We start from the raw sequence: 72089 nt of genomic DNA on the forward strand, positions 1-72089 counted from the left end.
AATTTTTAAATAATATATTCAAAAATAAATTTGTTAGGATAACCAAATTATCTCATTATTTAAATATCAAATTTCTAATAAATAGGATATTTAACATTTTAAAAATTAAAAAAATAACAGATTAATTTCTGAAAAAAAAAAATTGGACCAGTAAGACGGGGACACGTGGCATCAAAAAATGCTGCCGGGGCCATTTTGTACGGATCCGTACGGACGTACGTACGACGTCCCCGGCAACGGCTCGGAGGATCAGTGGCTGAATTCTGAATCCCGGGCTCCGTTTTGACTTTGTGTGATCGGAATTACAATTTTATGGTGTCAAAAACCAAATAAAATTGCATAAATCCTATGCCCTTTAATGGCTTACACAATGATCTAATCATAAACAAATCCTAGCCCAAAAATACCATACAATTAACGATTCAACATTCCCATGCATTAAATCATACTAAGCCATCCATTCATTCATCAAAAATAAATAAATGCGTAAAACTAAACTCACACAGATTCAATATATATATGTGAAGATGGCTCTGGTACCATTTGTTGGTTTTTATAGATCAAATCAGAGATTATACGTAGCGGAACAACAATCAAAATTGTTAATTTAACCCCACAAGATTTCTAGATCTACTTTTTCACATACATATATATATATTTAATCAAAGATACGAATAGAAAATTACCTCAAGTCCTTCCTTGTTGCTATCTTTTTGTATGGAAAAAATCATTGAGATCTCACACCAAGATCTTCCAAAATGTTCTCAGCACACAAAGAACTAGTATGGGCTCGTTATACAAAACAATAGTCAAAATCTATTTGTTAGATGTTCTCAACACATGAGATCTGATAAAGTTTGGACCTAAGTTTATGAAGAACAGTGATCTATGCTTGTACCACTGTTCTATTTCTCTCAGGGAGATTTCACAATCTGTTTTCTATCACTGAAAAGTATCGCTCTGAAAACGAATCTCCTATATTTAATATATCCAATATATTAAAATAAAATATTAGTTATTTAAAATAATTTAAAAATAACTAATCAGTTATCAGATTTTGTTTAAATAATAATATTTTAATCATATTATAATATCTCATTATTTATTTAATATTTAAATAACTAAAATTGTGGAACAAAGAAACTTCTAGAAGCTTCTTGTGTGTGTAGCACAGTGACTGTGCACTGTGCTACACGTGTACCACATGCAAAGGAAGGCATGTGATTTTTCCCAATTTTTATTATTATTTAAATACCAAAATCCCAAAAATAAATTAATTCAAAATTAATTATATTTTTGTTAAATCAAGTAATTAATTCTAAAATATATTTCAAAAGCGTGGTCACAGCCTCTCTCTCTCCATGGCGAGAAGGAAGAAGTCTGTGCAGAAGCTTGCTAAAGTGAGTGTTTCGGAGCCCCCTTCATCCAATGGTCAGATTGCTGAGGAAGAAAGTGTTGAGACGGTGGTAGCTGCGGCTGAGGAGAAGAAATTGGAACCAATGCTTCCTGACCCTGGTGTGACGATTCCTGGTGACAATGCTGAGAGTTCTAACCCGATTTCCTAGGCAGGTGAAGTTGAAGTGCAGTCTTTCCAAGACTCGGCCAAAGAAAACTGGGCTCGGTTTAAGGAAACTCTCCCAACTTTTGGTTGTACGAGGCTACATTATGAGGACCCGATTCAGCGTGATGGTAAATTGGTGGCTCAATTGGATATGGATGAGATTGAAGTGGAGGCTACCTTCTGGAAATCATCTCTGATTTGTGTGGTAATTGGAGCTAATCCTCCCCTAGCTATTTTTGAAAAGTTCATCAGGAGAATTTGGGGCAAACTTGGAATTGACCGTGTGGTCCGAATGAATTCTGGTTTCACAATGGTTAATTTTCGAGATGAGGCTACTAGGGATTTGGTACTCGGATCAGGAGTGATTCATTTTGACAAGAAGCCTGATGTGCTTCGGCCTTGGTCATCTGATGTTGAGTCTTTAAGGTCAGTAAAATTTGTGCCTGTTTGGATTCGATTACCTGGTCTTGGGTTGCAATACTGGGGTGTGAACTGTCTGAGTACTCTTGTTAGTATGATTGGTACTCCTATTGTGATTGATAAGGTCACAAAAGCTAGATCTATGATCAAATTTGCTAGAGTCCTAGTTGATATGGAAATTGTTGAACATCTCCCTATGCATATTCACTATCTAAATGAGAGAGGTCAGGTTATGGAGCAACCTATTGATTATGAGTGGTTACCTACTAAATGTAATGGTTGTAAGAAGTTGGGTCATACTGCTGCCTCATGCAAGCATGCCCTTGATGTTATTAGGAGGTCGACAGAGTCTCAAAATCAGGCTAATGCAGATGATAATGCAGCAAGTGGCATTGCTACAGATGCCCCGGATATCAGTACCCAAACTCATCAGGAGCCACAAGAGGTTTCTAATCTTGCTACTGCTTCATCTGTTCCTCTTGGATCCAAATGGGTTACTCCAAGGAAGCCTGGGATGATGAAACCCAATGATTTGCCACACCCTGAGTTGCAGAGGAATTCTTTCAGCATTCTGCAAGAAAAACATAAGCATACAACTGATCTGCCTTTACCACCTGACTTGAATGGATTGCTGCAACATGTTGAGTTGGAATGTTAGGGGGATAAATAAATAGAATAAGCAGCGGGCAATTTTGGATGTCTGCAGGATGAATAAAATCGGTCTTGGGGCTTTGCTTGAAACAAAAATAAAAGGGGATAAAATAAAGGATATTATGAATTCAACTTTTGCTGGTTGGAAGTTCTATAGCAGTTCTGTGTTGGAGGGTCGAATTTTGCTAATATGGAAAGCTCATTTGGTGATGGTAGATATCCTTGAGGAGAGTGATCAACTTTTACAGTATAAAGTTCATTTTCTTGGTAGGAATATGGAATTTTGTCTCTCAGTTGTCTATGGTTCTAATCATTTGGAGACTAGGAAATTATTATGGTCTGACTTAGCTACTATTAAGAGGCCTGTTAAGCCTTGGATTATTATGGGAGACTTTAATGTTGTTTTTCATGTAGATGATAGACTTGGTGGAAGACCTATTTCTGTCAAGGAAATGGAGGATGCTCGTCAGTGGTTAGCTTTAGGAGAGGCTACTGAAATGAAGACCTTGGGACCAACTTACACTTGGTCTAATAAAAAAGATGGTGGAGCTCGTATTTTTTCCAAGTTGGACAGAGTATTTTCTAATGAGAGCTGGAGTGATGCCTTCCCATTGGCTGCAGCTTATGCTCAATGGGATGTGGTTTCTGACCATTGTTTTCTGCTTATCAAACAGGTGGCTTTCAGAAGGTTGGGAGTGAAGCCTTTTCGGTTTTATAATATGTGGGTTTCTCATGATAAGTTTAGGGAAACTATTCTTACTAGCTGGTCTATTCCTTTAGAGGGTCAAGGGTTGATTCGTCTTGTTGGAAAACTCACAAGACTTAAACATGTCCTGAAGAATTTTAATTGGAGGTATATGGGAGATGTTGTTTGTAACTATGAGGATAGTAAATCCAAATTTCAGCACGCCCAAGCTGCTCTTTACTCAGATCCTTTCAATGCCTCTTTACTGTCAAAAGAAAAAGCAGCTCAGTTGGATTTACAACTGGCATGAGAAGATTTATGCTAGTTTTCTTCGTCAAAAAAGTAAGATCACTTGGCTTCATTTTGGTGATGAAAATTCCTCATATTTTCATGCTAGCTTGAAACAGAGGCAAATTTCTAATCGTATTGTTTCTTATATTGATGCTGATGGTCACTTTGTGGATGATTATGAAAAGGTTGTTGATTATTTTTTCAACATTTTAAGAATCATTTGGGCAGTGCTAGCAGGTCTACTGGTCGTACTGACCCCAATTGTATTGGCCACGGTCCAATTCTGAGTTTGGATGATCAATTGAATTTAATAAAATCGTTTACCCTCCAAGAAGTTCGTTCAGCTTTATTTAGTATTCACTCAGTCAAAAGTCTTGGCCCGGATGGTTATGGGGCGGGTTTCTTCAAAGCTCTATGGAAGGATATAGGCAATGAAGTTTCTGTGGCTGTTTTGGACTTCTTTGAAACAAGCAGAATTCCCCCTTTGCTCAATGATACTATCATCTCTCTCATTCTGAAAGTGGATCAGCCAACTAATGCTTCTGATTTCAGACCAATCGCTTGTTGCAATACCATTTACAAATGCATTTCTAAAATGCTTTGTAACCGGCTGGCTGTTGTTCTCCCTTCTCTGATCAATCTTAATCAGGGTGCTTTTATAAAGCATAGATCCCTAGCTTACAATGTCCTCATCTTTCAAGATTTGATTACGGGATACAATAGGAAAAATAGCTCACCTCGGTGTGCAATGAAGCTAGACTTGAGTAAGGCATATGATACTATTGACTGGGATTTCTTGGAAAATTTGCTCAATATGTTTTGCTTTCCTAGTCGATTCATCAAATGGATTATGGTTTGCTTGAGGGGTTCGTCTTACTCTTTGGTTCTAAATGGTAGGATTCAAGGGCATTTTAAGGGTGGAAAAGGGCTTCGGCAAGGAGATCCTATATCTCCTTTGCTCTTTGTTATTGTGATGGAGTACCTCAACCGCCTATTGATTAAGGCTTCCAGGGATAATCGGTTTAGATTTCATCCAATGTAAGTATTTGAATCTAATTAGCCTATGCTTTGCTGATGACCTCATTATTTTTTGCAAAGGTACCACCTCCTTTGTACAAGTTCTTCTTGAGGTGTTTTCTGAATTTGGCTGCTCTTCGGGTCTAAAGATTAATTACTCTAAATCTCATATTTACTTTGGAGGTGTTCCAGCTGAGATTAAAGCTAGAATTTTGGACTATTTGAAGCTTATTGAGGGTGTTTTCCCACTGAAATATCTTGGGGTTCCTCTTCATCCTACCAAATGGAAGGCCACCGACTGTGATATCATTTTTAAGAAGATTCAGATGCGTCTCAATGTTTGGTCCAGTCACCATCTTTCTTATGCTGGTAGGGTCCAACTTATTCATTCGGCTTTGCTTGGAATTCAAAATTATTGGATGAGTATATTCTTGCTTCCTCAAGGTGTTGTTAGGGACATTGATAGGATGTGTCGACAGTTCCCTTGGGGAGAGAGTGGTTCTTGTAGTATTTTTCATTTCACCTCTTGGGAGCAAGTTTGTCGTTCTAAGTCTTTTGCTGGTTTGAGATTTCGTGAGGGGCCTACTTGGAACAAGACATTGCTTGCCAAATATATTTGGGCTATTGCGTCTAAACAAGATTAGCTTTGGGTTAAGTGGGTGAATTGCATTTATCTGAAAGGGGATAGTCTCTGGGATCATGTGCTAAAGCATGACTCCAACTGGTATTGGTGAAAACATGTTTCCTTCTGTAATATTGTTTCTCGGTCTGCTTTGGAGGCTGCTGTGGTTAAGGGTAAACTTCATTTGGGTACCTTATATGTTCAGTTCCTTTCGTGTGAGCGTATTGAGTATGAGAGGCATGTTTGGTGTAAGCTTTCTGTTCCTAAGCACAGATTCATTCTTTGGCAGACTGTTAATCAGCATCTTCTTACTAGGGATTTGTTGATTTTTGTCATATTTCTGTTGATTCTGTGCTTTGCCCGGTTTGTGGTCTTGCTGATGAAAGTCATGGCCATTTATTCTTTGAGTGCATTTTTTCCAAGAAGGTTCTGCGGCTTGTTTCTAGTTGGCTTGGAGGGGCTACTTGGCCTAGTAATTATGCGGAATGGATTGCTTGGCTGCCCAGCTAGAAGTCCGGTTGGCTTCATCATATTGTGGCTGCAACACTTGCTGCTTGCATTTATTTCATTTGGGTAAATCGAAATTCTTGTTGTTTTGGTGATAGTTGTTTTACTGTCTTTAAAGTTGAGCATTTGATTAGGCACTCTGTTAAAGCTAGAGTTCTTAATATTTCTTCTAGGCATTTATCTACTAGAGAAAGGCAAATGATTGAGTTTGTAAAATCTTTGTAAGTGTTTAGGGCTGATTGTTACCTCCCTTTTGTATTATTCAGGTTGTTTGATCAATGAAATCTTTCTTCTTTTGATAAAAAAATAATTAATTAATTAAACATAATTATTGTATAATTATGTTTGGTGCACAGAAAAATATTTTACTTATCAAATAAGTCATTTTGCCCATTTTTGTATTTATCTTTGTCAGTGTTTGTTTGAGCCATTTCGGGGACCATGGACCTATAACATTAAGCTCTAATAAATTGAAACTAAATAATTAAACTCTTTAATTAAATAGTTAATTTATTAATTCTGATATTTCTCCACTATAAATTCATAATTGAACTCTTTATGTTATAGATATACTCTTACAAAAATCTTATTCTAAGCTGTCCATTTATATAACCATCTTACAATAGTTCAACCCTCTAATTAATTAGTTCATAAATTAGAATGGAATAATTACCATTTTACCTTTCTAATTTACTTCTTATTCCTTAAGTACCATTAATTCACTAGTGAATAATTAATATATAATCTAATTATAGATTTGAGCTCAAAATCATTCAGTTCCAGAATTAACCCTTGAGGAAACTAATATATGATCTGTTAGGAAAGATTAGATTATGTATTGTTGATACATGTTACCAGCCATCCATGATATTAAATCTCCAAAACAAAAGTCATTAGCCTCATTCTATGAAGAAACATTAACGAATGAATCAAAAGATTTAATAAACATGAACAGGAGTTCATGAACACTCAGGATTAAGGTTGATCTATAAATGATCACCAGTTATGATATGAATTACAAGTCTTTATTATTTAATGGTTTTTGGATAAAGACTTTTATTCATATCGCTCCATGTCATATATAATCATATTATATAAAGCACCTTTACCGAGATGTCTTACCACATCAATAATCCGAATCTAGATTATTTGTATCAACATGATACTCAGCAAACCGTACTTACAACCCCAATTAAAGAATTCCATAACTTCAATTTGTTGTTGTTGACTATTTTTATTCATTCATGTGATCTTAATTCTCTCATACTAATACAAGATCACATCCTCAATAATGAATATGGAATTTTTCTGATATTTACAAAATTATTCAAACAATAATTTAATAATCTAAATATAACAATAATAAACCATTGTATTTATTTATTTATCGAAATAATAAATGTCTTTTACATGCTTTTAGGTCAATGAGTATGTCTCTTGGGTCCTCACCCCTTCGTCTCTGCTCGCTTGCACCTACTCGGTCAAAGACGTTGGGTTGTTTGGGCTACCCCCCAGCGTTCTGGCTTGCTGGTCGGTTGTCCATTGGAGGGTTTTGCTACTCGTACCCTCGCTTCTGATGTTGACCGGCGTTTCTCCTATTATAATAGGAGTCTTGTTCGTTGTAATTATGGTCTTCTTTGTACTGCGACCTGTGAGTACGCGACCTGCTGTATGCATTGTCCCCCTGTCTTCTCCCTAGTTCATCTCGGTAAATGTAACATTCCAGAATTTCTAATAAGGCTTAGTGCCTTGATTAGCGTGCCAGGAGGGCAATAATTGATTTAATTGTATTATTACATGATTAATTTTGATATATGTGCATCAGTGCGTGATTACTTGAATTAAATTATTATATGACTAGATATGCATGTTTAGGTGAATTAAATATGCATGTGGGCCCGCTCGTGTTGTTAAGGGTATATTTGTAATTTTTGACCAGTTGAGGGTATATATATATATGTGTGTGTGCATGTTATGTGGAGATATATTTGAGATGTGTGGTCGGAGACGGTCTTAGGGAGCGGATTAGCGGAATAGTCACAACGGGGTCGAATACTCGGCTCAGGGTGAGCCTGGGGATATTTTGGGAACATAGTACGTGTTTGGGGTTATCGGGTAACGGGTAGCTATTTAGCGATTATTTGGGTATGTCGAGATTAATTGGGGATTTATAGGACTACTCGAGGAATTAGCGAGAATGTGGCAAATGACGGGATTGCCCTTGGAGGCATTGAATGGCTAAGGGTTAACCTAGGGAAATTTTGGACATTTTGAAGTTGAGGATAGACTTACACTTGGGTTAGGACTATAAAACTAATCAGAAAACACAACACTCTCTCAGCCTTCCCCTTTCTCTCTCTCGATACTCTCACTCCCTCTCTTTACCTAAGGGGGTTTTTGCTGAAATTCAAGGAGGAAAGCTTGGAATTAAAGAGAATTTAAGCTTAAAGTGTTTGGGTTTAGCTCAGGGTCAGATTCTCAGTTGAGGTAAGGGTTTCATTCTGATTTTTTGTTGAGTTTATGGTTGTGATTTAAGGGTTTTCATGGGGTTTGAACTTTAGGCTGGTTTTGGGGTTTTTGGTGAGATTATGGGATAGTTTTTGGGGTGTTTATACTGATTAGGTTGCCTTGATATGAATTCTAGACTAAATTATTGGTTCAAGTGTTAATTTGGGTGTGAATTAGTGACTTTGGCTTGAGAAAACGCAGGGGGATTTCTGAGTTTTGGAGCTCGAGCCGCAACCCTATTCTTCAGGTGTTGCGGTGCAGGCTAAGGCACACCGCAGCTCGCGTCCCCCAAAAGAGAGCCTTGGAGCTCTCTAACTTGTAGCGCATCGCGTCCCTAGGGGCTAGGCCGCAGCTCAAATAAGGGGAAATGGCCAAAACAAGGTTTTAAACCTGGAAACTCAAATTTAAGGGCTCAGGAAGGGTTCTACTGCCCAGTTTAGTAGAATTTGAGGTCCCGGAGGCTAGAATATCATTTTGAAGTTTTAAATTGGTTTAAGGTTTGATGGATGTTTATCATTATTTCATTATGACAAGGTTTTACCACCAAGGCTCGAGTTTAGGGGATCGTGCTCTGGACCGCACTAGTCGGTCAGCTTGGGACACAAGTAAGAAAATTATTTGTGCCCGTAGAGTAGGGCATGGCCTGATTATCTGTGTTTAATGCTATGTATGTGTATTTATAATTGTTATGCCTATTTTGTGTGATTATGACTAATCAGCGAAGGCCGGGATCGGAGAAGGCCTGGATCAGCAAAGGCCGGGAACGGCAACAAGCATGTTGAATGCAGGCCAAATGACAATAAGCATGCTGAATTCAGGTCACCATGGCATGGCCATCTAGGGTGTTGTAATCACCCGTTCAGTGAAGACCGTGAACCGGGTGCCTAGTAAAGCACCTTGGTCGGCATAGGCCGCTACGTGAATAGTCTGTGTTTTCTGTTTGAGGTTATGCATTTATTGGATTGAATTGTTATATGCTATGTGTGTGGAGTTTTCTTATTGGGCCTTGGCTCATGGGTGCTCTATGGTGCAGGTAAGGGCAAGGGAAATGCCAACCAAGCATGAGTTCGAGGGCATGGAGCTGCGCTTACATGTTTGGCCTACCTGGCCGCCACGGCTAGGGTTGTTTTGAGGGACACATTATAAACATTTGATTTTGTCACTTAGGTCGACTGTACCCTAACTTTTGAGTTGTAAATATATTTCAAAATAGTATTTTGGGTTCCCAATATAACGCTTTTACAATCTTAATGAACATCCAACCTTCTACACTTAATTTTATCAAATGAGTCTTTATTTTGATTTAATCATACTTTTTACTCTAAAACCTCGATTAGTGAGCTAATGGAACATTTTAAAATCACATGATAATGGCCCTACGGTAGTAGGGCTTTAAAATAAATAGGATGAGACATGTGTTGGTCGTTGGTCCCTGGCATTGCTCTGTCGTTGGGGATCCCAGACCGCAGAACCTAAGTTTGTCCGCCTCCTTCTTCCCAAGGGACCTTGTCCCATACCAGGAAGGTTTTGCTTGTCTGTTGTGAGACGTCTAGGGTTTCTAGGATGATGTCCATCCCTATTCTGTCTGTGTTGCTGTATATTACCTCGACTGGCATGAGAGGGTTGACGCTGATCGTTATTTCTAGCAGGATTCTGAGGTAGTCTTTCCTGCAGGGCAGCAGGATGTTGTTCTGACTGTTGTGGACTTCTTGGGGCTTGTGGATTTGGAGGACATTGGTGGTGCTCTGATCGTGGGTTTTGAGGAGGATAAGGATTTGGCGGCAAGTCTGTGTAATGTCCCAAATTAACTAATAAGGCTTAGGGCCTTGATTAGGGGGCCAGGATGGCAAATTATGAAAAATTATGTGTTTATGTAATTGTTACCCCTGTTTTCCCCCCGGACATGTGGCACGACACACTGGGTCTATGGGCTATTTTAAAGAGATCCAAGGCCCAGACTGAGCCCAATGGATGGGGAAGGAATATGTCCTGGTGGCCCAATTACCAGTAAGCCCAGCATTGTCCACTGGGCGCCCCCACACAAAGGAACTGGGACCATGATGTGGGCCCGATTTGTCTTCCCGAACCTAGCCTAATGTATCATCCGGGATGCGATTAAGGGTGGCAGACTCAAGTCTAAGAATGGACTGGGATGATGGCGGATGAACCCGAGTTCTGGTAAAAGAACCAGAGTCTTGGTAAATGGACCAGGTAAATGAACCAGAACCAGGCGTTCGGGTTGGGCAGGATAGACTGTCCCCGACCCTGACATCACCCCGAGAAACACGGAGTTTTGTTTCCTCAACTAACCTGTAGAAGAGGTTACATATGGAATGTGCGCCATCATTCAAAACAGTAGCACCACTACTCTGACAGATCCTATCCCAAAGATCCCCTTGGAAGCCCACGCGGACCAGTCTGAAACTACGTACTGTTGTCAGTTGTAAAGCGTGACTATGCCCAAGCTGACCCAAAGGGCCCTGATTAGTGTGTATTGTTTAGCAAAGTTCTTTGTATTAAGCCTCCATTAGCGAGTGAACCATGATTATATCCCTATTGGGCCTGGATTAGTCCAGCCTAAACCCAATGCACCCAACTGCCTATAAATAGGACTAGTTGTGCACAATAGAAGGGATCGCAAAATTTTCTCTTGTAAGCAATTACTCTGCTCAACTTGCAGAAAACCCCATTGTAAAAGCTCTCTAAGCTCTAATACAATAGACTCGTGGACTAAGGCTCATTTTACTGCCCCAACCACGTAAAAAACCTTTGTGTGATTATCTTTAAATCTTTTCTTTTCGCTCTCTTATCTTTTATAATTCTAGTTTCCAAAAAACTCGGTAAACATTTTGGTGTTTTCATTGAGAGTCGAAGAAAGCTTGAAATAAATCTTGAATATCTGCAACAATGGTGAACACCAAGCACACTATGTTCGATCCTGCTCACCAACAACAACAAGGCAATGGGGAGCCATTTCCCAATCAACCATTCCCTCAGGACCAACCCGAGGATACACCCTATTAAATGCCACAGCCTGACGATTCCCACAATTTTGAGGATGGGGCAGACTATGATGAGGTTTACTATGAGGAAGATGAAGAAAATGAAGGGGGATACCAGGATCATGAGGTTGAGGATCTTGCGATCCTCGAAGAAGAGATGAATCCCGAACAGGAGGACCCTGAGGTGGTCAGACTAAAACAACAAGTCCTGGATCAAGAAGCCAGGATAGTTGAATAGAAGGAGGCCACCCGCCAGATGTAAGAATCCCTCCCGACCCGTTAGGCCTTCATTGCTTCCCAAGCATTGGCAGCCAATCCTCCAACCGTTCCACCTCCAGGAACACAACTGTCGGGCCCACCAGTTAGGACTGACACACCTGAAAACACAAGATTGATCCCTCCTCCGGGGCCACATCCCTGAGACGACCCATCAAACCTAGCTCAAGAAAAAGGGAAAGCCAAGATGGTCGACCCTGTGGGAAAAGCAAACCCCCAGAATGACTAATCCCATCCCAAAAACTGGGGCAAACCCAGGGCGGCTCCCTAGGAAAGAGCGAATGCGTCCCGTCCCAGGATGGGATCATCCAATCGATCCACAAGGGAAGCACCCGCAGGGTGCCAAGCCCCGGACTGTTCCTAGACAGACCAAATGGGAAAACGTCTCCATCCTAGTGCCTCAATGAACAAAGATCACAGAGGGCGCCAGCACGCGGAAGAGCCAGAGGCCATCAGTTCGGGGGACCACACGTCCCGGATAGACTTGCGTGATGGTTTGAATGCCCAAAAAGAATGGGCCCGCAAAGAAAAGATCTGCCCCTGAGGGGGAGATCTAAGAAATAACCTAAACGATAGGAGGAATGAAAAGGTCCCCCTGGACGACGGAATGGCCAGACAGTTCATGGAACAGTTGGACACATTAAAGAAAGTCACGGACTGTCCGGTCCGGAAACAAGAGGGAGGAGGTTCTGATTCCGAGGAGGAGGAAAAAGAACCATGCGCCAAACACATCTTGGATGTGGTGCTACCAAAGGGGTTCAAAAGGCCGAACCTACCTACCTACACCGGGAACACAGACCCCAGGGACCACTTGTCCTGCTATAATCGGCTGATGATCGTGGCCCACGTCTATGACAACGGTAAGTGCCTATGCTTCTCAATCACTCTGTATGGACCTGCAGAGGAGTGGTGGAAGAGACTCAAGCCAGGATCAATCCTGTCCTGGTCTGGATTATAATTGACATTCCGCAAAAAGTTCATGGTCACCATGAGGATGGATATGCAGATCAGTGCCCTCGTCAATATCAAGCAGCTCCCCACGGAGACCCCAAGGGCCTACATTCAACGCTTCACGGAGGAAGCCTCAAAAACCATGGTGGACGATGGACAGCGCCTGGTGGCTCTTTAGTCCGGGATCCGAGTCAGGTCCCCTCTCTGGGATGACATGCAGCGCAACAAGGCCACCCTCAAAGAATTCATAAGGAAGGCACAAGGCTTTATCAACTGGGAGGAGGGCTGGATCCAGGCTTTTGGATGGCAGCCGGCCTCCCAGCCAAGTGCCAAGACATTTCCTAGATATGGGATGCATTATCCTACAAACCATTATCCAACACCCCCTGTGGCACCAGGATCAACTGGCACTCATGGAATGACCTTCGCAACCTCGACGGTCTATGGTCCCACTTCCTCAAGATATGCACCAGCATAATTCGCCCCATTCTCCGGATATAGTATGGCACTGGTCGGATACAATGTCGCTCCCAGTGGAGCCCCGCCATCTCTAATGGGGGGAACGAAGGCAAGCGTGAACCCCTTTCGGGGGAAGAGATCGGGGAAAGGACAAAACCAATATGAGCCCTCCAAAAAGAGCAATAGGGGATATGAGTCCCAATACACAAAATACACCAACCTAGTGGACAATAGGGAGAACATATACATAGCCACGGGAAGTACAATCCATTACCAAAAACCTACCCCCATGTTCAAGGGGGGAAAGAACTCAAGGGACACAAGCAAAAGGTGTGCCTACCACAAAGATGTGGGTCATACGACCGAGGAGTGTCCTCAGTTGAAGGACGAAATCAAAAATCTAATCAAGCTGGGGCATCTCCACCAATGGGTCAGGATGCCAGTCGGAGTTCCGGGACTGCCAGCAGCTCCTGGACAACCCGCGGTCCCAGGAGCATCTGGATCGTACCGACCTCCGCAGGGAGAGTATGCTGCAGGCCCGGGAGAACAGGTCCCTTAGGGGTCCCAATTGTGCAGGCACCCAGACCCGGAATGCCATTTCCATTTGGAACTGCACCCCCGCAGATAGATGGTCACATGGCCACCATATCAGGAGAGCCACTTCTGGGGGGACCATCTCGGAATGGTCAGAAACGGTACCTCAGTGAACTCGACCACGACCACGAAGTATGCGTCTTGGTTCACACCCTAACTCAACACCTAAAGTTGATGAATTTACCCATCACTTTCACGGAAGAAGACGCCTAGAAGGTTCACTTCCCGCATCATGACCCCTAGTCATCGATGCCCAAATCGCCAACAAAATGGTGTCCAGAGTGTTGGTGGATGACGAAAGTTCCATCAATGTGCTGTTCAAGCCAGACTTCATTGCAATTGGCTTGACTGAGGCAGATCTAGCCTCATGCCCAATGCAGATCTACAGGTTCAATGGAGATCGTTACTCCCAATGGGGAAAATCCAGTTGTTCAAGTTATGTACGTTCATAGTTATGGACTACCCCACCGCTTACAATGTTATTTTTAGTTGGCCCACACTGGTTTATTTTGGTGCCATCACCTCCATCTGCCACCTCAGCATGAAATTCCCCTGCGACAATGGAGGGGTAGGAACTGTCCGGGAGACCAGAAGAGCGCCCATAAGTGTTACCACATCTCTCCCCGACCAATTTACATGGTCCGCGAAGAGCCTCTCGAGGAGGAGAATGCTGATCTAATCCCTCCCCTTCCCCCGGCGCGAAGAATGGTCTGGGAAGAAGATGAATTGGATCCGTGGATTGGAGCGGACCGGACACTAGAGCCCATGGAGTAGATTGATGAGGTGTGCATCAGTGACAGCGATCCGGCCAAAGTGATCCAGGTCAGGAAGAACCTGAACCCAGAGGTTAGGGTTGCCATTATTGCCCAAGTGAAAGAAAACTAGGACGTCCTGGCCTAGTCTCATTCGGATATGACCAGGATTAACCGTAACGTCATATTTCACGCCCTGATCATTGACAAGAGTGCAACTCCAGTCCGGCATAAGTGGATACCTCTCGTGGTGGAGAGGGTTGAGGCCCTTAAATTAGAAGTTGAAAATTTATCTTCGATCAACTTCATTCGGGAGGCCTTGTATCCCATTTGGCTGGCCAATCCGGTGTTGGTTCCGAAGCCAAACGGGACACAGAGAACTTGCATCGACTTCACTGACCTTAACAAGGCCTGCCCCAAAGATTGTTTCCCTCTACCCCGGATCGATCAGATGGTAGATAAAATTTCTGGGTATAAGATGTTGAGTTTCATGGATGCCTACTCCGGCTATAACCAAATCTCAATGCATATAGCGGACGAGGAACACACCAGTTTCCAAACGGACAAAGGTGTGTGCTGCTACATTGTCATGCCCTTCGGGCTCAAGAACATCGGAGCAACTTATCAGAGGCTAGTCAACAGAATGTTTCGAGCCTAACTGGGAAGGAACATGGAGGTCTACATAGACGACATGTTGGTCAAGTCCAAGACCTTCGAGGGGCACGGTGATGATCTGACAGGGGCATTTGCCATCATTCGGAAGTATGGGATGAAGCTGAACCCCAAGAAATGCACCTTTGGCATGGCATCCAGAAGTTCTTAGGCTTTATAGTAAGCTCACGAGGAATAGAAGCCAACCCAGACAAGATCAGAGCACTGATCGAAATGCCCTCGCCCCAGAAGCATAAAGACGTTCAGAGCCTGACGAAAAGAATAGCGGCCCTAAGTTGGTTTGTCTCAAAGTCCACGGACAAGTGCATCCCATTCTTTAATATCCTTCGCGAAAGTCAAAGGTTGGAATGGACGGCCGAATATGAATAAGCCTTCCAAAAGCTAAAGGAACATTTGGCCCAAGCACCAATTTTGGCGAAGCCAGTAGATGGGGAGTCGTTATACCATTATATGGCCATGTCCGAACACGCCATCAGCGCCGCACTAGTGCGGGAAGAAGGAAAGGTCCAGCTCCCAGTCTATTACATGATCAAAAGGTTGTTGGGCGCAGATTCCAGATACCCACTAATCGAGAAATTAACATTTTGCTTAGTGATCGCGTCCTAGAAACTGAGACCTTACTTTCAGGCTCATGCTATAAAGGTACTGACGAACCATCCCCTATGGCAAGTATTACAGAAGCCCAAGTCATCAGGAAGACTCCTGAAGTGGGCCATGGAGCCTAGTTAGTTCGACATTGCACACGTCCCCAGGATTTCAATCAAGGGGCAGGCCTTGGCCGACTTCATCGTGGAGTGTACGGGGATCACTGAAGATAAGGAATCCGTCGACCCCTTCAGGGCCAGGATCATCTTAATATCCCCCCAAGGACATCACTTTCAAAGTGTCGTATGCTTCCAATTCGAAACATCAAACAACGAGGTCGAATATGAGGCCATGCTAGCCGGATTACGTCTGGCCTGGGAGGTAGGAGTAGCAAATCTAGAAGTCTATAGCGACTCCCAATTGGTGGTTATACAAATCTCAGGGGAATACTGTAGAGTCCTAGACTTTACTTAGCTAGTTAGATAGTAGCAATAGTAGTAATAGCTAGTAGTAGTTATAGTATGTTTATTACTGTGGATTTTGATTCAAGCCGGGACTTAGTTGAACACTCGTAGCAACACTTATAGATTTTATAAGTTTAACCTATAGTTTAAGAATATTAATTATAACATAAGGTTTAATTAATATAGCTGATTATAAAGATGTCCTTTATTATACTATAAGGTTTGGATAGAACCAATAAGATCATGACACTTGTTAGGTGCATGTTTATTGAGAAATTAAGCATTTTTTATGAATAATTTTATAAGAGAAATATTTAAAAACCCTAGAACCTGCCAGCAGCTTTAAAAACGTTATATGACTCAGTCAAAGATGTTTACCCAATTCAAATTAAGCTGAAAAAGTGCAATTACGTGTATAATATTTCAGCGTATGCCGATATATCACAGCTATAGGGGGGATATATCGCCACACAGGGAATACGAAAACACGTGAACTTCGCACAAACGCATCGACGAACACTCGGGGCATAAGCCCAGGCGATATATCGCCTACAATGGGCAATATATCGGCCCTAGGGCAAGTTTTTCAAACGTTTTTTAAGCCGAGCTTATTTTATTCCTTAAACTCTTAGCAAGCCTTTGAACATTTTGACCGAGTCTTAAGCCTCTGCTGAACGAATATTCAAATGCTTTTCAAGTAATATTCATTATTTTTTTATTCAAGCTAAAAGAAGATCTTTACACTCCTTGAACTCTATAAATAGGACCTAGTACCCAACCATTTCTCTCATTCTTCAAGCTATGTTCAGAGCCTTCAAGCTGTGTTCAAAGCCTTCAAGCTGATAGGTTTACAATTGAGTGATAAACACTTGGGTTGGGTTATAAGCTTTATAAACACTTGGGAAGTAAGATAAATAGTGTGTTTTTCTATATCGAGGTGTAGTTCAGTTCTAGTACATCCAAAGGTATTCCTAATCTTATGTTCATTTCTGTAAGACTCTTTCGTTTCCATTAGTTTTCTTTACTAAAATCCTAACTCGTTGTTTTCCACTCTTGGTTAGGTATTTAAGTTCTTTGAACTTAAGGTTTCTTTTTGGTAAGTTTCATCTTGGTGGTTTAATTCATTTCTTGATCATCTCATTCATTAGAAATACTCACATTTTTATTGTTGGTTTTAGGAGTGTTCCAAATCCCGTCCTTGTTCTCAAATCCCGGTATTGGTAAGGAAAATATGATAGAAATTTATATGTTTATATGATATGTTTACATGTTATGTTATGTTATGTTATGTTATGTTATGTTATGTTATGTTATGTTATGTTATGTTATGTTATGTTATGTTATGTTATGTTATGTTATGTTATGTTATGTTATGCTATGTTATGTTATGCTATGTTATGTTATGCTATGTTATGTTATGTTATGTTATGTTATGCTATGTTATGTTATGCTATGCTATGTTATGTTATGTTATGTTATGTTATGTTATGTTATGTTATGTTATGTTATGTTATGTTATGTATGTTGATAGACCTTAGGCATATGACTTGTATAGCTAACAAGCCCCAATAATTTATAGGCATATAACTTGCTTAGCTAGCAAGCCCCACAAATCTATTGGGCATATGACTTGTTTAGTTAACAAGCCCCAAGTAGTATAATGGCCATTGTAGTAGTATATGGCATATGTTTATATTATATGTTTATGTGTATGTTTTATGTTTTTAGTAGATTTTCCTTGTCGGGCATTAGGCTCATTCCTTTATTTTTATGTATGCAGGAAAATACTTATGGTGGTGGAAGGATTCTTGGCAGCTTGGGGATGTGTATTGAGGAAGAATGGATTCGGTGAACTGCGTGAACGATTCGAGGACGAAGTTATTTTCAGTTTTTTTTTGTTTAATTATGTTTCTATGTATTTTCTGCACTTGGTTTTGTAAACAATTTTAATTAAGTTAAAGTTATGTTTTGTTTTTCAAACAATGGGATCCCAACCCTGAGTTTATGTATTTCAACATTTACTTAGAGTTTTTAATAAAGTTTGTGAATGTTTCTTATGTATGTTTTCGTGAAAGTAGTGTCTATGTATAGTAGTTTTAATGGTCCAATGTCTTAGAATTAGGGAAAGGATGGCCGCTTATGTGACAAGAGCCCGGGAGCTACTCCATTCCTTCAAGAAATATTCCATCCGCCAAATCCCCAAGGAACAGAATGTGTTTGCAAACACATTGGCAAAGTTGGCCACAGATGTTGAAGCAGAGCTCTCTGGGCTTGTCCCGATCAACCACCTTCTTGCACCAAGTATTCAGGCCCCCGCAGTCAACGCCATAGACTACTCCACATCTTGGATGGGCCCTCACGTCCACTACCTAACCATAGGGGGGTTACCCGCAGACAAGGAAACCACCAGGAAGCTTTAGTACTAGGCTCCCATATACGTCATGATGGATGGAAAACTCTATCGCAGAGGGTTGTCCATGCCATACCTCCAATGTGTGTCCGGGACAGAAATGAGTGAAATCATGCACGAAGTGCACGAAGGTTTCTGTGGAGATCACACAGCTGAACTCAGTCTGTCCAAGAAAATCCCAAGGCAGAGATATTTTTGGCCAACAACGAAGAAGGACTATGTTGATTACGTCTGCAAGTGCGAACAGTGCCAAAGGTACGCGAAGAACTGCGACCCCCTCCAATGGAAATAACCTTGATGACAAATCCCTGGCCTTTTGTAGTATGCTGGATTGACTTGGAAGGATCTCTCCCGACTGGGAAAGGTGGTGTAAAGTATGCCATCGTGGTCGTTGACTATTACACCAAGTGGGTCAAAGCGGAGCCAATGAGCACCATCACCTCCAAAAAGGCCCTGGACTTTCTCATCAACATCATTGTGTGCCGATATGGCCTCCCTCACAAAATCGTGTCCGACAACGAGAAGCAATTTGTCAGCGTCCACTTCATCGACTTTTGTGAAAGACATGGCATCGTTAAAAGCTTCTCCGCAGTCACCAGGCCTCAAGCAAACGGGCAAATAGAGGTTGTGAACAAGATTTTGAAGGGGACATTAAAGAAAAAGCTTTAAGCCTGCAAGAGCAAGTGGCCGAAAGAACTGTCCTCATCCTATGGGCATACCGAACCACAAAAGGAACGTCTACCGGACATACTCCCTACTCAATGGTGTATGGATGTGAAGCGGTCATCCCAGTGGAAACGGTCGTCCCGTCTCACAGACGAGACACATATGATCCCATCCAGAACCACGCCTTACTCCAAGAATCTTTGGACCTCATTGAAGAGATCCGAGAAGAATCCCAGGTTCAACTGAAGATGTATCAGGGAAAGATCGCCAGGCACTTTAACTCTAAAGTTAAAAACCAAAAGTTTGAAACGGGTGATCTAGTCCTGAGAAGAGTCTTCCCTGCAACCCAAGATCCGGGAGTGGGGGTTCTAGGACCGAACTTGGAAGGACCCTATGAAATCCAAAATGAAGTATGTCCGGGAATGTATCGCTTAAGGCGACTAGACGGAACAGAGGTCCTATAATGCCCCAAATATCCTAATAAGGTTTAGGACCTAGATTAGGAGGCCAGGAGGGCCATAATTGGTTTATTGTGTTATTAAATGATAATATGCCTGTTTAGGTGTATTAAATATGCATGTGAACCCATTTCTGATTAATTGGGTGATTTTCATATTTTGGCCATTTCGGGCATATTTGGCATATATGTGATATGTGTGTGGTGCTTTATTATTATTTGGTTATGCCAGGGTTACTCAGCACGAGACAATCATAGGAGGTAAGCTAGTGGGAGAGTCACAACGGGATTTATTCTTGACTCGGAGTGAGTCAAGGGGTATTTAGAGCATTACCGGGTTATTGGGTAATGGGAATCAATATTTGGTGATAAATTAGGAGTTAGTAAGATCGGGGGGAAATTCTAGAGGTTTTGACTATTTTTCCCCCTGGAGTGTTTTCGGGACCCCGAGCGTTAGGATTTGTTTGAGGCTACTTAAGCTTGAAGTAACCTTTTAAAAGAATAAAAGAACGTAAGGTAAGTTCTCTCTCCCTCAAAGTTCCATTTTTGTCTCCCGATCGCATTTTCGAAGATAACTTGAGTTCTAGAACTCGGATTCAAGCGAGGATCGAGGCATAGCGATCCTAGGAAAGATTAGAAGCTTATTGGCCAAAGGATTTAGTTGGAAATAACTCAATCGGAGGTAATTCAAGTTTTAAGTGCTAAGTTTTTTTAAGTTTTTAAGCTTGAATTGGGCTTTGCGTTTTGATGAGTTTTTGTTGGATTTGAGACTTGGGGTTTATGGGTTTTGGATCATGGGGATGTTTGGGAACATTGATTTTTGGGTTTGGAGATGTTTGGGTATGATTTTGGGAGGTTTTAAAAGGTTAAAGTTGGAGAAAAATGGTTGGTCCGAGGTCGGGCCGAGGCCCTGTTCTTGGGCGCCGCGGCCCAAGCTCGATGAAGCAGGTGGAGTGCTTTGGGAGCTCTGGGGGCCGCGGCACTAGGTGTAAGGTGTCGTGGTGCTTGCCCCTGTTCTGGATGGGGGCCACGGCTCAGTGAGTTGGGGTCGCGGTGCTTGTGGGTATTTATGGCTGAAATGATGTTTTAAGCTTGGGAACTCAAACCTTAGGCCTCGGGATCATTCCTACTACCCGAATTAGTGGGGTTTAATGTCTTGGAGGCTAGGTCTTGGTTCTGGGAGTGGTTTTAGAACTTGAACTTAATGGATCACCGTTTATAGTTGTGACTAGGTTTTCACTAGAAGCTTGGAGTAAGAATCGTGCTTGTGGCTCGTTTATTGGTAACCTGTGCTTGGACCAAAGGTAAGAAAACTGCACCCTGTGTATATATGACATGCATGGTTATTCTTGATTCATGTTGGATGTTTAAATGTGACATGCATGGTTATTGTTGAGGCATGTAAAGTGGTTAAATGTGATGCATGTGTTGCACGAGAAACATGTGATTAGGGCATGCTATGAGTATTGAATATGAGATTGTTCAGAGCTTGGGCCTTTGTGTTTATGCATGGTCCTAATTATGCTAGCAGTTTTTAAGTAAGCATGTTGAATGCCCTATATTCGAATATTTGACATATGATATATGTTTGGTAGCATTGCTTACTTGTGTGTGGCACCAACTATTCAGGATTGGCACTGGTCGCGTATTACTGACCTAAGAGTCAGAAACGGCATAAGCGTCATGAATGCAGAGCTGATAAAAGATTAGATCTAATCAATATCAGCATTGAATGACTCATATGGGGTATTAATGCTGGACCGACCCTAAGTTTGATGAAAAATTATAAGCGATTGTCTAGTCTAAGACTAGTTACTCAGAGCCAGGGCCAAAGGTCTAGGTGATTGTTTTGTCACATGGCCGAGGGAGCAGAATCCCATGTTAGTGACTTGATAATTAGTCACTCATTTAAAGGTATTGACCCCCTGTTAGTGACTTGGTAATTAGTCACTTGTTAAAAGGTACAGACCCCCTGTTAGTGACTTGGTAATTAGTCACTTGTTAAAAGGTACAGACCCCCTGTTAGTGACTTATTGATCAATCACTCGTTCATTGTTTGAACTTATTTGCCTGCTTGAATAGGGTTGTATTTGCTTGGCATGTGCCTTATTATTTTATGACATGTTATTATTGTGCATAAGCATATTGAGTTTTCTTGTTGGGCTTCGGCTCACGGGTGCTATGTGGTGCAGGTAAAGGCAAAAGAAAGCTTAACCATCCTTGAGTTGGAGAGTTTATGTGACGATGTGTGCATATGCGGCTGCTCAACCGCCACGGCCGAGGTTTGAAAGAGGAACTAGTGTTAAACCCTATTTTGCCGCTTAGATCAGCTGGTTGTAAATATTTTCTTGTAATAGACTTTTAAATTATATTTTTGGGATCCCAATGTATATAATAAACGTTCTAATGAAACGTTATATCTTAACCAAAAATTTTAATCCCTAAACTGCTAATCATACTTAGTTACACGATTTTGGCCAAATGACTCGATTAGCGAGTTTAGTACTATTTACAAGGCACACCGTAACGGTCCCTGGAGTTTAGGGCATTACAGGTTCCAAGGGCCTGGAACGCAGAACACCTTCGTCGGTACTATCAGTAGTCGGGAGGGCATGGTTCTGTTCTTAGCTTTTCTTGTAAACAATGTACGCCCCAGGGCGATTTCATACTTGATAAAAATGATGTGGGCAAAACATCATAAAGAAATAAAGTCTGCATCCATCTTCATCCTTTTTCATGAATAAGTGACCCAAGACTACGGTCTTCGCTCACTTAGGGGGGTATGACCATCTATACGAACAAGTCTAGGAATAAAAACTAAACAGGATGCAAAACGCAAAGTTTAGTCCTGATTCGGACCGTATAGACTGGGGGTACAAAACCTAACTCCCAACCAAATAGGATGCAAGGCTCATGCCTAGTCCCAACCCAGACGTGCATGGTCCGGTGGGTACAAAACCGAATAGGACGTAAGGCCCAGGCCTAGTCCTAAGTCGGACAAACATGGTCCGGAGGTATAATACCCAGTAGGACATATGGCCCAGGCCCAATCCTAACTCGGACATACATGGTCCGGGAATATGAAATACCTAAAAATTGGTTGACCTAATGTGGTCTCAAATAACCAAATACCCGTCAACGTTTCCTCTTTAATGGCCCAGAACCATTGGAACGTGAATCTTAGGTCTGAGTTGTTTAAAATTAGTCTTATAAAAGGCTCAGTCCATTGGAACCTAACCCGGAGGTTCAAAATAAGCTAATTAACTAATCTCTAATGTCCCAGGTCATTGGAACCTGAACACCAGAATCAGGAAAAATAAATGTGATGATAATTATTAGATCACTAACGCTTCGGGCCATTGGAACATGGACACTAGGATTAAAGCAAGTTAATTAGTTAAATCACACCTAAAAGAAATCTCTAACGGTCCAGGCCGTTGGAGCTTGAACTATAAAATCAGGGTAAAAAAGGCTAAATTATATTGACAAGCCCAAAATGGTCCAGGCCATTGAGACCCGAACACTGGTCCCCGGATGGGCTAAATGCCTTCAACTTTTCTCTGGTGGTCACAGCCGTTGGAACCGGGACCAAGCATTCAACTCATGTTCGTGCAAAGTGGTAAAACACTTAGTGAATCTTGGAGGAAAAAACAAACGAATGAAAAAGGGAAAGCTTGGTGCAAGAAATAAATTCGATATATAAAAAAGCAAATAAGGAAAATTGTCTCGGACGCACCCACGTCCATAAAATATTACAAATATAAACACAAAAAAGAAGAAGCTACGATTACAGTTTGAAGGCCCAGGCCTAGGCTTTGACCTGCTCTGGGGCCTCTAGAACAGCTTCATCTTGTTCAGCCCTGGCCATGAGCTCCGTATCGGCCTTCTCCTTGGCCTCGAATTCAGCTTTCTTCGCGGCAGGATCAGCGTAAACAAGGAGGTTCATGTTTTTGTCCTGAAGCCAGGCCATGTAGATGGCCTCATCAAAGGTGGCCTCCAACAAAGCGTCTGCATGCTCCTTTTCTTGGCGAACCTCCTCATTTCGCTTCACCTCCAGCTGAAGCAAGTCATCCAGGGTTTGGATCCAGGAGTCAAGAGTTGCAACCTTCTCCCGATCCTGGCGAGATTGGGCCTCAGATGCCTCCAGGAGGGCTTTGGTCGATGCCTCCGAACCCCGAACACGAAGAAGCACTGCCTCCAGACTATCCACCAACTTTTTATGGTCAGCTTCCTTCTTGGGCAGAGTTTCCTCAAGTTGGAACCGAACTCGAGCGGCCTCCTCACGGTCAGCCTGAACCCAAGCAGCCTCCTTGGCCAGGGCCTCCCTAGTGACTTCCTGCTGGTTCACGGCCCCCTCCAACTCCATTTAGGCCATCTCCAGTTTCATTTCCATCTCCACCACCAGGTTAGCGTTCCTGTGGGCCAGCAGCGCGTCCTAGAACAAACTAAAGTTAGAAAACATGCGGGTAAGAAGTGTGGTAAAGTAAAAGAACATGTGAACATATAACTTACGGCAGTGGCCTGGTGATGAATGGCCTGGGAGATGAACAAGGCATCTTGATTGGTAAGAGTGGCGTATGGCTTCAATTACAGGTTGGACATGGTCGTTCCAACCTGGGCCAGCAGATCCGCGGCCAGCGGAGCCATGTCCTGCCCCAACTTGGGACGAAACCTAGTCTCAGCAACGATCCGGTCCACGATCAATTGCAGAGTTCTAAAGGCGGTCGGGCGCTCGATGAACTCCACATTTCACCTGACAGTTAAGGCCCGGTAGACCTCCTCCCATTTGTCCCGACCATCTTCCCAGGCTCGAGACACCATCCTCGTCCTCTCCTCCTGGAGGACCATGTCCCCCTCCTCGGGGAGGGCCGGATTGACAGGGAGCACGGGGGCCTCTGGGATCTCCCGAGTGACAATAAGGCTCTCCCCAGAAGAATGCTCCTTGGCCAGGTAAGATCTTTGGTCCTAGCCCTCTTGGCCTGGTTCGTGAACTGGCTAGCGGCCGAGTTTGCGGCTCTTTTCTCTGACCCTCGATTCGCCAAAGGCTCTTGCTCCAAATCAATAACCGAGAGATGAGCGGGAGAGGATGGAATGACTTTGATGTGTACCGTCAGGAGAATAGTCGCGGTAGGAGTCCTCTCGGCAACCTCCAAGTCCGGTCTCGCATCCTTGAGGACCAACTCGAGCACCTTCTTCTTGGGCAGGCCCTTGGCGGCCTTCTTCGCCGATGCTTTGGTCGTGGCCGCCCAAGCCTCCATCATCTCTTTCATCTAGGCCACGGGGTTAGACATGTCTGAATCGTATGAAATGGACAAATAGAATACAGTCAACAAGATATGTGAATGGGGACAGAAAGCAAATATTAGTCTAAGGTCCTCCGGGATGAACCCTTATCTAAACCACGGGCACGACTCAACTCCCCTAAGGCGAAGGAATGAATGTGATCCCCCATGTCATCCAAGTCCAGAAAATTACCATATTGTAAGAACCTGGACGAATACATGAGGGCTGACGTATCCAGGACAATGGGGCAGGGAAGCCCCACTTCTTGGACGACCCCAATTGGGTAGTCTCGATATATTTGCCTATCCCTAACTAAGTCCTTGAGGTGAGGAGCATAAGTTAAAAGCAAAGGAGAATTACCTTGCCCCGAGATGTTGGCTCCGGGAGCCCCAGTGTTCGACTGAGCCTCCCCGAGGAGGGCGTCCAACTCCTCAGATGCGACCCTCTCCGCTTGGCAGGCCTACTCATTTTTATTTTTTGTCGCATCCGCGTGGGCTACGGCCTCAGTGACCTCGATATGAACAAGGTCCAATTCCTCCCTCAGGGTGGGATCTCTCTCGCACTGCAGCCCCTGGAAGCTAGGGGTCGCGATCGTCTGGTTGGTCGCGAGCATCCCAACCAGTCATAAATTCTCCGTGTTCACGTAGTCCCCCACGCCCAGCTCCTCCATGCTCAGGTTGGCATAATACTTCTTCTGATCCAGGATTGACTTGGTGAGGAGAGTTTGGGCATACGGTCCTATTCTCCAGGAGCATGAATGAGGAACAGACAAAACAAAAGGAAAATGAAAAGGAGTTTGGGAGAAAACAACTTACCCACGCGCTGGAAGTCTAACACCAACGTGGGTTCTTCTCTAGGAGAAACCCGGATGTCACGAACCAGTAGTGCCTGACATCAGGGGGGTGCTTCCAAGAATGTAATGACCCAACTATTCTAGACTTTGGACCATTAATAAACTACTATACACAGACACTAATCTTAAGAAAACATACATATGAAATAACCATATCTTTTTTTAAAAACTGTAAGGTAAAGGTTTAAAATACATAAAAATTCATAAGTAGGATATGGGATCCCATTGTTTTGAAAATAAAGCATAACATAACTTAAATCTTAAAATTCGTTACAACTCAGATGCAGAAAAATACATAAAAAAAATATGATTGAAAGACTTAAACAACTTCATCCTCGAATCGTTTGCGCAGTCCACCGATTCCATTCTGCCTCAGTACACATTCCCAAGCTACCAAGAACCTTTCCGCCGCCATACTATTTTCTTGCACATATAAAACATAAAGGAATGAGCCTAATGCCCAGCAAGGAAAATCTACTACAAGCATGAAACATAATCATACACATAAACTATGAACATATATCATATACTATAACACATATATCATAATACTAACCCATGTACATGGTGACTATTGGGGTTTGCTAACTAAGCAACTATAAGCCTCAAACTACAATGAGGTTTGCTAGTTAAGCAACTATAAGCCCCAAAACATAAAAGTGTTGGGGTTTGCTATATGGCAACTATAAGCCCCAAAACATAAAAGTGATAGGGTTTGCTATATAACAACTATAAGCCCCACACATACATATATCATAACACATAAAGTCATACTATAGCATAATCATAACACTTTTATATAAACATAGCACATATCACATAAGAACTATCCTATTTTCCTTACTAAATATACCGGGATGATGAGAACAAGGTCGGGATTTTGGAACACTAACCATTAATAGAAAGGTGAGTATTCTAAAAGAAAAGAAATGAAAAGAATGAACTAAACCATCGAGAAAATACTTACCAACGAGAGCCTCAAGTTCAAAGAACTTAGATGCCTAACCAAGAATAAAGAATACTGAGTTAGGATTTGAGTAGAGAAAAACTATAAGAACTTAATGAAACAATACAGAAAGGAACTAAGAATAGGAATACCTTTGAAATTGCTATACCCGAACTACACCTCGAAACCGAAATTCACTATAAACCTTAGTTCCTAAGTGTTTGATAAGCTTAAGATGATAAAACTTATAACCTCAACCCAAGTGTATAACACTCTAAAGTAATCCTAGCAGCTTGTAGGCTCTGAACTCAGCTTGATGAATGAAGAAATGGTTGTGTACTAGGTCCTATTTATAGAGTTCAAGAATGAAAATATCTTCATTTAGCTTGAATAAAATAATGGCTTTTAATTGAAAAACATTTGAATAATCATTCAGCAGAGGCTGAAGACTCGGTCAAAAAGATTCTGGACTTATCAAGAGGTTAAGGATTAAAATGAGCTCGGTTTCAAAATCATTTGAAAATGCAGCCCTAGAGCCGATATATCGCCTACCATAGGCGATATATCGCCTGGGCTCATATTCCCGAGGCTCGTCGAGGTGGTCGTGCGAAGTTACGCGTTTTTCGTATCCCCGTGTGGCGATATATCGCCCCCTAGAGCTGCGATATATCGGCATACGCTGAAATATTATACACGTAATTACACTTTTTTAGCCTAATTTGAATTGAGTAAACAGCCTTGACTAAGTCCTTTAACAATTTCAAAGCTGCTGGCAGACTCTAGGATTTTCAAATATTACTCTTAATAAACTTATTCCTCAAAAATACTTAATTTCTCATTAAACATACACATGACAAGTGTTAATATCTTATTGGGTCTATCTAAACCTTATAGTATAATAATTATCATCTTCATAATCAGTCATATTAATCAAACCTTAGGTTATAATTAATATTCTTAAACTATAGGTTAAACTTATAAAATCTACAAGTGTTTCTATGAGTGTCCAACTAAGTCCCGGCTTGAACCAAAATCCACAGTAATAAACATACTATAACTACTACTAGCTATTACTATTACTACTACTATCTAACTAGCTAAGTAAAGTTCTTGGACTCTACAAAGAACTATAAGGAGTCGGATAGTTGTCGCAGGGCTTCAATCTGTAAAATTCGTCTTGGGTCTTATCTTTGACATTAAGCTGCGGCTCCAGCTTATAGAAGTACAGCACCTCTGCAGGGGTAGGCGTCGGGATCTCCTTAGACGCACATAAAATGCGCCACCCCACGAGCAACTTGTAGGCCTGGGGCAAGAGTTGGAATGGCATGATTCCACAAACTTAAGGAATCATGCGAAGTAGCCATGAAGTGGAGCATAGCTCCCACACTAATGTGGCCTACGCTCCAGGCCCCGAATTTTCCCACACTGGTGTGGGCCTTCTCCTCCCTCCTGGCCAGCCAATTGTAGAAGAGTTCGGGAGTCGATTCTATTCCCAAATACTTCTCCAAAGCGCCCAGCATCCGGTAGTTCCAAAACTCATTTTTCTCCCCATCCATCTCCCATGTGTTACCAATGGGAGGCTTATGCCCCTCCAGGATGATGGGGCCCGATTGTACGAATTCCTCCGGATGAAGGGTGACGCCGCGGCTCATGATCGATGATCTAGGAACAATTAAGGAAACAAGAAAACCAAGCAGTTAGCACTTGAACCCAAAAAGATTAGTTAAGGTACGGGGGTTCTCCTAAAACTGCTTGGAGAAGCCCCCTCCGGACCCAGATCCGAGATCAATGGAGACCCCAAGAATCTTGATCAGGAACTAGGAAGGAAAAAAAATTTCTCAATTTTCCCAGATCAATCTAGAACGCCCAAAGAGATCCAGGATGACCTAGACTGCCTGTTCTACAGACCTACTCTATTGTGCTCAAAACCAACCTATACAGTGGTCTCGGCTCTAATAATCCAATGGTCACGAAGGTAATACTATAAAAAAAAAAACAAAAAAAAAAGAAATAGAAATAAAAGACCAGGGAACTTACTATAAGGCACTGGGTCTGAAGATTGTAGTGTTTCCGGTGATAAGGTCGGCAAGATCTCAACTTTGAACAGACGGAGGCGATACAAAAGCTCATCTCCTAGTTGAACCGAGACTGAATTGTTTGACGATGGTGCAGAACAAGGATGAGTCAGAAAGAAACGGCGACGGAGATGGAGCAGCCGTCAAAGAAGTTAGTCGGCAAACTCGGACATAAAATGATCTCTTTTATTTTAACTCTGATTGTTTAGAATGCATAAAGTTGCAAATGAAAATCTAGGGTATTTATAGGGCCAAAAGCACACTTCGTGATCCAATGGTTCAGGATGACTTCCGTCATCTAACGGTCCCGGATTACGCAGGGGCTTTAATTAGCCCAATCGAGTATCGGATCATGGATTTGCCAATTCGCGATCCGCGTCCACTCGATCCAACAATCTACAAATGCAAATTTTAGAAATTTCCTCATCCGATGGTCCCAATTAGTGCAGAAATATTAAATAACCCACTCAATTACCCTATCAGCATCACTCGTACAAACGGGACACCTCGGAAATCACGCTAACACTTGTCTGTCAACATGATAATCAAGAGATTCTCTCCAAATCTGTCAGGCACAAGTAATAAATCTGTCAGGCACAAGTAATACAGATGCACCAATTATGGGGAAACACGTACGTATAGCATGATGAATTTGAAAGGACATGGGTAGCCCAAACGTCCCTTAAGTAAATGAACCTGCCTTCTCGGAAATAAATGAGGCTGTTGGGATTTGATCAGGGACATTGGCGCAAACTCTTTTCATGCGAGGTTAACCAAGTGGCCCCCCATGGAAACAGACCCATCTTCTGGGGAACAAACCGGGATATTGGAATTTGATTCGGGAAAATGAAGCAAGCCTCCACTGTGCAAGCACAGACAAAGGCTTTGGGGATAAATGTTATCCCCGTTTTCCCCCCGGACACGTGGCACAACACACTGAGTCTATGGGCTATTTTAAAGAGATCCAAGGCCCAGACTGAGCCCAATGGACAGGGAAGGAATAAGTCCTGGTGGCCCAATTACCAACAAGCCCAGCATTGTCCACTGGGAGCCCCCACACGAGGGAACTGGGACCATGATGTGGGCCCGATTTGTCTTCCCGGACCCAGCCTAATGCATCATCCGGGATGCGATTAAGGGTGACGAACTCAAGTCTAAGAATGGACCGGGATGATGGCGGATGAACCCAAGTTCTGGTAAAAGAACCAGGGTACTGGTAAATGGACAAGGATGTTGGTAAATGAACCCGAACCAGGCGTCCGGGTTAGACATGATAGACTGTCCCCGACACTGACATCACCTCGAGAAACACGGAGTTTTGTTTCCTCAATTAACCTGCAGAAGAGGTTACATACGAATGTAAGCCGTCATTCAGAACAGTAGCACCACTACTCTGACAGATCCTGTCCCCAAGATCCCCTTGGAAGCCCACGCAGACCAGTCTGAAACTACGTATTGTTGTCAGTTGTAAAGCGTGACTATGCTCAAGTCGGCCCAATGGACCCTGATTAGTGTGTATTGTTTAGAAAAGTTCTTTGTATTAAGCATCCATTAACGAGTGAACCATGATTATATCCCTATTGGGCCAAGATTAGTCCAGCCAAAACCCAATGCACCCAACTGCCTATAAATAGGACCAGTTGTGCACTATAGAAGGGATCATAAAATTTTCTCTTGTGTGCAATTACTCTGCTCAACTCGTAGAAAACCTCATTGTAAAAGCTCTCTAAACTTAATACAATAGACTTGTGGACTAAGGCTCTTTAATGCCCCAACCACATAAAAAACCTTTGTGTGATTATCTTTAAATCTTTTCTTTTCGCTTTCTTATCTTTTATAATTCTAGTTTCCAAACTTGGTAAAAAGTTATTTTTATGTGTATCATTGTATGATTATGTGAGTTATATTATAATATGACTAATTATACATGTTTAGGGGTATTAAATATGCATGTGGGCCTGTTTCTTATCATAAGGGTAATTTTCATAATTTGGCCTGTTATTGGTATATTTGGCATATATGTGATATATGTGCGAGACCACATTATTATGTGGATATATTTGCGTTACTCGGCACGAGGCAATCCTAGGGAGCAAGTTAGCGGAAAAGTCACAACAGGACCAATACTTAACACGGGGTGAGTCAAGGGGCATTTTAGGTATTTAGTACATTACCGAGATATTGGGTCATGGGAATGAATATTCGAGGATATATTTGGAGTTAGCAAGACCAAAAGGGAATTCTGGGGATTTTGACTATTTTACCCCTGGGGACGTTTTTGGTACCCCGAGCCTTGGGATTTATTTAAGGTTACTTAACCCTAAGTAACCTGTCATAAATAGAAAAACACGTTCAGTATTCTCTCTCTCCCGTTTGTTCACTTGACGCTTTTTAGCGTTTTCGAAGGAAACTCGAGTTTTAGGGCTCGAATTCAAGCAAGGTAAGAGTCATAACGGTTCTAGGGAAGATTAGAAGCTTGATAGCCGGAGGATTTTGCTAGAAAACAACTTAATCGGAGGTAATTTAAGATTTGAATTTCTGAGTTTTCATTTCCTTAAGTTTCTTAAATTTTGAATTGGATTTCATGGTTTGGTGAGTTTTTGATCCATCGGAAACGCGGGTTTTGTTGCTTAGGAGGTTATAGGGATGTTGTGAGAATTAATGGTGAGTTTGGCACGGATTTGGGGTGATTTTTTAGAGGATTTTGGACTGAGAAAGCTGAGTTCGCGGGGTCGTGCCGCGGCCCTGTTCTTGGGTGCCACGGCTCTCATGAACTCAGGTGTCAGGCGGTTTCCTAAAGCTAGGCAGCACCGCAATGCCTGATAGGCTGCACCGCAGCCCATGTCCTAAGTGTTTTGGGGCTGGGCTTTCTGGATGTGAGAGCCACACTTGAAATGGTGGGGCGTCGTTGCCCTAATTGGGTGTGTCGCCGCAAATGGGAGTTTTTGTCCAATGGAGGTTTTGAGTGCGGGAACTCAAACCATAGGGCTTGGGATCAATCCTACTACCGAGTTTAGTATAATTCAATGTCCCAGAGGCTAGGACTTGGTCTAAAAGCCTGTGTTTACTCATTATTGACGGGATTCTATACTTGGTTTTGACTAGGTTATCGCTAGGGGCTCGGGATCAGGATCATGCTTGAGGGTAGTTCTTATCTTACTTTCCACTCGAACCTGAGGTAAGAAAACTGCACCCATTACGTGATGTACATGATTAGGGCTTGGCCTGAATTTTGAATATAATCTTGATTGTGAATGTGCATGATTATGATTATGCCTATGAATGATTGATGAAGCATGTTGAATGCTCTATATCTGGATATTTGTTATATTATGAATGTATGTTAGCATTATATAATTGAGAAAAGCATTGACTTATGAGTCAAGGACGACAATAATGCTGAACGCTGGTCAAAAAGCATTGAATTATGAGTCAAGGACGACAATAGCGCTGAGCGTTGGTCGAAAAGCAATGACTTATGAGTCAAGGACGACAATAGTACACTGAGCGTTGGTCGTTTTGGTTAGGCCTAATCAGGAGTGCATTATATGCTTGTCCGACCCAATGGTCATGGAATATTCAGCACCAAGTATGTTGGGCCAGCTTCAAGGCTAGTTATACAGAGGATAGGGCAATGATCCCCGGGGTGACTTATTAGTCTCATATCCTAGGGCATGGCCTCGAGATGACTTATAAGTCATATAGTTAGGGTAGTGGGCCTCTGTGTGACATTGTAGTCACTTATTTTCATAGAATGTACGCATGAGTAGGGTTATTATTGCTAGGCATGCTTATTATGATTCTATGATATATTATTAACTGCTTGTGAGCATGTTTGAGTTTTCTTGTTGGGCCTTGGCTCATGGGTGCTATGTGATGCGGGTAAGGGGAAAGAAAAGCTGGACTAGCCATGAGTTGGAGAGCTTAGGTGGCGACATGTACATATGTGTTTGCTTGACCACCACGACCAAGGTTTCTTAAATCCTATTTTTTCCGCTTAGGTCGGCAGGTTGTAACTTTTGAGTTGTAATTACCCTTTTGGAAATGTAAACAATTTCTTAAACATTTATTATGGGATCCCATGTACAGTTTAACGTTTTAATGAAATATCTACCCCTTTTTATCGAAATTTTTAACCCTGGACCATTAATCACGTTTAGTACACATTTATGGCTAAATGACTCATTTAGCGAGCCTAGCACTATTTAAAATACACAGTGTCACGGTCTTGGCTAACCAGGGCATTACAGTCTAGCTAGGAGTTTTGTGCAGATGGCAGTCCTCGAGCCAACTGAATGGCCACCTCTAAAGCCACAGTCGCGTCTCTTTGTTGACGATCAATGTCCGCCTGTCTTTCATTCAATTCTCAACGCTGTCTGTCGAACTCCCTTTGTTGCATCACCATCATTTCAGCTACGTTCTTTTGGTTAGCTTTTAGGGTGGCTAACTCATCTTACAACACTCCCAAGGTTGTTCGCAGGGTTCCAGCGTCCATCTCCTCCTCTTCCAATTCCACTTGTGGCTCATCCTCTATCACGCCCGGTGGAGGAGGTGGATTTGGTACATTCTCTGATGTTTGTCCAGTTTGACCCATCCTCTTGGTGCTCTTATCCATTATTTTTTTTTATATCCTTGGGTTCAACTCTCAATGAAAGCACCAAAATGTTGACCCTCGATATGGTCAACGACACGAAGTCACAAAAACAATATGAGTAAGGGAATTGAATTCAAGGATGTATATGACACCAAGATTTTATAGTGGTTCGGCCCCAGGGATTGGTAATGACCTACATCCACTTAGTGTTTTATTAATGTAGAAGAACTCCAGTACCTGCGATCAGCGAACAGGGGTTCACCGAGTTTCACAAGTCTTGAAGATAAATACAGATACTATGTATAAAATCACTATTTCTCTCTTAATACAAATTAGTGTGTGTCTCCTAAATGAATCTTATGAATCCTATTTATAGGCTCACGAATATACATATGGGCCTATGGGCCGTCATTAACTTGCCCTACACGCATAATAAAATAAGAATATAAATTACATCGATTACACTTGAATTAATAAATATCCCTTAAATATCTAACTTATAACTGTTTTTAAGTGTTTGTCTCGGTCCTACGAGTAGCTCTGGTCGTATGCTTCTATTCACCTTATTTTCCTGTTGCTCAGCATATTCTTTGCATCTATTGAGCAGTTCAATTTCTTCTGATACTCTGGTCGTCGGTCAACCAATCCTTCATTAATAATCAATTACATGCTATTCACATGTCACATCATCATGCAAATATTTGGAGAAACAGTGTTAATCAGTTTCGATCGGTTGTGTTTAGGTTTGGTTAAAGATGCTTGAACGAAATCACACTTGGGTCATTTTGCCGCTATTGCTGGAATCCAAGTAAGAAAACTGACATATGCACATAAAGCAAGTTGTTTGCTATGCATATTGTAACGTACCAAACTTTTGAGGAACTTTAAATATTATTAATGAATTATTTTATTCCTAATAATGTTTATTTATAGTAATTTTAGAATAAAAATGAGAAATTGATTCATCTTAGTTGAAATTATGAAAACTCGTTTCGAAACCGACCCAAAATCCCTTATTGGGGAAAATTCTCAAAACATTAAATTCTTGATGATAATTAATTATGGAAAATGATTATTTTGGGTATAGGAATATTCATAAATTTATTAGAGAATTTTATTTAATAAAATTATAAGAAGTGGAATCCTTATTTTTGCAATTTAGGGAAAAAATGTTCTTGTCACCCTTTTGTTGGGTACATAAATAATTATTTGGGAAAAATATATTTCCACAAATAAAGTGTATGGATTAATTAAGTGACACATAAAATTTATTTTAATATGTCACCCTCTAATTAATTTATATAAGCTTTATTTTACTATATGGGTTTAATACCTAGGAAAAACTAATGGGGTTTTTAGTGAGATTTCTAGGTTTTGTTGGGGTGTTAGTTTGAAATAAAGAAAAGATGAGGGGTGAAAGGGTGAAGTCGGTTTTGGGAGTGAGAACGGCTGATAATGATTATAATTAAGGATAGGGAATATATTTAGGTCTGCCATAATAAGTTGGGAAAAAGAAGAGCCATGTAAAGGCTTTCCCCTCTTTTTCACTCTCTCTCTCTCTCTTTCTCTTTTCCTAGATCCAATCAAACCTCTTCTCTCTCGTTTCAAATTTATTTCACTCAGTTTTCAGAGGCTTCTCCTTCTCCATTTATTGGCTCCCCCTCTTTCTCTCTCAACGAGAGAACCTCCATTGAAGTTTCCTTGAAGATCTAAAATAGGGTTCAACAAAAAGAAATAAGGTATGCTACTTGTATAGATATTTGCTACTCCCTTTCTCCTCTAGGTCGAAACTATGGCTTCACTCTTTCTTTTTCTGAGTTTTATACTCACTAAAAACTATTGCATGCAAGGGTTCAAGGTGGAGGAGGAGCATGCAAGCCTAGACCAAGTTGGTGCATACCGAAATTTCTAGAAACAAGAGGTAAGTGTTCTAGTGTTTTGAAAATATCGAGTAGTGTTCATTTCTCCTCCAGGGTATAAGATATAATCTGACTTATGGTGTGTTATTGAGGTGCTTGAGGTCTTACCAATGTGTTAGAATGCCCAAAAACTTGAAGAGAAAATCCCCAAAGTATAGACAACCAAAGAGGTAAAAAGTTTGTGATTTTCTTGGCTAGTTTGTGTTTCTAAGTTTTGATATGTTAGTGAGGGTTTGAGTGTTTGGTTTTGTTTTTTCTATTTTAAGGTTATTATGGATGTTATTTGTGATTCATGTTGCATGCTTGAGTAGGATAGTGGATAGGTAGTAAAGGAATCCAAAGTCCTCCTTGTTGTTAGGCTTGGTTTGACAGATTTGGGGGTTGGACTTCCAACGAGTAACCCATCAAAAGTTGTTTGTTTTATGTGTATTATTTACAAATTCTTACTTTTTAGTTTGTGTAAATGATTTTATACCTATAAAACGTTTAAAAGTACCATATTTTGACTAAGTTATGACTCTTGCAAGTTCAAGAGGTAAAATTGTTTCAGCAGCTGGCTGATCTGACGAACGAGATTGGAAAAATAGTTTCATCAAGCAAAACAATTTATTTTGACTTGAAATTTATAAGTATGTAAATAACATGTAAACTTAAGATCCGGATGGTTTCAAAGCTAAATGCTATATATATTGATAGATATAAAATTTAGAATATGGGTGTAAAATCTGAGTATCCAGCTGTTGCAAGGGCTTGACTTCCAACAGGTCAAGTGCCTCCAAAACCCTATCTATGAGGATTTTTTCTTTAACTAATATATTATTTAGGGTGTCTAGATAATGTTAGGCCCTGGAAACATCCCAAAAGGTTTAGTATTCATTGAGTTATGACTATTTTAAAATGTGGTTGTGATTTGTAGATCTGACCTATGATTTTTATAAAAATGGTTTGACACCCAAAACTAAACATCTTCGTTTGAAAATTTACACTGATACTATTGACATAATAACGTTTGAACTAGAAAAGTTTCACAGTAAAATAATGAGTATAATAGCACCTATAATATTTTAATTTAGAATGTAAAATTTGGAATTTGTGATAGTTTAAACAATCATGATGTTTATTTTGGTATTAAAAGAGCAAATCTGAGATATGCAGTAGAGAATGTGCCCATTTTAATAATTATTAATACCAAGAAATATTATACACACATTTATATATATATATATTAAATCATAATATTACTTCTTGTAACTTATCAAGTATCTAGTGTTCTTGAATCTTTTTGTATAAAATCAACGATTTTCTTATCCAAGTTCTCAAGACTCACACCTTGATTTTTTAGACCAATCATCAAACACACAAAAACGTGTGTGGGCACGTAGGATTCAAAAGGTTGATTTATGACTTTCTAGATGTACTCAACATATGAGATCTTGAGAGTTTTTTAGGTTTAGGAAAAACTATCGAAAAACTATCGGTTCTGTTATTGAGAGAGAGTCTGCCTCTAACAATAATTTTTTGTAGGTTTATAAAGATAATTAACTAATTTAATTAATCTTTATTTTTATTAAAATAAAATTAATCAGTTATAACCTATTTAATTCAAATCATATTTAAAAAAAATAATTAAATAAATAAATTATTTGAAATTTAAATCCAAATGATAAAAAATATCTCTGTGTGGCACCACTCACTGTGTAGTACAGTGAGTGGCGTGAGCAACATTAGTTTTTCCTAATATTCACATTTTTTATTTCATTAATATTTAAGACAATATATTTATCCTAAAATAAATATCATTTAATTTAAAATTAATTTTATCTTAAAATATCAGTTTTAAATAAATAAATATCTTATTTTAAACAAAATAATTATTAATCTCTCTTTATATATTAATCCAAACAAGATTAATATTTATTTTAACCTATAGTTTTTCAAAATAAAATCTATATAGTTAAATAATTAATTGATTTATAATTAATCAATTGCCCATAATTATCACATAATTATTTCATTGCCCTGGAAAATTAATTCATTTGCAATTAAGTCATCTCTACAAATTTTCTTTTTGACATCTTTACCATTGGCAGTGTAGGACAGAGGTGATCTGGAGACCATGGACCTATAATACGAAGTTCCAATAAACTAGATTATTAATCAAATTCTTTAATCCAATAATCTTATTTATTAATTCCATGATTACTTCACTATAAATATGGAATTGCACTCTAAGTATTTATAGAATTATATTTACAGAGTTTTCTCTTGTAGTCCATTGATATAATGAATAAATGTAGTTTTGTCCTCCATTTATTGGTTCGTTAATTAGAGCTGGTCAAGATTACTGTTTTACCCTTCTAATTACCTATTGATCCTTAAGTACCATTAATTCAATAGCGAATAATTAATCTATAACCAAATTATAGATTTGAGCTCAATAACTATTTAGTTCCAGAATTAACTCTCAAAGGAACCAATATTCGATCTGTTAGGAAAGTATGGATTTCATTATTGTAATTCATGTTCTCAACCATTCATGTTATTGAATCTCCAAAACAAAAGTCATTAGCCTCATTATACTAAGAAACATTAATGAGTGAATCAAAACATCCCAATAAACACAAACAGGAGTTCATGAATACTCAAGATTTAAATTGATCTACAAATGACCATCTATTGTGATAAGAATCAAATTTTTATGTCAAACAGTAAGTTTATAAAGATAATTAATTCTTATCAATCTAGTCATATATAATTTATATTACATACAACATCATTACTAAGATGTCTATCAATATCAGTAATCTGAATCTGTATCACTTGCATCTTGTATGCTTAGTAAATCGCACTAGTAACCATTCATTAAAGATTCCTTACTTTAATATAGTCAGTAAGATTCCTTACTTTAATATGTTACTGACTATTTTATTCATTATATATGATCTTAATTCTCTTAATTCTCTCGTACTAATACAAGATCATGTTCTCATGAATTGATAAGGAATTTTCTTGATATTATCATATAATTAATTCAAACAATAATTATAATATTCAAATATATAATAAAATTATTCTTTTTAATTAATTCAATAAAATATTTTTACATGATTTTAGTACATTAATCCTAACAGTTTAAGGGTTTTTGGACACTCAATCTATTTTTATAATTTTTTTAAATAATTTTATAATTATCTTAGACTTAAAAATAGACCAAATAGTGATGATTAGGCACCTAATTTTGAATATGTTGCTCATAGTGAGTTTTGGAGAGAAACTAAATAGGGTCTAAAACCACAAGCATTCTAAGAAAACGTCGGGAATCAAAATGTGTTTCTATTTTTTTTTAACTTGTTGAAGTTAATAATTAGTTGTTTATATAATTATCATAGGAACATTTTTTTTATTATATTGGAATTTATTTCCAAGATCTTTAAATCAAATTTTATGTCTTTTTAGTAAGGGATCTTTATTTTCTCACAAAGGCAAATTTTGGGAAAAACTTATAATTGTATTGTGATCTTAATTTAATAAAAATATTGGTTATAATTTATTGATGTATTTGAACTTAACATAAATGTTTGGGTGGTATAGAACTGAGTTTAATGTTATTTTATACTGAAGCATTAGTGGGGCGACACAAGACTTTAGGTCGAGGCCTTAATAGTTGCTAAACTCGATATCTTAGATTTATTTAAGCTCCATTATATTACAGCTTGTTAGAGTGTTTTAATAACCCGTGTGGGATTTGATCATGTTTAATTAATAATGGTTTAGTGATAAACCTAAATGCCCAAAATAATTAAAGTATGTGTTATTTTCTATAATTAATTCCAGTATGTTATTGGGAATACTACGACTAAGAGGGGAACAGATTGACCAACTAAATAAAGGGATCACTTGGAATACTAGAAGACACTTCCCAACTAACATTTTCTGTTATTTTCATTAATAATCATAACATAATAAACTAACCAAATTGAGCCACCAAGAAGAGCAACTCAAGTCTATAAATAAGGCTCTCATTTCCTTATGACAGAACAAGTTGAAGATCAAGAGAGAGAGAGAGAACTCTTCTAAGATTGTGAGAAGAATGGAAAGAGCTGGGATTTGGGGATTGTAAGAGCTACACAACTTTCTGAAAGTGTGGTCTCGGGTTTGCGTGTTTGAGAGGAAAGCACTAGTGAGAATTGAGAGTTTTGTATCACTGCTTGACTGTAATTGTACATTGATTCTTCAACAGAATAAAGAAGGAGATAGTGCTTTCTAAATTAGATGTAGGTTCAAGAATATTTCTGATCTTGTGCCGAACCAGTATACACCTTGGGTTTTCTTATTTGTTCTTTATTTTGTTGTTTTTTTTATTTCTAAGTTTTTGTGTTAATTGTTTTATGGATCACTTTAATTATTAACTTTGAGTTTGGGATCTTGCTTCTGGAAATCAGCGTAAGGATTTCCAACAAAATCAGAGTCAGGTTGTATGATCAAGGACCGATTGTCAAGATCCTACCATTGATTCAACAAGAAAGCTCACGAATACATTCAAGAAAGAATGTCTACAATGGCCAAATTCGAATTAGAAAAATTTGATGGCACTGGTGATTTTTCATTATGGAGGGAGAGCCTGAAAGGCATCTTAGTACACCAAAAAGTATCTAAAGTGCTTGAAGACGAGAAGTTGTTAGAAAGAAAGAAAGCTGAAGAGATAGCGGAGATGGAGGAGATGTCATATCACACAATAATCATGTATTTGTCAAATACAGTAAGAAGAAAATTGACAACTGAGAACACAACAAAAGAATTATGGGACAAACTCGAATAACTCTACTTGAAGCCATCTATCTCAAGCAAAATTAATCTTTTGGAAAGATTATATGATTTTAGAATGAATTCTTCTCTGCCTTTAGATGAAAATATTGACAAATTTAATGAAAGTATTGTAAGTCTTTCCAACATCAAGCATGAAGTGGATGAAGAAAGTGTTAGGAAAATGTAATTTGCCTCAAAGGAAATTTGTAAGAAATTACAACTATGTACAAAATATTACAAATAAATAATTATTGATTAAAAAGTGCTACAACTCTATGACTGAAAATACAAATAAAAAATAGAAGAATTAGAAGAATGGAATGGAGAAATACAACTTTAAGCAAAATGATTCAAATAAAATAAAAGTGTTTGAAACAAAAGAAATAAAAAAAATTACAACTCTAAACAAAGATACAAGTAAATAGAACAAGAATAATGTGAGATAAGCAATAGAATAAAAAGTAAGAACAAGAACAAAAACAAAAACCAAGAAACTCTCACTCACACAACCAAAAGGAAGAGTGTTGGGGATCACTATGATAACTCTACAAATTAGAGTTATTTTACCATATTTTATATGCTAATTGTTGCTTAGTTCTTGAATTTTTAATTAACTTATTAAGTTTTTAAGTAATTTTAAATTTATTAGTCTTATTTTGATTTTATATAATTTTGTGTGTTTTTATAGTTATTTTGTTGTAAAATATTGTAGTTAATTATTTGAATTAATGTTGTTTAGTTTGAGGTATAAAAAATGTTGTTTTAGTGAAACTAAATGTTCAATTAAATTAAGTTTTAATTAATATTTTCAATGAACTAATATGATTTATTTTATAATTGAAAATATTTGAATTTGATTTAATTTATGTTTCTTTTGTTAGGGATTTTGGTATATTTTTGCTCTTGAAAAGCAAGCAAAATGAAGATAAAGAGTGGCATTTTTGTTGAAAAAGAGATGGAAAATGGCATTTTTGAAATATGCCATAGCCAGCCCAAGCTAGGTCCACGCTAGAGCCCAGCAGCCTTCATCTCTCCAGGCCGTACGGACCCAGCCTCACCATTTCAGCCTCACCATTTCAGCCGTGGGTGCCCTTCACGCCAGCTGTCCTTCTCCTAGCCGAAGTCAACACCTGCCATCCTCCTTGCCACGCACGCCACCTGTCCCAACATTCAGCATCACACTCCATCAGCAGCTTCATTACACAAGCTGCCCAGCCATGCGCAGCTCTCCACCAACGCCCAAGCCATCTCACAGCATCAGCCTCATCACTTCACCAGCCCACTAACCCCCTCGGCCCAAGCCCAACCACGTGAAGCATTGAACTCCAGGCCCGCTAGCAAGCTTCCAGCCCCAAGTCTCACTGCCCCAGCCGCCTGGTGTACCGTACACCACCTCTTGAGCCCATAAATTTGCTTATTGTCCCCTTGTCTAAAATGCCACCTTTTTACCTACTTGTCTACACACTTTTACCCCAAAATCATCATCACTCCTACAATTTACCCCTATTTACCATATTATTATTAATTTAATCAATTTACTTAATTTAAATTGATTATTTTAATAATCTCATTTTGGCTATAAATAAGGGTTTTGAAGACCATTTTGGGGTGCTTAATGTTTTGGGTTACCATCTTTTTCTCCCATTTTCTCTCTACCATTCTCTCTTCCATTTGGGTTTTTCAAGAGCATTTTGCAAGTATGTATGTCATTTATTTTGTAATTTCTACTCTAGTTATGTGCTTCTAATCTTTTTCATAAGATTATTAAGATCATGATGAAGCAACTTGTAACTAGGTAATATTTATGTTGTATGTTGATTTCCCTTGTAATACAACAAAGTTTATGGATTTTTCTTCTACATATATTTCTTTCATCTTAAATATCTTGTATTTTAGATTGTTAGAACATATTTACACTTTGTTCTTCATTAGTGCATAAACATAATATTCTTTGTGTAAGATGTGTCATTAAATTGTACACATCCATGCTTAGAACAAAAATATTATGTTTTGCCTTATAAATAATGTTCATTGATTTATTTGTTATTTCATTAGATTGATTTACACTAAATGCTTTGAAATTATAATTTTGAAAAGTGAAGAAAAATTGTTGACCCAAGATTTGGCCAACTGACACGGAGTCAAAACGTGATTGATATGGACGAATGTATAGAGAAGAACGCAATGACAAAAGTAAAGAAAACACAGTAATTTATAGTGGTTCGGCCCCAGTATCTGGTAATGACCTACGTCCCACTTAGAATAATATTGATATAAAATCAGAAGGGTGATCAAAGAACCAGGGTTCAATAAGTTTCACACTCTTCTCAAGAACAATACAGATTTACTTGGAGAATTACTATTGCTTCCTATGATTCCAAAGTAAAAAGAAAAGCCCCCCTTCCTTGAGCTATCTCTTCTTATTTATAGGCTCAAGGAGGGTTACAAGAGATTGTTACAGATATTATTCCCTAAATAATCGGGTATCCAGAAGATTGTATGAGATAAATTCGGGATTCATAAAGATCTTCCCATAAATGTTGCCTTGTATGCGGAACTACCAACCAGACTGGTCACGGGTAAGACAGGCTTGCCCTGCTTCTACTGTGTCTCCTGGTCGATACTCTAGCAGACGCTTCCAGGTATCAGCCACGTGTCAAGAGATTATTTGCCACGTCACCAATGCTAATTTATTGGATAACATTTGCCCCCCAAAGTTTATTTACTATGAACAGTAAATAAACTTTGAACGAACGACTCTTCGGTAGCCCCTCCTGACGTGTCAGAACCCTTCGTGTGTTCTTGAAAAAAGCAACCCACTTCTGTCTAATCATGTCTTTTCAGTTCCCCAGAAACGATTTCGACGGCCATCACGTTTCCCCATACTTTGAAAAAGGAAAACTAATGATGATACTTTTTTAATATCAGAGACAAACTTATATAAGACCGTCGAAGCCTCTTCTTTCTTTTTACGCACGCCATTTTTCTTTGCAGAAAACCCTAAAAACCAGAGCTTTAATCTTCTCCGGAGACCGTTTTCCTGTACTTCCAAGACTCAGACCGCGGACTCTTTAATCTCCGAAGACCTTTCTTCCACCTTCACGATCACTCTTCTTGGTAAGTTTTCGAAACCCCATGCTTCTAATTTCTCGTGATGCATGCTTCTGGTGGTATACTGTTTAAGTCTTTCTGTTTCTGGTTTAAAATGCTTGTAGACAAAATGTTTTGTGGGCGTAGTAGAGTTACGAGTTAGTTTAAAATCCAGGATCATGCTTTTTAGGACGTAAAACCGAAGTAACATTTCGATTTTTAAGCCAGTTGGAAAATAAATTTTTCCCGCCCTAAGGGGAGTTGAAAAAAGCTTTCACAGAAAAACTTTTTACTTTCACCCTTTGATCCGCTTTTCAAACTGTTCGTGTAGAAAAACTAGCTTTTTGATAGAATGTTGTTGTATAAAAGCCTAACTTTTATACTCGACCAGCGTTATTCTAAAAAGCTTTTTAGAGTTCTATTTCCTCACCTCCCCATTCTTCTGTTTGCAGACCTTAATGCCAGATTTGTGGGGAGGTGAAAGACCCATCGACGACAACCTTCTTGCCCAGCTGCTCGAGGGGGAAGAACAACCAGTTGTACGTGTCCACGAGATTCCTTTCTCGCGATCCTCTCCCAGACCACATCCTTCCTCTCCAATGGCCCGTTCCAAGTCTTCTGGCAAGAAAAGGTCCGAGTTTGAAAGCACCCCTACTCCTCCTGCCCAGCCTAATTCGCAGGCTAGGGCTCCCTCGACCAGCGGTCGAGAAAATCTTGTTCCTGACCCTAATATCCGAACCAGGGCTCGTCCTCGTCATCGGAATCCACCTGATGTCGAGTGGTATACTCCCCCAGCCAGTTCAGTGACCCTTCGAATGGTTGCTAACTGCTTCAGGAAATTCCCCCTTACGGGGGTGACCATTATACGTCCCACCGCGGACCAGAGGGCTAACCATCTAGGAGGGGCGAACAGCGCCTGGTCCCGGTATCACATTGAGGCAGGAGCTTATCTCCCTCTTCATCCCTTCTTTGTGGGGGTGGCCAATTATTTCGGCGTCGCTCCCTTCCAAATAACTCCAAACGGATATAGAATGCTAGCCGCACTCTATGTCCTGTACAAACTTAACAAATGGCCAGAACCTTCACCCCACGAGGTCAACTATCTTTTTGACCTCAAGTCCAACCCACAGCACAACGGGACGGGCTTTTTCCACTTCTGCCACCAGGAGACCGGCCGGACGTTCTTGAGTGGTACTACCCATATATCAAACGTGGGGCACTACAACAGGGAGTACTTCTTTACTCCGAACATAACCAGTAACAACTTGGCCTTCGCGAGAGGAGGTATAAACTTGTCTTCGTCTGGTCGATACTTTAACATAGAGTGTTTCCTTTCATTTTTTCTCAAACTTAATCTGTTTTTCAGGCCCTTGGTTACGTCCGGCCCCAACACCAGACATGGTGTTGAGGTCTAACACTCTGGCCAGGATGTCTGATGCAGCAAAATGTGTCAAGACCCTGACACTCGAAAAGAACTTGAGGTCGTCTGGCCTCCTGGCTCCTCGCCATGAAAATAGAGGGTCTGTGGTGGACGAAGCCACTGCCGAGGGGGTTCCCGAGCAGCAACCTCCTGTGCCTCCTCCTAGGAGGAGGCCAACAGGAGTTACGATCAGGGAACCCACGGGTAGCCCTTCCGCAGAAAGGCCTTCTACTCCCCAAGGCAAGGGGAAAGAAAAGGCCAAAGAGCCTATTGTTGACTTGGGAGAATCTTCCGATGATAGTGGTAAAGTTATTTCGCTTTTAAATGGTTTGCCGATTCCCTGTCACTTGTTTGACGGGGATGGTAACTTTACATATGCTCCAAACTTAGGGTCAGACTTCTTCATGCCAGATAATGAGTATATGACTAATAGAGTCAATAGTGTAGCGACCAGTAGTTGTAGCTCGGGTATTTACTTTGTTACCTCCTTTCAATTGTCTAACTTACTTTTACCTGCCTCCTTTTTATAAACTTGCTATGTTTATCTTCATGCAGATATGTCAACCCCCAACATTTTTGACATGTACCAGGCCGAGGAGGAAGAGAAAGTTCCTCAACTCCAACGGAAGCCTAAGAAGAGAACTGGTGAATCCAGTCGAGGCCCTCCAGCCAAGAAGGGTCGATCAGAAGATCCTCCTCAGGGCACGCCTACTGGGCAAATTCTTGCGCCAACTGGGCGAACTCCTACTCCTCCTCCAGCTCCTTCTGAACAGCAAACTACTCCCGTTCGGCCGAATCCTCCAGCTGCGCCTGCCAGGGAGCAGCTTTCTCGTGAAGAGGCTCATGGGGCCAGACTCATGAGCCGTGCCATTCGATCTGCCAGGGACCGCCTCGATCGCATTGGTAAAGGCGAGCGTGTTAGGGCCGCAATGGTTCAAGCTGAAGAGCTGCCAGTCGACCAGATCATGAACAGGGCTTTGAACGAAATCTCCAGCGTAAGTGTTTCTTTATTCTTCGAGTCTTTAGTTTTTTAGTCCTCGTGATAAGTTCTAACTCCTATTTCTTTGTGCACAGGCCTTACTTTCTGCCATTACTGCCCGTACCCGAGCCCAGGCTTACCTCGAGCAGGCCGAGGCAAAAGCCATCGAGAGGTTTCAGGTGAAGGCGGCCGAGGAGCTTTCGGCTGCTGAGGCTAAGCATGCTAAGGAGTTGGAGGCAGTGATCCGAGAGAGGGATGCAACGATGACTAAGCTGTCCGAGGCTGAAGCTGCGAAGGAAGCAGCGGTCAAGTTGAGGCAAGAGTACCGGGAGTTCAACAAAACCCATCTCCGCAAAATCAAGCATCTGGGGGAGGTACTCAAGACCAAGGATAAGGCTATTCTCTCCCTTGAGGGCAAAGTGAAGCAGTTGGAGCTTGACAACTCCAAGAATCTGGAAAAGTACAAGAGGACAACACTCCGATGTTTCTACAATTTCTGGAAACACAATCAGGGTGCTGACTTTAGCTACCTTTCAGAGGAAGTCAGAACTGCGGAGCTGGCCCGATGTGCTGCCCAACTGGCCGAAGAGGAGGCAAGAGTCGCGACCCCTGCCACTCCAAGCGTCACTGGTTTGGAAGAAGAAGATGCTGTTGAGGACGTGACTAACCAGGATGCTGCCCAGGATCCTCCAGCCTCGAATGCCTCTTGAATATTTCTCATTTGTTTTTTCTTCTTTTTGGATATACGACCCAAGGGTCGTGATGTAAAGACAATAGTTTCTTTTTAAATTTTGCTGCATGGGCAGTAAATCTTTTTATTTGACCAATTACATCCAAGCTGCGATGCTTGCGGTGTAAAAGCTTAACTCTTGGTGCTATAATTATTTATTATAACATTTGTCCGTATGACCGGACTTAGCATAGTACTTTGGCATGATTTAACAAAACATAAATTTTGAAAAATACTCTAAGTACTGTAGCATGCTTTCACTTATTTTGTTCATGTGTTTACATACCTTGAGAGTATGCTTTGCTATCGATGTGCCTTATGTGCCCCCCAAGTGATCGAGGAGCTTTAGGTCCTTGGTCACTTGCCTTGACCACAACCTGCTCGAACATTCCTGTTCGTAGTAAAATTGGTACTTGTAATACAGCAAAACAACACATGTAATGAACAAATACTTGTAAATATAAATTCACAAAGGTTGGCAAGAATGACTGGCTGAGCACAGTCCCTTATAATCTCGTATTAAAAATGGACTAAACATGTCTTTACGAGTGATTCTGAAATAGAATCTTACATATACGAGCAGTTAGCCATACAACGTGGCTAACCCTCTTTGCAAAACTTGTAAAAATTAAAAAGAGAAATTTAAACAAGCCAGTCCTTTAAGAAGGGTTGTTCATTGATAATACTTGCGCAGGTGTTCTCCATTCCAATAACGCGGAACGAGATCTCCGTTTAAGCGTGCAAGTTTGTAGGTGCCTGGGTGAAGGACTTCTTCAATCTGGTAAGGTCCTTCCTAGTTAGGTCCGAGCACTCCAACAGTGGGGTCGCGGGTATTTAAGAAAACTCGTCGTAGCACCAAATCTCCGACGTTGAATTTTCTTTCTTTAACTTTGGAGTTAAAGTACCGGGCGACTTTTTGCTGGTAAGCAGCAACTCGGAGTTGAGATTTTTCTCGCATCTCGTCGATCGAGTCTAGGGACTCCATCATCAGCTGGCTGTTCACGTCCTGGTCGTAAGTCAAACGCCGATGTGAGGGGGGATCTAACTCGACAGGTAACATGGCCTCATATCCGTAGGCTAGGGAAAATGGGGTATGCCCTGTTGCTGTTCGGTGGGATGTTCTATACGACCAGAGGACTTCAGGCAGTTGTTCTGGCCACGCTCCTTTGGCTTCTTCAAGTCTTTTCTTCAGGGTGTCCTTAAGAGTTTTGTTCACGACTTCGACTTGCCCATTCGCTTGGGGATGTGCGACTGAAGAAAAACTTTTAATGACTCCATGCCTTTCGCAGAAATTGGTGAATAAATCACTGTCAAATTGGGTCCCGTTGTCTGAAACCATCTTCCTGGGCAATCCATACCGACATACAATGTTCTTGATGACGAAGTCAAGAACTTTTTTGGTCGTGATGGTTGCGAGTGGTTCAGCTTCGGCCCATTTTGTGAAGTAATCGACTGCCACAACTGCGTACTTTACTCCTCCTTTCCCTGTTGGCAGGGATCCAATCAAATCTATCCCCCATACTGCGAAGGGCCATGGGCTCTGCATCTGTTTTAGTTCATTCGGAGCTGCTCGTGGGATCTTGGAGAACCTCTGACATTTGTCGCATCTTCGTACATACTCCATTGAATTCTCGTTCATTGTTGGCCAGAAGTAACCTTGTCTTAGAACCTTTTTTGCCAAACTCTGCCCCCCAGCATGATCTCCGCAGAAGCCTTCATGCACCTCCCTCATGAGTTCCTTAGCTTTTTCTGGTGTAACGCACCTGAGTAGTGGCATTGAATATCCTCTTCGATACATAACGCCATCGACCAGTATGTACCTAGCGGCTCGCCTTTGCAGAGTCCTGGCTTTGTTTCTATCTGTTGGTAGTGCACCATTTGTCAGATACTCTAAGTAAGGCGCCATCCATGTATTCTCCATTCGAATTTCCATACTGAACTCAGTTGCTTGTATACTTGGCTTGCTCAGTCTTTCCACTAGTACAATGTTCAAAGTGTCAGCGCCCTTCGCGCTCGCGAGTTTAGCTAAGGCGTCTGCATTTGAATTCTGGTCTCGCGGGATTTGCTGGAGGGTGTACTTTGCAAACTGGGCTAGCAAATCCTTCGTTTTATTCAGGTAGGCCATCATCTTTAAGCCTCGTGCTTGATATTCTCCCAGGACTTGATTTACGACTAGCTGAGAGTCACTGTAAATATCAAGCGTCTTTATGCTCATATCTTTGGCCATTCTCAATCCAGCTAGGAGTGCTTCGTATTCTGCTTCATTGTTTGACGCCGCGAAGTCGAACCTGATTGCGCAGTGAAATCGATGCCCTTCTGGCGTTATCAATATCACTCCTGCTCCAGCGTGGGATTCGTTAGACGAACCATCCGTGAATAGCTTCCACGAAGGAGTTTTGTCTTGAGGCATGGGCGCTTCAGGCTGTTCGCACTGCTCACTGCCTGGGAGTTCGGTGAACTCCGCGACAAGATCGGCCAAAACTTGTCCTTTTATTGCTGCCCGCGGTGAATAAGTTACATCGAACTGCCCTAGTTCAACTGTCCATTTTAACAATCTTCCAGCCGCCTCAGGTTTTTGGAGGACTTGCCGAAGGGGCTGGTCGGTTAGAACTGTTATAGGATGGGCTTGGAAGTAAGGACGCAACTTCCTAGAGGCCAGAATTAAGCAATATGCTAATCTTTCGATTGGCGGATATCTTAATTCTGCACCGATCAACCTTTTGCTGACATAATAGACTGCTTTCTGTATGCCTTCTTCCTCCCGTACTAGTACCGCACTAGCAGCAACTTCGGTAATCGCCAGATAAATATACAAAGTTTCTCCTTTGATTGGTTTTGATAAGATGGGAGGTTGCGCCATATGAGTTTTTAAGGCCTGGAATGCTTGTTCGCAGTCTCCTGTCCATTCAAACTTCTTATTCCCCCTAAGTAGATTGAAGAATGGGACGCACTTGTCAGTTGATTTCGAGATAAATCTACTCAGGGCTGCGATCCTCCCAGTTAAACTTTGTACATCCTTAATCCTCTCTGGCGACTTCATGTCGATCAGGGCTCTTATCTTGTTGGGGTTGGCCTCGATTCCTCTTGAATTTACTATAAAACCCAAAAACTTCCCTGATCTGACTCCAAAGGAACACTTGAGGGGATTCAACTTCATCTGGTACTTGCTTAGCACATTGAAGCATTCTTGTAGATCCCTCACATGTCCTTCTGCCTTCTTAGACTTTACCAGCATGTCATCCACATATACCTCCATGTTTGCACCGATCAGCTCCTTAAACATGTGGTTGACTAGCCGTTGGTAAGTCGCACCTGCGTTTTTCAGTCCAAAGGGCATCACTTTGTAACAGTATAAGCCCGTATCGATCCGAAAGCTGGTGTGATCCTCGTCAGGGGGATGCATGCTGATCTGGCTGTAGCCTGAATATGCATCCATGAACGAGAGGATCTCATGTCCTGCAGTTGCATCGACCAGCTGGTCGATCCTTGGGAGCGGGAAGCAGTCCTTTGGGCAGGCTTTACTGAGGTCCGTAAAATCCACACAGGTCCGCCATTTGCCGTTAGGCTTGGGGACCAGCACCGGATTGGAGACCCACGACGGATAAAACGCCACCCTGATAAACCCGTTCTCCTTAAGTCTTTCGACTTCTTCTTTCAAGGCCCTTGATCTTTCTTTATCGAGCAGCCTTCTCTTTTGTTGCACGGATGGAAAGGTTTTATCTATGTTTAGGACATGGCTGATTACTGCAGGATCTATCCCAACCATGTCTTTGTGCGTCCAGGAGAAAACCTCCTGGTTCTTTTGCAAGAATTCCACCAGTGTTTGCTTTATAATAGGTACTAAGTTCTTCCCAACTTTTACGACTCTGGTCGGGTCTTTTTTGTCGAGTTGGACCTCCTCCAGGTCCTCGACGGGTCCAACATTTTCTTCAAAATCCCCAAAGCAAGGATCCAAATCTCCATCCTCACTTTGGGCAACACCCTATTTGGTGACTTCACCACCGGATTGGGCTTGCGTGTTTATTGCCATCTGCAATCGATCTGGGGTGGTGCTCCTCGATGTCCCACTTTTCACCTTCGTGATCGAGGCGTTGTAGCACTCCCTGGCTTCCCTTTGGTTTCCTAAGATGCGTCCTACCCCCGCGTCCGTCGGGAATTTCATGGCTAGGTGCCACATAGAGATGACGGCCCGTAGATCAACCAGTATGGGCCTTCCAATAACGGTGTTGTATGCCGAAGGGCAATCGACCACTACAAAAGTGGTGAGTAATGTCCTTGTTGCGGGCGATGTACCCGTCGTTACTGGAAGCTTGATCATTCCGTCAGGGGCGAGTCCTTCTCCAGAGAAGCCGTATATGGTTTGATTGCAGGGCTCCAAGTCTTTTACGGACAACTTCATGCGTTCCAGTGTTGACTTATACAGGATGTTCACTGAACTTCCTGTATCGACCAGTACCCTTTTTACCATCATATTGGCCATCTGGACGTCCACGACCAGCGGATCGGAATGTGGGAACCGGACGTGTTGGGAATCGTCATCAGAGAAGGTTATCTCACCCTTCTCTGAGCGAGCCTTTTTTTGTGCACGGTCCTCCACAGTCATCATCTCGATGTCTTGGTCGTGATGTAGAGTCTGAGCGTATCGTTCTCTGGCCTTTCCGCTATTTCCCGCGAGGTGCGGGCCTCCACAGATGGTTAAGAGTGTTCCGGCCACGGGGGCAGGCTGTAATGGTGGCGAGCGTTGGCGTGTAGACGCCTGCTCATTGCCACCTGGAGCTTCTCGTTGGGAAGTTCCCGAGGCCCGTACGTACCTTCTCAAGTGTCCTTGTCTAATAAGGAACTCGATTTCGTCTTTTAACTGGTTGCATTCGTTAGTGTCATGTCCGTAGTCGTTATGGTAACGACAGAACTTGGTGGTGTCTCTTTTTGAAATGTCTTTTCGAATGAGTCCCGGTTTCTTGTAAGGCACACTAGAGCTTGTGGCCTGATAAACCTCTCCCCGAGACTCGACGAGGGCAGTGTAGTTAGTGAACCTAGGTTCATAACGATTACCCTTGGCTCGTTTGTTGTCGGAGGTGGAAGGCTCGTTATACGGCCGTTTCCCACCATTTTTGCCATTACTGTTGCCGTTTTCGTGGCCTTTGTCGTTGCCATTAGGTTTGGAACCGTTGGCGGCTTTGGCAGGTTCGGCGGCCTTCTTACCCTTGTTCGAGGGTTTTCCTTCATCAGCAATGGCTTCCTCGAGCTTGATGTAACGATCAGCTCGGTCCAGGAATTCCTGGGTTGTTTTAACTCCTTTCTTTCGGAGACTCTTCCAGAGGGGAGAGCAACGCTTTACCCCTGCGGTAATGGCCATCATCTTGCCTTCGTCTCCTACTATTTTTGCTCCAGCTGCCGCTCGCATAAAGCGCTGGACGTAATCCTTCACTGACTCTCCGTCCTGCTGGCGAATCTCGACCAGCTGGTTTGCTTCGGTTGGGTGCACACGACCCGCATAGAACTGTCCGTAGAACTCCCTTACGAACATCTCCCAGGAAACTATGCTTGCAGGCGGGAACTTAAAAAACCACTCCTGCACTGCTTCAGAAAGTGTTGTAGGGAAGATCCTGCACCGAGCGTCTTTGGACACTTTCTGAATGTCCATCTGAATCTCAAATTTATTCACATGCGAGACTGGGTCCCCATATCCATCAAAGTTCGGGAGCGTAGGCATTTTGAACTTGCTGGGAGTTTCGGCGTTAGCTATCCTCTGGACGAAAGGAGTACCTTTCCTCCTGTCGTGGTCGATATAAGAAGTTCTTCCTCCGACCAGCTGCTGCACAGCCTGATTGAGTGCGTCTATCTGGGCTTGCACTGCGGCAGGAATCGCGGTGGCCTCTGTGGCTGGGGGGATGTTCTCGCCGTGCCTCTCGCGACGATCGTTGAGTACATCTCTCAGGTCCTCTTCTCTTCTTCGCTGCTCGCTACCTCCGAGCCGGTTGAAGACATTATTTTGTCTGGGCTGCCCCCCAGCATCTTGTCTATTTGGCTGGTCACCTTGAGGTACTTGGCTCCTGCCTTTACCTCTTTCTCCATTCCTCCCACCAGCATTTCCCTTGCTTGAGTCGGCCTCATTGTACCCGTGGCCATCTCTGAACCTTGACTGGCTGTGGCGAGACTGACTGTTCCCTCTATTCCTGTCTCTGGCAGAAACACCTCGAGCGTTAGAGGGTGGCCTGCGCTAGTCGCGGTGTCCCCGTGCATCATCATGCCGTGGGGGTCCACGGACCGCAGAGCCTAGCTCCGAGTCCCTCCTATTACCAGGAGGGTAATGACCTCTGTTCGCTGGGTTTTGCCCATCATTCTCATGGCGTCTAGGACTACGAGGCTGACGCTCGGCCCTATTCTGCCTTTGCTGGGGGGGATTTCCCCGAGCAACTTGGGATGGTGGATTTGCCTCAGGGTCCAACGGGACATCGTCATGGGGCGTCTGAGGCTGCTCGGGCCTTTGCGGACTTGAAGGCTGAATTGGTGGGCTAGGATTGGGACCCCTCTGGGGTGGCCCATTCGCGGGTTGGTCAGGCTGCGAGGCAGGTGCGGCCTGATTTCTAGCCAAGCAGGGCTGCTTCGAGGGCGGCCATGGCTTCGGTTTGGCGGCGATCCACTTCCGCCTGTCTCTCGCTCAATTCCGCACGCTGCCGATCAATCTCATGTTGCTGCCGCGCCATAACTTCTGCGGCAGTCTCTTGATTGGCCCTCACACTAGCCAATTCTTCCTGCAACGCGCTTAAGGTGCTCTTCAGCGTCGCATCGTCCATTTCCTCCTCTTCAAAATCTAGTTTCGGCTCATCTTCCGCCATGCTTGTAGGGGGAGGAGGAGGTGGCGGATTCGACGGTGCAGCAGCAGTTGCCTGCCCAGTTTTCCTTCCTGCTTTCACCATTGGTTTTCTTAACAGCAACAAATCAATCTCTCAATGAAAGCACCAGAATGTTGACCCAAGATTTGGCCAACTGACACGGAGTCAAAACGTGATTGATATGGACGAATGTATAGAGAAGAACGCAATGAAAAAAGTAAAGAAAACACAGTAATTTATAGTGGTTCGGCCCCAGTATCTGGTAATGACCTACGTCCACTTAGAATAATATTGATATAAAATCAGAAGAGTGATCAAAGAACTAGGGTTCAATGAGTTTCACACTCTTCTCAAGAACAATACAGATTTACTTGGAGAATTACTATTGCTTCCTATGATTCCAAAGTAAAAAGAAAAGCCCCCCTTCCTTGAGCTATCTCTTCTTATTTATAGGCTCAAGGAGGGTTACAAGAGATTGTTACAGATATTATTCCCTAAATAATCGGGTATCCAGAAGATTGTATGAGATAAATTCGGGATTCATAAAGATCTTCCCATAAATGTTGCCTTGTATGCGGAACTACCAACCAGACTGGTCACGGGTAAGACAGGCTTGCCCTGCTTCTACTGTGTCTCCTGGTCGATACTCTAGCAGACGCTTCCAGGTATCAGCCACGTGTCAAGAGATTATTTGCCACGTCACCAATGCTAATTTATTGGATAACAAAAATCCTATCTTTTTATAAGAAATTTGTGCTTAAAATTATAAATCTTTTTGGAAAATGATAGTTTAAATTATTTTAACTATCACTAAAACTTGGGAATCAATATACTAATAAATATTATTAAACTTACATTTTGTGGATTCTAGTATCTTAATAATCTTTTCTTTTAACACTTATTGTCAAATCATTATTGGTTTATTTTCATTCTCTTAAATAGTTTTATTTTACAATCTTTTAGTTTATGTTCATAATATTAAAACTCATCAATCTTTGGAACTAGGTTAGAATTTATTACTTTTGATTTACAATAGTTTTTTTTTTTATTTTAGACAACTCCTTTGGGTTCGACCTCGTGCTTACACGAAAACTATTCTATAAATACGATTTGTGCGCTTGCGAGTATACATATTTAAAACATACCCGTTTTGGGTCCATCACACTAACTTGAACAATGTTTGAAACATTTGTCCAAAAGCTTATTTTCTTCTAACTCAAGCACTAAGGGATCTCCCACAGATTTTGGAAATGATTTCTGGAATAATCAAGTCTCTAGGTGTTTTTCTAGCCAAGTGTTCTAATGGATAGAAAATTTGTGTCTTACAAGTGAGCAATAGGCTCCTATTCATAGAGTTTAGAGACACCATTTGAATTTCAAATTCCACCAACCCCATGGTTGTTACCAATGATTAATTTGATGTTTGTGGAATTAAAATTGAGATTTGGGAGTTATTTGGGTTTTTGGACCCGTTAAAAAATGTTGGAAAAAACTAAAAAAAGTTGGTCAGTAATTCACCTGTTGCGGCGACTAGGAACATCAGTGGCCGTGGCCACTGGTCTCTGTTCCCCAGGCCGCAGCCACTGACCAATTTCAGCACAAAAATGTGATGTTTTTCTAAACGGTTCCTGTTAGGAAAAAATAGATTGCCTCGATGGAAATAGGTAATAATATTACAACTCTATGCAATAATATTACAAATAAATATAGATTGATTAAATAAGGTTACAACTCTATAACTGAAAATTACAAATAAACAAAGAAAATGAAGAAGATGATGAAGAAGAAGAGAATAGTGAGAATACAACTCTAAGCAAAAGATTACAAGTAAAATAAGGTGTTTTGACCAAAAAAAAAGATTACAACTCTTAAACAAAATATACAAGTAAATAGAACAAGAGAATAAGAAGGAAAACAATAGAATGAAATGAAGAACAGAAACACAAGTAAACTCTCACTTACACAACCTAAGTGAAGAGGGTTAGGGATTACCAACTTGAACAAGGTTTAAAACCTTTGTCCAAAAGCTTATTTCCCCCTAACTCAAGCACTAAGGGATCTCTCTCAGATATTGGAAATGCTTTATGGAATTATCAAGCCCCAAGGTGTTTCTAGCCAAGTGCTGTAATGGATAGAAATGTTGTGTCTTTCAAGTGAGCTATAGGCTCCTATTTATAGAGTTTAGAGACACCCTTTGAATTTCAAATTCCACCAACCCCATGGTTGTTACTAATGTTTAATTGGATTAATATGGAATTAAAAATGAGATTTGGGAGTTATTTGGGTTTTTGAGCCGTTCAACAAAGATTGAAAAAACTGAAAAATTGGTCAGTTTTTGGCTTGTGGCCGCGGCCACTACTCTCTGTCCCACAGGCCGCGGCCACCAACATTCAGTGGGCGCGGCCACTGACCATTTTCAGCACAAAATTTTGTGCTATTTTTCCAAACGGTTCCAAACCCTCCCAAATGATTTTGTAACCCCCAAAACACATTATTGGGGTTAAAATCATATCTCTAACAGTCATTTCTCAAATGGCTTTATGAAATTTATCTCAATATTGTGTAACACCAAATTTACACAATAAAGGGTAATATTTGGAAGTTACAAATTTGTAACACCAAATATGTTACATTATTTGGATATGTCTCATATATCTAAATATTGTAACTCTCTATTATATGTTACAATATGTGACACTCTTTGTCACATTTATTTAATATAAAATATTATATTATAATATAATATAATATTACATTATATTATAAAATAATATAACATTCCCCCACTAGATTAAATAGTTATCTATTGTAACACTTATTTAATCATTCATTATATTTTAAAATATAACATATCCCCCACTTGATTAAATAATAACTCTCTCTTATAGGAGTCATTGCATTAGTGCATAAAGCAAAGTGTTTTTCAACTTGAACTTTACTATAGTGTAATTATCACAAAATTTGTCAAAAATTTGGTTGCACTAGGCATTGAACCATCTTTTCATGATAACAAATCGGTGATAACACACGCCTTTGCGATGTTCACTTGAAACCTCTATGTCTCGCTTTGCATCATTAGTGGCCATGTGCACTTTCCATTCATGGACATTCTTGAGAATACTCCTAATTCTCATGAGAGGCGGCACCACCCCTAGGTCCATATAGGTAGAATTCTTACAGTATTTTGTTACCAAAAATACTTGTCTTTACAATACTAAATTCTATTAAAAAACCTTTCGGTTTTAACCCTCAACTTGGTAACACACAAGTACTCAATATCTCAGATGAGACTTGTTTTGAGTACAACTAATATTCACTTGATTGACTTGTTGTTACCTATTGAACCTAACACTAGTTGAATAACTAGTGTTAAGATAGGTTACCATCAATCGTGAATCTCTTTAGGGAGTTTAAGTCCCATCCCTCGAGATGATGCAGCCACTAAATCCCTCGTTAGTGGCTTAGTGAAAGGATCCACCAGATTTTCACTTGTTCTCACATAGGATATTGAGATGACTCATCTTTGAATCAATTCTCTTACATATCCATGTCTTAGACTAATATGTCTAGACTTCCCATTATACACTCTGTTGTATGCTCTAGCCAATGTCGCTTGGCTATCACAATGTATCGATATAGTAGATACATTCTCTTTGATTAGGGGAATCTCTATCAACAGATCCCTTAACCATTCGGCCTCTTTGCAGGTAGCAGCTAGAACTATGAACTCTGCTTCCATAGTGGAATGAGATATACATGTTTGTTTCTTGGAACCCCAAAAAATTGCACCTCCACCAAGTGTAAATACCCAACCAGTTGTGGACAAGTTGTCCCCAAGATTGGATATCCAACTTGCATCTGTATATCCTTCTAAAATTGAAGGAAATTCGGAGTAGTGAAGGCTTAATCCTTTGGTTTTCTTGAGATAACCTAGGACTCTTCCAATTGCCTTCCAGTGATCCACACTTGGATTACTTGTAAACCTACTAAGTTTACTTACCGCAAATGCTATATCAGGTCTAGTACATTGGGCAGCGTACATTAGACTCCCTATAGCACTAGCGTACTCCAATTGAGCCACCGCTCTTCCTTCATTCTTCTCTAGTTTTACACTATGATCGAATGGAGTATTGGCATCTTTAACCTTGAGATGGTTAAATTTGTTCAATACTTTCTCAACATAGTGGGCTTGTCCTAACGCAAAACTCCCACTATGTTTCTTCACTTTGATACCAAGTATGGTGTCAACTTCTCCAAGATTTTCATCTTGAAGGTTGATGATGGAAACCTCTTCGTTTCCTCTATTCCTTTCATACTATTACTTGGAATAATCATGTCATCCACATATAAGCAAACAATGATCACATATCCCTTATAAGTTTTGGAATACAAACACTTGTCTCCATTGTTATGTCTAAACCCATTAGACATGATGGCTTGATCAAATTTCTCATGCCATTGCTTAGGAGCTTGTTTCAATCCATATAAGGATTTTACAAGTGTACATACTTTATGTTCATATTTTGGTAGGACAAACCCGTCGGGTTGTTCCATATAGACCTCCTCATTGAGGTAACCATTAAGGAATGTCGTTTTGACATCCATTTGATGAACATACAAGTTGTGTATTGAAGCCAAAGTGAAAAAAATTCTTATAGAAGTTGTTCTTGCAACAGGCGCATAGGTATCGAAATAATCGATACACTCTTTTTGCCTAAACCCTTTAGCTACTAATCTAGCCTTAAAGGTTTGGATGGTGCCGTCAGTGTGGTATTTTCTCCTAAATACCCACTTACACCCAATTAGCTTAGACCCCGATGGGAGGTCTACCAATTCCCAAGTGTTGTTGGAAAGAATGGAATCCATCTCATCATTGATGGCTTCTTTCCAAAATGCATTATCTCTTGATTGCATGGCTTTTCTCTATAAGTCTTAAGATCATCCTTAACGAGAAGTACAATAGGAATTTTCCTAATGACTTCCTCTCTATTTCCTTCTACCATGTAGAATGAAATTCGTTGAGAATCTATCTCATCCACTACTAGACTTTTCTCATTTTTAAGCCTTTGGCTTATTCTAAGTTCAAAGGGTTGCTTTACATTCTTTTGAGAATTCTCCTCTTGAGAATCATTTTTGGATGTAGAAGCTTGAGAATTGTTCTCATATAACAAATTCTCCTTTAGAGATGTTGAAGCTTGAGAATTGTTATTACATAACATGTTCTCAAGAAATTCAGCTTCTCTAGATTTAATCACAATATTAGACTCTAAGTCTAATAGCTTATAAGCTTTACTATTGTTGGCATAACCAACAAAAGCACACTTTATGGCTCTTGAACCTAACTTTGTTCTATTAGGTTCATTTTTCTTGCAATATGCAAGACACCCCCACACTTTGAAGTACCCTATGTTGGGTTTTCTTCCTTTCCATAACACATATGGAGATATCTCATTTTTCTTCATCGGTATTCGATTAATAATATGACAAGCAGTTAACAACGCTTCACCCCATAAGTTGAAATTCAACTTAGAAAACACCAACATAGAATTTATCATCTCTAGATAAGTCTTATTTTTCCTTTCGGCAACACCATTGTGTTGTGGTGTATAAGATGCGGTGCACTCATGAATTATACCATTTTCTTCACAAAATATATTGAATTCATCAGAGAAATACTCTCCTCCTCTATCACTTCTTAGCACCTTAATTTTTTTATTAAGTTGATTTTCAACTTCTAATTTATATACTTTTAAAACATCAAAAGTTTCATCTTTATGCATTAAAAGAAACACATAGGTATATCTACTAAAATCATCTATAAAAGTAAGAAAATACATTTTACCACCTCTAGTTAAAACACTATTTAATTCACAAAGATCACTATGGATTAAATCTAGTAAATTAGATGATCTTTCTACACTAGGAAATGGTTTCTTAATTATTTTTGCCTTAACACATGTTTCACATTTACCATAGTTTTTAATATTGCATGCAATCATACCACATTTTACTACTCTTTTCATGGTTGAAAAACATACGTGAGATAGTCTAAGATGCCACAAAAATAAAGAATCATACTCAACTATATAGACAGAATTAGCATTTTTATTGATAACATTGAAAGTTACATCATTGGTGCACAACTTAACCATACCCTCACAAGAGTATCTTTTTTCCCAAAAATACATTTGATTTGGTAAGAATAAGTTTACCGGACTCAAAAATGGCTTTAATGCCGGGCTTGTCAAGCAAATCACCACTTACCAAGTTTCTACTCATTTTGGGAACATAAAGTACATTCACTAATGTTACTTTCTTGCCGGAGGTGAAAAAGACTTCAATGGTTCAATAATGTGTTTTGAGGTTACAAAATCAATTGGGAGTGTATTGGAACCGTTTGGAGAAACAGCACATTTTTGTGCTAAAATTGGTTAGTGGTCGCGACCACAAGATGTTGGTGGCCGTGGCCTGAGGAACAGAGACCAGTGGCCGCGGCCACAGGTGAATTACTGACCAACTTTTTCAATTTTTCCAACATTTTTAATGGGTTCAAAAACCCGAATAACTCCCAAATCTCAATTTTAATTCCACAAACATTCAATTAATCATTGGTAACAGCCATGGGGTTGGTGGAATTTGAAATTCAAAGGGTGTCTCTAAACTCTATAAATAGGAGCCTATTGCTCACTTGTAAGACACAACTTTTCTATCCATTGGAGCACTTGCCTAGAAAAATACCTAGAGGCTTGATTATTCCAGAAAGCATTTCCAAAATCTGCAAGAGATCCCTTAGTGCTTGAGTTAGGGGAAATAAGCTTTTAGACAAAGGTTTCAAACCTTGTTCAAGTTGGTGATCCCCAACACTCTTCACTTTGGTTGTGTGAGTGAGAGTTTCTTCACTCTGAAACCATCTTTCATTTATATATTAAAGTGGTACCAGAATTAGAGCGATATAGTAAACGCTTTTGACGAACATCATATCCAGTTATTAAACGAAGAATATAATATTATCTATAAATTTATATCTGGTCAAATAACTTTATTATAAAGTATTAAAAGTGACATTTTCAAAAGTAGAAATCAGACAGTCATAAATATTACTGATTATTAGCATACATCTGATATATACAACATATTCAACTACTAACACTATAACATAAATAGCCTACTATAATTGACTTATCTAACTATATAATATATATTATTATATACATATTTCACTTATACGTATTAAACTACTAACAATATAACATAAATAGCCTACTATAATTGACTTATCTAACTATATAATATATATTATTATATACATATTTCACTTATAAGTATTAATCTTCTAACACTATAACATAAGGTATAGTTCGGTTCTAGTACATCCAAATGCATTCCTAATCTTATGTTCATTTCTGTACGACTCTTTAGTTTCCATTAGTTTTCTTTACTCAAATTCTAACTCGCTCTTTTCCCTTCTTAGTTAGGTATATAAGTTCTTTGAACTTAAGGTTTCTTTTCAGTAAGTTTCATCTTGGTGGTTTAGTTCATTTCTTGATCATCTCTTTCATTAGAAATACTCACATATTTTATTGTTGGTTTTAGAAGTGTTCCAAATCCCATCCTTGTTCTCACATCCCTGTTTTGGTAAGGAAAATATGATAGAATTTATATGTTTATATGATATGTTATGCTATGTTGCGATATCTTATGTTACATTATGCATAGTATGTTTATATACCTTGGGCATATGACTTGTATAACTAACAAGCCCCAATAAATTATGGGCATATGACTTGCTTAGCTAGCAAGCCCCACCAATCTATTGGGCATATGACTTGTTTAGCTTACAAGCCCCAAGTAGTATAATGGTCATTGTAGTAGTATATGACATATGTTATAGTATATGTTTATGTTTTATGTTATGAGTAAATTTTCCTTGTTGGGTATTAGGCTCATTCCTTTATTTTTATGTATGTAGGAAAATAGTTATGATGGAAGAAGGATTCTTGGCAGCATGGGGTTGTGTATTGAGGAAGAATGGATTCGGTGGACTACGTGAATGATTCGAGGACGAAGTTACTTTCATTTTTAATTTTCTATGTATTTTCCGCACTTGATTTTGTAAACAATTTTAATTAAGTTAAAGTTATGTTTTATTTTTCAAAAAATGGGATCCCATACACTGAATTTATGTATTTCAACATTTACTTAGAGTTTTTAATAAAGTTTGTGAAAATTTCTTATGTACGTTTTCGTGAAAGTAGTGTCTATGTATAGTAGTTTTAATGGTCCAAAGTCTTAGAATTAGTTGGGTCATTACAGTTGGTATCAAAGCCACGGTTTATTCGCATGAAGTTCTCCTTGATACACACGCTCAAGCTCCGAATCTAACCGCCAAGTAAGTGTTTATATTATAGTTATTATGTTTATATGTATAGCTAACGATTTTAGCCTTTATGTTTTCAGGTAAGAATGAATGGAGAATTAACTTATGAGGATATCCGAGCCATTAAAGCCTTAAAAAGGATTAGAGAACCAAGAAACACCGTAGAGTGCTAGAAAGAATCACTCGAATACTACTTTTATTCCACAAGGAGATATGTCACCTCCAAGAAACTAAGCAGATCATGATGAGATCAACGGAGCAATATGTTTTAGTAATTAGACTTTTTAAAGATTATCCAACTGTGATTGCAGCTTTAGAAGATATATGGGAGACGATAGATGATGAAGATGAGTTACCGGTAGCTATGAGATATTATTTTCTCATACTTAGGTTCACTTCTAAAATGGAATTTTAATTCACCAATGAGCAAAAACATAGAATTTTTATGAATCTTCCTCGAGGGCATTTTGAGGCTCAAGATAATGATGACTATGAAGAAATAGATGACGATATGTTAGATGAAGGATCAGATGTAGAAGATCCCAATTTTTAGAATAGATTAGTTTCCTTGTTTATTTTTAGAATAGATGAAGGATCATATGAGGGCATTTGTGATTGTAAATAGTGAAAACTTTTTCCAAATAAATATCAATGTTATTTTGATGACATGTATGAGTTTGATTTTTTTTTTTGCAATCATAATAAATAATAAATTTAATAAATAATGACTAAGTTCTAGGGGTGTGCAGAAAATATCCGATCCAATAAAAACCGACCGATCCAAAAAAAACCGACCGCCAAAAATTGGATGTCCAATTACTATTGGATCGGATCGGATGTAATTTTTAAAAATCCAAATTGGATCGGTCGGTTGTTGGATGACCATCCGACATCCAATAAAAACCGACCGAACCGATCCAATTTCCATCCAATTACATCCAATACCTCACTGTAGCTTACTATAAGCTTGTACACATGGGATGATTAAAAAAACCCTAAACTAAACATTACAATTAAATATTTTTATTATTTGGATGAGTAATTAGTGTTTTTATAATTGAAATAATATATATTTTTTTTAAAATCAGCCTAAATAAAGGTTTTAAAAGATCGGATGGATTCGATCCGATCCAACGGATAACCAATGGATGGAACCGAACCGATCCAATCATCCATTGGATCAGATCGGATCGGTTGGTTCAAGATGATTGGATCGGATCGGTTCCAAAAATCCAACATCCAATTGGATGATTGGATCGGATCGGATGGGCTTAAAAACATTGGATGTCATCCAATGAACACCCCTACTAAGTTCGGTGAGGGTGGATACAAATCAATGAACCTGGTTCTCTATATTGAGAGTTAGGGGGCCATAGTAGTGGGAACGATTTTACTGATCCCAACCCTCCCTCAATATGGTTAACTTTGGAACAACGATGAGTTTCGAGCCTGAGAATTAAGTCATATAGGATGATTAGAAACAGACTTAGAAAATAATAAAGATGGCTTATTTTTCTAAGTATAGAAACCCACCCTAATAATAAAGAAGGCTTATATAACTTTCATAAGAAATCATAATTTATAGGTCCGAGTTATGTTTGTTTAGATTAAGTTTTTGCCTTAGAGCCTATTAGGGTAAAGTTCTAACATGTTTTTCTTAACTGTTAGAACTCTACTAAGATGTCGCTCAAAAGGTCCGCCCGCACCAATGCTAATGCCTCCAACGCTGCTCCTAAGAGCAATGAAGCCCCTCCGATTCGCAGAAGGGGAGTGCGTGCTAGTGCCAACCGCAATGTGCCACTGCCGCCGGTTAACAACACTGTGGAAATTGCCAGACTGTGGCAACAAGTTGAGGAGTTACTACAGCAACAACGACAACAGGCTCAGCCTCAGACTCAGCCTCCGCCTCCCCCACAGCCTTAGCAAATGGCTCAAGCACCCCATCAAATTAGTCCATATGGGGGATGGCCAATGGAAAACCATGCGCCATACCCAACTCAGCACATGGAGCCAGTTTATGAGCGGTTTCGTAAGCAACACACTCCGAACTTTGAAGGGACAATAGACCCCTTCGAGGCGAAAGAATGGCTCAGAAATGTAGAGTCGATCCTAGCGCACATGAATCTCGGCAACGCGGACCGCATATCCTGCGTTTTTTCTTTGCTCAAGAAAGATGCTAGAATGTGGTGGGACTTAGTTCAGCAGACTCATGATGCCGCCACCATGACTTAGACCATATTTGTGGAGCTGTTTCACAAAAAGTACTATAATTCAGCAGTCATCGCTTCAAGAGTAGAGGAGTTCGCTGGGCTGAAACAAGGGAGTTGATCAGTAGCAGAGTATGCTCGGCAATTCGACCGATTAGCCAAGTTTGCACCAGAAATGGTTCCAACTGACTTTCTGAGGGTGACCAAGTTCGTTAGAGGACTTCGACCGAAGATTGAGCTAGGGGTTAAGCTAGCAAACCCAGGAAATACTACCTATGCCGATGTTCTAGAAACGGCAATAGAAGTAGAACGGCTTCAGGCGAATGTTAGTAAAGAGGAGGTCAATAAGCCTGAGCCTAAACAACCAAGTCAACCTTAGAATGGTCGAAACAACCACAAAAACAACAGTAATTAGTCCAACAACAATAGCGGTAAAAAAAGAAGGCATCTTGACAATAAGCAGTCTGATAGCGATAAAAGGGCACGGACGAATAATGGAAGTAATAGGTCGGGTTATGTAGAATACCCGCAATGTGCTAAATGTCAGAAGAAACATCCTGGTGAATGCGGGACAAACACCAAGGGATGCTACAACTGTGGTCAGGAAGGACACCGGAAGAGAGACTGTCCCCAACTCAAGCCAGAGGGGAAAAAGGAAGACAAGATGGTTCCTGTCAGGGTATTTGCCTTAACCCAAGGAGAAGCTGATGCTAGCAATAAAGTGGTTACAGGTCAAGTTTCTATCCTCAATAATATATTTTCTGTATTATTTTATTCGGGAGCCACTCATTCGTATATCTCGTTAGGAATGATAGAAAAACTAGACAAACCTCGTGAAAGATTTAGAACTAGGTTTGTAACAGAGTTGCCTCCGGGCAAAGTAGTTCTATCATCATGGATAGTATGAGGGGTACCAATCAAGATTGAGGACGTAGAATTAGAAGGAGACCTGATAGAACTGGAGAACAAAGATTTTGACATAATACTAGGCATGGACTGGTTAGCAAGGCATGGCGCAACCATCGACTGCAGACGCAAGAAAGTGACGTTCGAGACTCCTGACAGCCAGAGACTGTGCTTTTTGGGACAAGTTTCAGGACTACGCACACCTCTTATATCATCTCTCAAAGCTCAAAGGATGATGGAAAAAGGATGTCAAGCATTCTTAGCCAGCGTCACAAATGTTGTAAAGGAAACACAACTTAAGGTTGGAGACGTCCGCATTGTGAATGAATTCCCGACAACTTGCCAGGATTACCGCCGACTCGGGAAATTGACTTCACCATCGAATTAGTACCGAGCACAGAGCCTATTTCCAAGGAACCATACCGAATGGCACCTACCGAACTTAAGGAGTTAAAGACGCAGCTACAAGAACTCCTAGACTTGGGTTTCATTAGACCAAGCCATTCACCATAGGGAGCACTGGTTCTATTTGTGAAGAAAAAGGACGGAAGCATGCGGATGTGCATAGATTACCCCGAGCTAAATAAGGTAACGATTAAGAATAAGTACCCGCTGCCCCAGATTGACGACTTGTTTGATCAACTCCGAGGTGCGACCGTATTTTCAAAGATTGATTTACGATCCGGGTACCATCAGCTCAAGGTACGGGAAGAGGATATTCCCAAGATAGCCTTTAGAACTCGTTATAGGCATTATGAGTTTTTAGTTATGTCTTTTGGTCTTACCAATGCTCCAGCTGCGTTTATGGATTTAATGAATAGGGTCTTTAAGGACTACTTGGATAAATTTGTCATAGTGTTCATCGACGACATCTTAGTATACTCAAAGGACGAAGTCGAGCATGAGGAACATTTAAGGTTGATCTTGTTACGACTAAAGGAGCATCAACTCTACGCTAAGTTCAAGAAGTGCGAGTTTTGGCTTTCGCAAGTAGCATTCCTCAGGCACATTATATCCGAGGACGGAGTTGCAGTAGACCCATCTAAGGTAGAGGCTGTGAAGGATTGGCCAAGACCAAAGAACGCATCAGAGGTAAGGAGCTTTCTGGGATTAGCAGGTTATTATCGGAGGTTTGTAGAGGGCTTTTCTAAGATAGCCACTCTGCTCACCAACCTGACTCGGAAACAACAAAGGTTCAACTGGACTGATAAGTGTGAAGAGAGCTTCTAGTTGCTGAAGGATAAGTTGTGCTCAGCACTAGTACTCTGTGTACCAACACCCAACGACAAGTTTATAGTCTATTGTGATGCGTCGAAGCAAGGATTGGGTTGCGTGCGGATGCAAAATGACAAGGTGATAGCCTACGCCTCAAGGAAGTTGAAGGAGTACGAGCAACGCTATCCAACTCATGATATGGAGTTGGCAGCGGTGGTATTTGCGTTAAAAATTTGGCGCCATTATCTTTATGGAGAACGGTGTGAGATTTATACAAACCACAAAAGCTTAAAGTACTTCTTCACTCAGAATGAGCTCAACATGAGGCAGCGCAGGTGGTTAGAACTAGTGAAGGATTATGACTGTGAAATCCTATACCATCCAGGAAAGGCAAACGTAGTTGTTGATGCGCTAAGTAGGAAGAGTTATGGAAGTTTAGCAGCACTAGCTGGAATAGAAAAGCCGCTACAGCAGGAGCTGATCAGTGTCGGAATAGAAGTAGTCATCGGTAAGCTAGCTAACTTGTCAATCCAGTCAAGTTTGTTAGAAGATATACAGATTGGGCAAGGGCATGATGACACATTAGTAGCAAATATGGATGCAGTTAGAAGGGGGAAGGCCACAGATTTCTCAATATCAGGTCAAGGGTTATTGAGATATAAGGATCGGGTATGCGTGCCAAATGATCAAAGGATTAAGATGACGATCTTAGAAGAAGCACACAGTACCCCATACTCAGTTCACCCAGGGTCAACCAAGATGACTCACGACATCAAGGCAATATATTGGTGGCCAGGAATGAAGAAGGATATAGCAGAATTTGTGTCTAAGTGTTTAGTATGAAGAAGGATATAGCGGAATTCTTCTCAGATCATTGCCAATTGTGCATCAAGAGGTCAAGGTAGCCATAAAATATGGCAGAGATGTAATCTCACTAAATGATGTTCTTGGTGCTATGAAGTAAAAAGACTTTGAACTTCAGTTTGAAAAAGAAACCAGAAAAGATGAGGCATATCTGGTTCAGGGAAAAACACCAAAGAAATTTCAATCAAGAGGTAGTCATTATTCTCATTCAATATCCAAATCAAGAGAAAGAGACTCTAGAAAATGTTATTTATGTGGAAAGCCAGGACATGTTAAAAAATTATGCTACAAGTTACATAAACAACAGCAACACAACAACAAGAATCACCATGGTTTCAAAGCTCATCACAATCACAAGCCAAACTACAATCAAAGACAACACACCAATGAAACCGAGGCTGTAGTAGAAGGAGACAAAGCATATGAGTCATAAGGAGAACTCTTTTCAATTTCAGAAACAACATTATCAAGGGAGTGGATTCTAGATTCCAGTTGCACTTACCATATGTACCCGAATCAAGAGTCATTTTTTTATTTCAAATCTATTAATGGTGGTAAAGTACTTATGGGAAATGATGTGTCACGCAAGGTAGCTAGAATTGGCAAAGTGGCAATAAGGCAATTTAATGGAGAAGTCAAGACTTTGACAAATGTGAGGCATATACCAGAACTCATAAGAAATTTGATTTCCCTTGGTTCTTTGGAGGATGATGGGTACAGTCACAAGTCAACAAGAGGTGTCTTGAAGGTGACAAAAGGTTCACTACTAGTAATGAAAGGCAAGAAAATGAATGGCTTGTATGCCCTAGAAGGAGAAACAATACCTATTGCTAAAGCTTCCATTATCAAGACTCGAGAAAAGGAAATGTAACTATGGCATCAAAGAATGGGACATATCAGTGAGCAAAGGTTAAGAGAACTACACAATCAAGGGATCCTTGACAAGTTAAAGACATGTGCATTGCCATTTTGTGAAGCTTGTGTGTTCGGGAAACAACATAAAATAAAGTTTACTACAACAAAACATGATACAAAGAAGGTACTAGAGTATGTCCATTCTAACTTATGGGGACCTAGCAAGATATCTACACATTCAGGTAAACATTATTTTCTCTCTATTGTAGATCATTACTCTAGGTGTGTATGGGCTTATCTACTAAGAACTAAGGATGAATGCCTTGAACAATTTAAAATTTAGAAAAACCAGATGGAAAATCAAACTAATTCTAAAATCAAGACCTTAAGAACTGATAATGGTCTAGAATTTATAAACTATGAGTTTGATAAATTGTGTGAAGAACATGTATTTGTTAGGCATAGAACAGCAGTGAACACACCCCAACAAAATGGGGTTGTAGAAATAATGAACAACACACTATTAAATAAAGTAAGATGTTTGCTTGTGAGTTCGGGACTGCCTAGATCATATTGGGGTGAGGCACTTGCTATGACATGTTATTTGATAAATAGGAGTCCAAACAGGTCAATTAACCTCAAAACTCCATATGAAAAATGGCATGGAAAGGCACCTAATCTAAAGCATTTAAGAGTGTTTAGTTGTGCTACATTTGCACATCAATCAATTGATAAACTTGGAAACAGATCAGTAAAAGGAATATTTATTGGTTATCCAATTGGAACTAAAGGTTATAGATTATGTGCTAATAAAAATGGAAAACAAAAAATTATTATTTCAAGGAATGTTATATTTAATGAACAAGATTTTCCTCACTTGAAAGTCGAGTTTGGTAGTGTTGTTAATAGTGCAGGTGATACAGAGAAAAAGGACTTGACAGAGTTTGAAATTGAGCTAAAGAATTATGAGGAGAATGCCAACACCACTGATGATCAAACTGATGTTGGAACTAAACAAGAAATAATAGGGGAACAACCTGATTTGTCTAATTACCAGTTTGCAAGAGATAGAGAAAAAATAGACATACATCCTCCAGCTAGATACACATAAACAGACTTCGTTGAATATGCACTTGTAGCTGTGCAACTTACAGATATACCATAACCAAGTAGCTTAGATGAAACTCTTGTTGGGGGTTTTATGCCGTAATTAAAACTCAATTTCTTTGTAATCTCATTTTATTATCAATAAAAAAATATAAATCATTTTTGACTGGGTCAATCACTTTGCTCACATGTTTTATTTTCATAATTATTTGTTTAATATAAACTTCTATTAAATCCCGATCATATAGATAATCATATTTATAGTGATGTAATCACAATGGAATATAAATATGATTATATGTACAAAAATAAGTTAGTCCTAAGATTAGTCAGTGCACATGATTTACATTTACTTGTCAATCTACGATATGGTCAACTTACACATTGTAGTGCTATGTTCTTTCTAGAACATTAGCAACGTAGATAAGATCGGATGTATTTGTTACATCAGACTAGACCAATATTAACTTTAGATATATAAGTAAATGTACCATTATTATCTAATATAGTCATATCATAAAGTTGACCATAGGTCAATTCAATCTCAATTTTGAGTGGTTAGTATTCTAATTGATTGTATTATTCAAGTTCCTTGATTTGTTCGTTACCAGCTTACGCTATAGACTAGCCCATACTTACATCTTGGGGACTTTGTAGTATTATTGAATGGGAGTGTTAATCATAGATATGAACATCTATAGCTTCTAGCAAGAAGTGAAATGGTGATCACCTTATAGCTTGGTTTAACGAGTTAAATGATTGAGTACTCATTTATGTGATTAAAGTTCACAGAAATATCATTTACAAGGAACTTAGTGGTATTTAAGGATAAAACACAATGAGGAGTAAAACGGTAATTTGTACCCAACTCAATTTTAGATCACCCATAGAGGATTGAATGACAAATTATGGTTGTAACAATGAATAATATATTTACTTTAAGTGTAAAGTATTTTATGAGTTCAAGAGTGCAATTTCGAATCTTTGGTGGAGTCACGAGGAATTAATAAGGTAGTGAAATTATTCGATAATAATTTCACTACCTTATTAATGGTTCCATGGTCCCCACAATGTCTTTGATTAAATCATCTAGATAGTCTCGATTAATTGATTTAATTATCAATTAAGATTGTCAAAATTGTTTATTGTCAATTTTGGACAGTTTTACTAAGATGTGAAATTTATAAAAGAGAAGAGAAATTTGGGCAAAATTATTAATTATGACAAATTGGTGTCAATTGAAAAATAGTATTAAATCAATATTCAAATTATAATTAGTTGATTTGAATAAATGATTTGATTAATTAATTAATTATTATTTAAATATATTTGTAATTATATATATAAAATTTTAATAAAACTTAAAGATTTCGTAATATACGAAATCAATGTATATATTATATTTAATTAATTAATAAGGGTTTTATTTTAATTATTTAATTAAATTGAATTAACCCTAAGGTGTTGCTATAAATAGGTACTTAAGTCTAGAGTTTTGTAATATGAAAGTAGTGAAGTGAAAAAAAAGCAAAAACATAGACTCAAGAGTCCTATTGTAGCCGCTCATACCTATTCTCTTCTTCTCTATAATTTCTCATCTCATGTGTTGAGAATTGCCCACTCTAGTCTAGGTGATCAAAGGAAATTGTGGAAGACTGTGTAGTTTGAAGATCCAGTTCACTCTCTTGTCAGTAGTCTGCGACAAAAAGGAACAAGGGTTAGAGAGAGTGAAGGAAGGAGTCTCAATATCCGCTACGTAAAAGTAAGATTCTTAAACTCTGTTATTTGATTTACTTAATGAAATTCATTAGAAACATGTTTCTAGGTTGTTTTATATGTTAATTTATTTAATATATGAAACATACATGAAAATATTTATGATCCTGTTAAATGTATTCCCAACAGCTCTTTCGGGAAAGCACAAATCAGAGTGGTTACAGGCTATGAAGGAAGAAATGGACTCACTTAACAAGAAAAAAACTTGAGATTTGGTTGCTAAGCCAAGAAATTAGAAAGTCATCTCTTGTAAATGGATTTTAAGGTGAAGGGATGAGTAAACCAAGGTGAACAACCGAGATTCAAAGCAAGGCTTGTGGCAAAGGGCTTTACTCAGGTGGAAAGTATGATTATACTGATGTGTTTTAACCTGTAGTAAAGTATAAAACTATTAGAATGATGTTGTCACTAGCAACACAACATGATCTAGAAATAGAACTAGATGTCAAAACAACCTTATTAAATGGGTTTATTGAAGAAGACATATACATGCATCAACCACCTAGATTTCAGGTGGAACAAGGCAATCAAGAGAATGTTTGTAAACTCAAAAAGTCTTTATATGGACTCAAAAAGTCCCCTCGACAATGGAACAAAAGATTTGACAGCTATGTGCAAGAAATTGAGTTTTCTAGATCAAAGTTTGATCATTGCCTCTATTACAAAATCCTTTTGCTATCTACTGTAGTATTTCTCTTGCTTTATGTAGATCATATGATCATCATGGGAAAGGATAGTATAGTGATAAGAGGTATTAAAGACAAACTCAAAAGTGAGTTTGAAGTGAAGGAGCTCGGTTAAGTTCGGAAGATCCTTGGAATAGAAGTAACCAGAGATAAGAGGAATTGGATTCTAAATTTGAAGCAGATCGACTATGTAAAGAACGTGTTACAAAGATTCAATATGCAGGAGTCTAAAAGTGTATCAGTACCTTTGGGAGGACAATTTATACTCTCAAAAGAACAAAGCCTAAGTACATCCGAAGAAGTAAAAGAAATGGCTAAGACACCTTACTCCATGGCACTAGGATGCACGATGTATCTTATGGTAAGCACTAGACCATATTTGGCCCATGCATTGAGCATACTCAGTAGATTTATGTCCAACCTAGGCATAGAGCATTAGAATGCACTCAAATGGCTTATGAGATATTTAAGAGGAACTGTTGAGGTGAGATTAAGCTACAAGAAACTAGAAGACAAGATCACACTAGAAGGTTTTGTAGATGCGGACTATGCAGCAAACAGAGACACAAGAAGATCGACAACTTCATTTGTATTTACTACCAATGGAGATTGTGTTAGCTGGAACTCACAATTACAGTGAGTAGTGGCATTATTCACTACTGAAGGTGAATTTATGGCTATTACATAATCATTTAAAGAAGGCATGTGGCTGCAAGGAATTCTACAGGAGCTAAAAGTGATCAAAGGCAAAGCTACAATTTACTTGGATAGTCAATCTTCAGTTCATCTATGTAATAATCCAGTTTATCATGAGAAAAGCAAACACATTGATATTCACTTATTTTGGATAAGAGAGAAGATAGAAGAAGATGTTATATTGTTGGAGAAGATTGAGATAGATGAAAACCCAGCTGATCTAGGTACTAAGGTACTTCATGTTAACAAGTTCAAGCATTGCTTGAACTTGCTTAACCTTAGTAACTAATGTTGAAACACTAGAAATAACTGTCTCGTC

At 40.0% G+C, this 72089-nt stretch overlaps 1 long non-coding RNA gene across 2 annotated transcripts; it reads left to right on the plus strand.

Moving 5' to 3' along the window:
• The first annotated feature begins 34812 nt into the window (after window positions 1–34812).
• On the plus strand, window positions 34813–35734 carry LOC133806089 (uncharacterized). Of its 2 annotated transcripts, XR_009879024.1 has the most exons (3): window positions 34813–35040; window positions 35152–35222; window positions 35313–35734. It is a non-coding gene; the product is annotated as an uncharacterized LOC133806089 (long non-coding RNA). The 2 variants fall into 2 exon arrangements; XR_009879023.1 differs by having other exon boundaries at window positions 35152–35734.
• Window positions 35735–72089: the final 36355 nt, after the last annotated feature.

This window comes from Humulus lupulus, chromosome 1 (genome assembly GCF_963169125.1).
Source record: "Humulus lupulus chromosome 1, drHumLupu1.1, whole genome shotgun sequence".
Taxonomy (NCBI): domain Eukaryota; kingdom Viridiplantae; phylum Streptophyta; class Magnoliopsida; order Rosales; family Cannabaceae; genus Humulus; species Humulus lupulus.